Source organism: Mycena indigotica (assembly GCF_014461135.1).
Source record: "Mycena indigotica strain 171206Taipei chromosome Unknown Mind.scaff0003, whole genome shotgun sequence".
Taxonomy (NCBI): Eukaryota; Fungi; Basidiomycota; class Agaricomycetes; order Agaricales; family Mycenaceae; genus Mycena; species Mycena indigotica.
In genome coordinates this window covers 3,924,243-3,988,000 of record NW_023503002.1, presented here as the reverse complement: position 1 = coordinate 3,988,000, position 63,758 = coordinate 3,924,243, and the positions used below count along the sequence as shown (strand labels likewise).

The following is a 63,758-nucleotide window of genomic DNA, read 5'->3' as shown; positions in this document are numbered from 1 at the left end:
GTGCTTGTGTTAGGGTTCAATCAGACCATATATGTAGTCAGTGTTTAGATATTTATCAGGGGAAATATCTCCATCTCTGGTCCAACTCTGCTTCTCCCTCTACCAACTTCATCAGGCACATTGCTGCTGCCACCCAGATTTTTCTATGTAAAATCAAGTAAAATATGAAAGTATCTCGGGGTATTCAAAAATAGCCTTGGGGATGGATTAAATTACCTAAAAACATTGGAACCAAAACCTAGATGTAATTTATTATGATGAAACATATTATATATTCTGGAACACCAAGCTTATATGATAGATCATTGTGCATTTGTCATAATAATATTTACGATAATTGGCTACCACTACACACACCGGGGATTTGCTTAAAAACAGGGGCGCAAAGCAGGACTTTTTTTTTGTGGAAAAAGTGGTATTTAACGTAGTCACAGTGACTCCAGAAGGAAATTTTTGTTGATACACTGTTGGAGTTGGTTTGAGTTCATTGCTTATGGGTTGTATCAAGTGATAGGCATGACAAATTTCCAAAGCAGAGAAATTTTGTGACCTTTCATGAGTAGAGAAAGATGACCGGTTTTTGAGACTGAAAGAAACTATTTTTGGTTTCTGTTTCCATCCAAATGAAATATATGATTTCTGTAAATATACTACAAAACATGGGTTTATTTATATAGGTCATTTTTCATCCCTGTGTGGTGTGAAGACTCAGACAGGAAAGTTTTGTATTTATGGAGTGCTACTCATCCCGCTGCCACGAGGTTTTGCATCTATTTTAACAGAAGAACTGAAGTGAAATCTAGGCAAGAAGCAGTTTGTTGCCGCACTGGCATGCACGCGGAAGGATGCGGCATAACCACATCGCAACTGGACCGAGGTATACTTTCGTTACTAGTATACGGCTTGGTTCTGCGGCCAGTAAATTTGGCCCAGTGCTCCACTGATTCCGATAACGAAGCTTGAGGAGTGACAAGAGTAGTGGGACTGGGACTCGTCAAATGGGACTGAGTCCCACGTTGATGGCCCCAGTCCCACTTTGATGGCGCGAGTCCCACTGCCACGGCGCCAAGGACGCATAGCCGAGCGCTAGAAAAGCAATCAGCATCATATATCAATCAAAAAAAACATGAAAGAAGCGCCGCGCAGCGGGCCTCCGTGGCGAGCGGCAGCCCGCGGCAGCGTGGGGTCCGGGGTCCGGGGTGGAAAACCCCGGCCGCCGCGGCCGGCGCCGCCACCCTATCAAACTTCAGCGGAAAGAGCAAGAAAAAAAGGATGAGACACCCCGGAAAGATCCCCCACGCTCCGCGCAGCGGGCCCCGCGGCGAGCGGATGCTCCCGGCAGGGTGGGTCCAGGGCGACGCCCTGGTCGGGGTCCGGGGTGGAAAACCCCGGCCGTCGCGGCCGGCGCCGCAACCCAGTTGATGCGAGACGCGTCGATCGATCAACGTGGGTGATGTGTCGTAACTGAGTCCCACTCCGGGACTTCGGGAATGGGACTGGGAGGGGGAAAAGTGGGACTCGAGTCCCATTGTCCCAGTCCCAGTCCCATTAGGTCCCATTGTCCCAGTCCCAGTCCCATTACTCTTGTATATACTCACGAAGCTTCTCCGAGTCGGCGGCTGATTTCCTCCGGAGGCCCATAAAGCACCTGTGAGCAAGTGGGCTCAGGCTGGTCAACACTCCCATGACCGCGCTCACGTTCTCCAGCAAGCACCTCATCGACGGCACGCTTGTCGACGCAGGCGGGGCGGTGTGCTATACGCTGAGCACGACGGAGGGTATGCTCCGCGGACGGAAGCACACTACGGTCCAAGCGCGCGGCGGACTAGTGGGCGCGATCGACTGGCGGAAGAAGACACTTGCGATCGACGGCACCGAGAAAGGGTGGGCGGACGTGCGGTCGAGCGGGGCAGGTGAACGCCGCCTCGGCTGTCGTCGGTGCTGACGTCACTGTTCGAATGCAGCACAAGTGGCACTGGGCGGGGAAGACCTACACCATCGAGGTCCACCGCAAGCAGGAGATCCAAGCGGTTTGCGAGGACGCGGCGGCGCCGACCGGGACCGTGCGCTTCCTGGCATATGAGGGGCATCTGTTGGAAGAAAGCGACAAGGCGACGGTCGAGTTCCCTGCGCGGATGAAGGACGAGGGCGAGCGGATGTTCTTGCTGATAGCGGTTCTGCTTACGGAGATGGAGCGGCAGGAGGTGAGTGTAACATAAGCTACATCGAAGAAGTGGACTGACCTTGGAGCTCGACACTTTAGTCAGAGAAGGGGCAGCAGGCGATCCAGCTTTCGATGTATGTTGCCAACGCGGGGACTGCAGCATCATGAGCAGCAGAACTTTCGGAGGAGGCTGGACCTAGTGGGCTATGTTATTAAAGGACGGCTTCATACATGTCAAGTTGTGCTTACGAACGTGCGTTCTCGGTTTCCATTCTTGGTACACCCGTCTCGGCCCTCGATATTATCATACGCTCAGCAACATCCGGATGATCGTCGGTAGGCATTCGGATCCTTATATTCCTTGGCGTGGCCCTCCTCCGACATTAATTGACCTGCGGCCAGCCTCGATGTTCTTGCCGTTCAGCGACGAAGGCCTCGTCGACGGCTTCCTCGCGACGCCGGACGGAACCGTACAGTACACCCTCAGCACGACGAAATCGGGCTTCTTGAAACAGCCCAAGGTTACGCGCATCACGGCGGCGAGTGGAGTCGACGGGAGGATCGACTGGGGGGAGAAAACGATGGCGATCAACGGTGCCGAAAGCGAGGTGAGGACGCTGCGGGCGGCGCGGAAGCTGTCGCAAATGTTCTCGTCGAGGGTGCGCATGCGCAACTTTTTGAAAAATCGTGACATGGCCTGACGAAAAGTGTAAAGGACAAATAGACCTGGAAAGAGAAGACCTACGCGGTGAGGCAGGGCAATAGAGAGATCGACGTCGAGGTACAGCTCCAGTTTCCTCTGGCTGGAGATCCGCACTAATCCCATAGCTCGACGGTGGGGCCGTTTCCGACCCAACCCATCCCGGTTGGCCGCCAAAGGAGTACACGTCCCGCGCGCGCTTCACGATGTGGGTGGCGGGATTCTTTAGCAAGATACGACCGGCAACGATGGAGTTCCCGCCCGAGATGGCCGACGAGGCGGAGCGGATGTTCGTGCTGATGGTGGTGCTGCACACCGAGATGGACCGGCGGAATGTGCGTCGGCGTCGCGACTGCGGGGAGCGGGGGAGCTGACTTGTTCTAGCGTGAGTAGCAACTGGAATGGCGCAGGCAGCCAGAGGTACAGCCGGAGGACTCGGAGAGGGAGTCGAAAGTCGAAGTATGTGATTTGCGGTAAAGACATCCGAGCGTGACAGCAGCAGCGAAAATTTTCTTCTCTTCCCGTCATGTCGTAACTCGGCTGCCGCCCCTCGTCGCTCAACACGGTCTCCCCTCCCGGAGCCCGCGCAAGCCACTATTATAGTGTCCCCGTAGCTGCTCCGAGTCAGGCGTGGAAGTGAGGAAGTTGTTGGTGGAGATGAGCCGGGGTCGAGGGCCAGAATGAGACGATTGCTATCCACGCCTACAACGGTGCGTGTCGCTGGAGCGGCAGTGTTCCGTCTGTTCTTCTGAAGTCTTACTTACAGGTTGGCTCGACGCATGCGCGCAGTATGCCCATTACACATTGTTTCGACGTATACTCTTGTGGCTCCGCACCCGACTTCACTACCGACTGCGGGGAGGCTGGCCTCCCAGGGACTTCCAGGGTGAGTCCTGACATCTCTTTCTCTATAAACTATCCACTTTCGCAATGCCATCCCCTCCATCACGTTCTCTTGCCTGGACACTCCCTGCTTCCTCCTTTTTCGTCTCGCATTCTCGTTCTCCCTTCATTGCAGAGCTAACTCATAACAGCACCCGAAGAACACACCGTGCCCTAATGGGTCGTCGCGCCAGTGTGGATCTGCGCTGACTCCTCATCGGCGGGCGATTCGCGGAGCGAGCGAACCTGACAGACAACCCCGAGGACGGCACGCATCTCCACACGCACCAAGATCCAATACACTACCGGGGAAATGACTCGGATGCAGTTGGAACCTGGAAGTTTCAAGTGGGTATGCAATTCGTGTATGAATGGGAGTGAATGATTACTGAATGTGCTGGTGGTACAAATGCAAGATGAGGTGGACGAAACTGAATGTCAAAAAAGGATGAAGGCGTGTCCAACTCGAGGTCACGAACCCGCCGAACGGGGCCGTGGTTTTTTCCGCGCCTTCTCGCACGCGGCCTCCCACTCGTGCAATGCCTGGACAAATCCTGCGTTCGGGCGGATACAGCTCCGCTTCCGCTTCACAAACGCGTACGCCTCGTCGTAGTCCATACTACGCTCGCGGATGAGGAAGGCGATGACGACAGCCGCGCTGCGGGAGACACCCTGCCTTTACTCAGCCGAGACGCCCGACGCCCCACAGTGCTGGCAACGCACCTGATGGCAGTGCACAAGCACATTCTCGCCCCTCCCTAGCGCGTCCTTGATGTAGTCGCAGGCCGGCGCGAGGTAGCCGCCGAGGCGCAGCCCCGCGGCGGTGCTGTCTTCGATGTCGATGCGGTGGTAGGCAAGTTTGAGCTGATCATGGCCCTCGCCGGACTCGGGCTGAGGCGCCCAGGGCGTCTCAAGCACCTGGACCAGGTGCGTTATGTCATGCTCCCGCAAGAGCTCCAGCTCAAACACGGCCGCCATAGAGCCAAGGTAGAGCGCACCTGTCCCCGCGGCGGCCGCCGACCGAGAGTCCTCAGGGGCCAAATGGCTGTCTGAGCGGGTGGAGTCGCCATGGAGTGCGTTTTGTCGGGAAGTGTGTCGGGAAGAGCCCGAGGCCGGGAGGATACAGTGCATCGGCGTGCACATCGCCTCCATCTCGTCCTTCGGGAGGTTTTCGAACGAGAGCAGCATCGTGGTGGAGGGAGGGAAGAGGCAGGGAACACCGACTCTGACTCCTCGAAGCTGTCCGAAACGCTGCGTCATCGTTGTGTCGTTGGCCCCACACTTAATATTGATTGATGTCGGATCGGACATGATCGGACTTCACAAGTCACTGAAGGAGGTTTTCAGGAATAGAACACAATATGAGACCGTTACTTGGTGCAACTGCTTGGCTGAAAGCAGGTTTCTTTGTTTCTTTGTTTCTTTGTTTGTTTGTAGGGTAACCTAGGTCAATATTGTGTCAAAACTCAAATAAGTACAACATCAAGTGTTGTACTCAAAAGTTTCAACCCATGGCATGCTCACTACTGTGGCTAAGTGCTCACTGCCAGGAATCGAGTGACGAGCAGACAGAGCAGCTTCCCCAGGACTGTTCTTGCTATCAGGTTTCAAGGGGCCTGCGGATCAGCAAGCCAAGACATCGAGTCACGCATGTGACATAGGGTAGGGGGGGTCCCTAAGTAAAAATTTCACTTTTTGGACTTGTGTCTAGGGAAGATCCAGGGAGGGGCCAGGGATGTCCAGGAGGACTATAACTGCATTTTATCTGTTTGTAGCACTTGGAACCAATGAATACAACACATTTGATGGCCAATTTCCCAATTGGGAGTGTATGATGATGAGTGTGATGCCAAAGAATGATATGTAAGCATGTCATCACCTCTTCTTTATCATCTCTGCTGTCTGGGTCTTTTGGATGTGCTGAGCACAAATTGGTTCTCCCTTGGGGCATAGTTGCAAGAAAATTTGTAGAAATGTGTCCCAATTTAACTGCATTTTGTCATGACAAATAATTTCCTTTCTGGGAAGTCATGTGTCTTAGTCATGCTTAGTCAATAGGGTAGGGAGGGTCTGCTGGTACTTTTTTCACTTTTTTGACCCAATGTCTAGGATTTTTCTTGTGCAGGCCCCTTGTCAGGTTTTCATCTCCATAATTTAAGTCCTTTACAAAAAACTTCACTATGTCAAAGCTACTTATCCACCGCTGCTGATATGATCAAATAACCATCAAAATTTGCCACTAATGTGAATAATTTTTGGATGGTATATTTTGTAGGCTAATGTACGACACCATGGATGTTCAAGTAGAGGTTTCAGCCACAACCTCTCCTAAAATGGCAAGATTCGTTTGTCTTGATGATCTCGGCTGAGGTATTGATATTGATAACATCAAAAAAACTTCTAAAAATGAGGAACGACCATATTTTGGGAGGGTTTGGATGATTACAGCCTCTATATTATATACTCTACCATTTTAATTCATTAAGTTCCTGTAGTTATGAGTGTTGGCCTATTGTGATATTATTATGCCAGATGTGTAATGATAATATTATGATGTCATAATAAATATGGTCCTCAGGAGCATAATGTATCCATAATATGATAGAATAATAATAATGTGAACATTATCTGATAATTTTCCTATTATAATATATGATTCTGCTTCAAACAGCTTTTTCACATTTTAAACTGTAGTATGTGATTTAGTACCAATATTATGTAATACTCTAGAATGATAGCTCATGCATGATCATCTAAATCCTGCTGTTACATTATTGGAATTTGTAACCACATCACAATGTTAAGGGGAACCTCCACCTTTGCCTCCTTCAGACCATCCAAACACGTCCAAAGCACATCCACCGACCTATCAAGACCCTCCTGATGGTCGCTTTGGGAGCAACACCACCCAGGCCTTCTGTGCCTGACAGTGGCAGTTACAAATAACCAGTGTATAGTTGGCACCCTAGCAGATGGACTCTTGAAGTCTTCTCTTTGGATCCTCCCCTGCTAGGACTCTTGTCGGAGCCTCCAGGATTGCACCATTACAAATGGTGTAGTGAGATTTGTTTAAGCTGAAGATGCTCAGAGTAGTTGGTAGTTAGATGTGTAAGTCATCAGCTGATAGTATTGTCACCAATGGGCAACTTAGCCTAATCTAGATGAGTAAAAAAAAAGACGATTCACAGTCTTGATTATATTGACTGAAAAAGACTTATCATTAAAAACTACCTTAAGTCATTCTGTACATATCTATCAAATTTGTCAGTCATAGTCATATCAGGTTTTGTGGCTGAGATATTTCAGCAGGTCACAAATTACAGCCAATTTTTTTAGTCCCAAATGATCCCAATTTGAAAGATTTTCCAAAATTTCTCCTCCTGCATCATGCCAAATTTCCTACTTGGGTAATAGGCCATACACTGTTCAGCCAAATGGTTATGGGTCCGTTGAATTGGATGAAAGAGGCCAGTATCATATTTTTACTATGTGTCAATAATATAGATTTGCTATTCCAAGCCTGAACCTCTGATAAATACTATCCTAATGGTTAACCCTTAGGATAAAAATGAATGGGCATTGACAGTAAGTTAATAATGAAAAATGCAAGTGGAAGGGAGTGAGAAGACAGTATATATATTGGTAGGTAAAGATCCTAAGTACAAATGAAATACAAGAATAGCTAAATTTAGCAACAGAAAGGCAATATATAATCAAGTACAAATGGTAAGTAAGAGACAAATGGAATTGCTAACGACATGTCCACCTGATATGCAAGATGTGTTGTTATGTGCTTGAGGTTTGTCCTTCCAACAGTTAAGGTCCTTGACTATCTCACTGTAAGGGCAACCCTGGAGACTCCGACGAAAGCCTAGCAGGGGAGGATCCAAAGCGTGAATAAAAGCTACGGGAAATACACGGAGGGACCGACCTAGCAGGGGAGGATCCAAAGAGAAGAAACTCTAAGGGTCCGCCTGCTAGGGCGCCAACTATATACTGGTCGTCCGTAACTGCCGACATAGAGCGCAGAAGGCCTGAGCGGCGTCGCAGGCTCTGTCCCAAGGTGATCGTTGGGAGGGTCTTGACGGATCGGTGATTGTGCGGGCGAAGGAGGCCGTGGACGATGGTCGGGGTGGGTCGGAGCGTCCGAGGGGGCGCCGGTCGGATGCGCCTCGGATGCGTTCGGAGGGTCCGAAGGAGGCCGAAGCGGGGGTTCCCCTGACACTCACTCATTATTATATGAAAGATAATGAAGCTATATATTACTCATTTTCATGAGCTGACACTATGAGTCAAATCTGGATATCTACTATTATTTTTTCAGTATCTCATCTAGCATGCCAAATGTTCAGCGATGTACAGCCACCATAGCGGATTGTATTATTAAAAGGTCTCGGCGTCCAGCGCAAAGTTGCGGAGGCGTGGAATCAGCGGCACAGGAGGCGACAGCACAAAGGGCAGGGATGACGGCAGTCGTTTGGTGGATATTGGGGTCTGGAGGAGCTGGAACCCAATAAGGCGTCAAGATGAGGGAGGCAGGAGGAGATTCTTTCGCATGTAGCGGCGGCGGGTGACTCGAAGCATGACACTGTCAGGTAGAAGTGAGGTCGGGTGAGTTCAATGGCGCTCCGATTCCTATCCCTTCTTAGGGACCGAGTTTGTCACGGTCGCGGCAAACCGCTGAAGAGGCGCTGGCAAGGTACTGCTCTAAAGGCTAGTACGATGAATATCAAGAGCGACTACGATGCGCTGGCTTGTGTCAGCTGTCGAATACGAGTAAGTGCAACCGTGCTCACCTTTCCAGCCATCCTCCGCCGCTCTGTTTGCCCACTTCAAAAGGAGACTGAATGGATGTGCAGGGAATTGTGTTGGCATGTTGGGCTAGTTGCAAAACAAAAGTTCAGAAACAGAGAGAGTGGGGGTAATGCCACGCACCTGTAAGTACCAGTCCCCTTCATCTGCATCCGACTGCCCCATTTTTCCTTCATCAACCACCAACACACTCACTCCAAACCAACTAGCAGAGTCCCATGCCGAGTTCCTGGGCCACCTCGATGAGGCGGACACTGTATCGAGCGGCATGGCGTTGCGGGCGACATGAGCAGAGAAGAGAAGAAAAATTTCTGCTGTTACACAGTCACTACACATCTTGTCTTCAGCCCTTCCCTAACAACTACCAATGAGCCAGCTCCACCGACGCAGCACCTGGTATATTCACCCAAATCCTCTACAAGTCCCGTACAGGCTCTACAGTTGGAGGCCTCGAGTCAGAGCGACTCAAATGCTGAAGCCTATTTAAATTTCACTCAGTGAGCAAATTCCCTAAAAATATTTGGTACACACTCAAATGTCAATTATCATAGTAAATAACCTCATAGATGACTTGTTCATTCTTCCAAGAATTATGGAAGGAAAAATAGTAGACATTACCCACAATTAGCGAAATTACTACTAAGGGAGGTTTTCCTGGTGAATATTTTTATGGTTTTCTGCATGCTATATAAGTAGTGCTACACACTGGGCTGTTTTAGACATTCCCCCCTTGGGAAAGTTATAGGATAAAGGCAAAAGTAAATCCCATATTTATCTATCTATTTTTTGTGTAAAAAAACTACTATATAAATGGTAGCTTTTTGACACAAAGAAAATCTATGGACAAAGCTGTCCTTTTTCCAGCAGAAAAACTGAAAGTAAAACTGTCTGATAAATGCCACATTTATTCACGAATTTGAGCTGTGATTTTTACAAAGGAAAAAAACAGATATAAATCTTAGATATATCTGAGCATTAATCTGCAGGAAAAACCTGAGATTTTTCTGACAGATAAAGCAACAGATAAACTTGTCTTTGTCATACAAAAAAACTACAGATAAATTAGAAATTTATCCTTCCATTTATCCTCTAACTTTCCCAGCGGGTAAATTCCGTAATCAGCCCAGTGACAGTATGTGTCAGGCTGTATACAAAGTGCTACATTTGTGCGACGAATTTGACTGAGATACTACATTGATGTTTGAATCCCCCCCTTAGCTACAGTGCCACAGTGGGTTTTGCTTTTTTCCCTGATACTGCATCATGATAGCAAAGTGGTGATTAATGCTGGCGCCAGAGATAAACCAAATGCGGCCCGTGACCCAAATTGGACACAACACGCGACAATAATAAGTAGGAGCATACGCATAACATATATATTCATGCGGCGAATAACAATAGGGCTACACAGTCGATAGGTAAGATGTACTAAAAATACACATATTGAGTGAGTTAGTAAGGTAGGAGAAGCGGCAGACGGGGGACTTTGGATACACGAGAGAGGCAAATACTAGAAATACACGAGGATGCAAATGATGCGATTTTTTTTGTGCTGGGTGTTTTTTTTCGATGGTTGAAGCCGAAAGTGGGATGATATAAAATAATGCGATCCGCGCAGAACTTGAACTAGAGCAGCGACCAGGGCAGCGGCAAGTCGAGCCCGCTGCCGAAGTGGGTGTCCAGAGGCATCGACATGTCCAGGTCAAGGAGGGACAGCGCGGGCGATTGGGGCAGGCCGACGGCCGGATACCGGAAGCGATACGTCGCGGTGAACAGCACGGACGCGGCGCTGTCGTCCTTGACGATCTCCTGGAAGATCGTGAAGCGCGTCGGGTCGGGGCTCTGCACGATCACGTTCCAGTAGCGCGGCACGATCCGCGCGCCGTAGCGGTACACTGGCGCGAACAGCACGTCCGAAGTTGTGTCGGAGATGAGCTCGAGCGGGACGGTCTCAGCGTGGAGCGCGAGGCCGGCGGACTCGGAGAGGACCGTGAAGCGGGAGTGCGCGGAGAGCGGCGCGGCGGAGGTGAAGGCGCTGAGGGAGTCTATGCTGGCGATGGGGCGGGGATGGAGCGAGGCTTGGAAGGAGTTTTCGGTGGGCTCGGGGAGTGCGTAGGAGGGAGAATGCGATAGGATGTCGTAATGGGGAGCGGGAAGGACGTCGATAAATATCGTCGTATGGGGCACAGAACTGGACGGCGGCTCGAAGAAGGACAGCGCGCTGGGGGTAGGTGAGCCCGACAGGCTGGGAGTCGAGGAAGATGGGGCGTCTTGGGCAGTCTTGAACGGGGAAAGAAGATGAAGCACTATCCACAACAATGAGCTCCGTGGATAAGCGATAGTATCGAGGCACTCACATTTCTCCCCGCCTCCGGCCCGGGACTCCCGGAGCTGCTGCAGCCGGCTGCCGACTTGCTTGGGCGTCCGGTGCTTGCCCGTCTTGGCCAGGATGTACTGCGATATGAACCGATTGCGGCGCGGAAAGCGCCCGAGTAGCCGCGTCTCGCGGGTGTCCTCGGGTACATATCGCTCCAGACCTCGCATTAGCGTCAGCCCTAGTTCAAGGTTTAGTTTAATCAACCAACCTTCGAGTAAGGCAGCTTCGAGCTCGACCGGCCAGACCGTCTCGCCGCCGTCCGCCGTTTTCCATGTGCGACGAACAGTAAGGACGGAGCGGAGAACGTCGCCCGTCTCGGCCTTCTGCAGGGCTGACCACGCCTCCTGCTCGTTGTCGACCTTGAGCTGGGGCGATGTTTGAGGCGATGGCGACCGCGAAGGGCATGACGACAACGCCGACGACGACGCGCTCGAGCTCGAGCCTGGCGGCGACAGGGAGGCGCACACGGAGGCGGGCGAGCCGGAGGCGGATGCGGCGTCAGATCGCGGCGATGAAGGGGCTCGGGAGCGGCGCGCCATCTTCGTGCCCGTTTTTCGAGAGGGATAAGGTGAAAAGGGGGGAGTCGAGAGAGGCGATAGCCTGCCGCAGCCTTATATGCCGGCTGCCGATTCGCATCTGCGTGTCAAAAAAACCTTCGGGAAGTTCTATTTTGGCGTCAGCCAGGGCCAACCACGGTCGGCGCCAGAACGGAGGCGACATCGCATGCAGCACAACAATTAACCTCTGCATTCGCCATCAGCATTAACGCCCAAGGACGTCAGGATTGCCATTACCTACTCATTTCCCGCCCTTCCTGCCGCTGTCGTGCGACGTTAAGGGACCCGCTTTCGCCCTTGGCCCCGGTCGTTTCGTCTTTCCTTTGTGCACCCGGACCCAGCGTGGGCACGCAGCTGTCGATGGCCCCCCAAAGGAGGCCTAGAAGCGGGGGAACTGTGGCGTTTGGCTTGCGTTCGTGCGACAGGCGACAGGCGTCACCGCAGGACGAGCAACGCCGGATTCCCTTTGGAGAAACATCGCTGACGTGGCGAAGTGCTGGGATCACGCGTGTTCCGGCGGTGACAGCGCTTCGCAGCGATCCGGGCTGCCGGCTGCCGGCATTTCATTAACGGGAATGCGCGATTCCCAGGCGCGGCGAAGCAGTCACCGTCTTGAAGTCCAGTCCCTCTCTTTGCGGCGGCGCAGGTGCGTTGTAAACCGAGAGGGCGCAGGGTAGCGCTATCGGCGAGCGAGAGGCTGCCCAGTGCATCGATATCTGCGAAGGCCTCAGTCCTGCCTGCCAGACGCAGACTTTTCAGACTCCGTCGTGACTGTGGGAAGCGCCTAGGCGAGCTGTCAGTGGAGCCCTTGGGAAAGTAATTTCGCTGCCGACCTTGGGATCACCAGTGGTCCGCCGGCGCAGCGCACCGCCGAGCGCTTCCATGCGCCTTTATCAAAATGACTTCGCAGCAAAGCGATCGCAAGACGAGTCAAAGTGCGAAAATTGCGTCGGAGACAATACAAAACGGACGACTCATGAGTTTTTGACTTCTCTGCGCCTTTATCAATACGTGAGCAATACTGTACGCCGAGCAACAATTTACAATTTACATTGCACCGGGCCGCCGAGAAAAACGCCATTTATGAGGGTCTTTATCATTAAGCTGGGTCTCGACTCAGACTGTAAAACTAGGGTGGAACCCTGTACGTGCCGTAGCTATGCCCATAGTCTACAAGGATGGTTAGTACATGAGTTTCGCCAGGGGCAGCAGGCAACGGACTGGACTCGATAGAATCAGATAAGTATAACGGTTGGCGGGACAAAACGCAAACAAAACGCGGGTCGTACCTCCGACTATCCCTTCAAAATGACATTGACGACTGCTGCTTGAACGCTCAGCGTTGGCCCGGTGCCGCGCTATGACACAGTTCTGAGGAGCGTCGTATGCTGTCCTAAGTGAGCCAACCGGGCCAAGAAAGAGAGAAAGACCAGTTGACGCACCAGACCGCCCCAAAAGTACTCTCCGTCCAGCTCCCCAGCCTCCCACCGGGACGTTGGCCGCGGCTGCGGGCCATCTATGTGCCTTCAAGAGATGTACGGAGTGGCACTCAACGCCTGTGAACTGTAGACGCGTCAGGACCTCAGGAAGAGATCTGGTGTGCATACGCCAAACACCTCCAGCCCAGCAGCTGAGCAGTGGCGCACCAGTGTAATCCACCAGGCGGCGGCGTCCAGGCTGCCCTGCTGTGGCGTTTTAAGACCCAGAATCCTAAACTGCCATGCACGAGCAACGAGTCGGCGGCGGCGGCGGAGGTCGTCAGGGCGGAAGAAAAGAAGATCTACGGGACTGCCAAGATGTGACTCGATGTGACTGATCGAGATGTGACTGATCGGTACCGGGCCATTTTTCTTTTCTTTTCTTGGCTTTTTTTTTGGAGCGTTTGGAGTAATGAACTTCAGTCTTGGCAATTTTTATTCCCTCCTCCTCCTCCGATGTACACATATAGTCTACCTTCCTGATTACGGCAGATCAATATTGTGACCGGCTGCCGTCTAAGCATGTCCAGACCGCAAAGAGCAACAAAGAAGAGCTCCCCATTCTTAATTTCTTATTTTCCTGCTAGTGTAAGGGCAACCCCGGAGGCCTGAGATCAAGGTCCTAGCAGGGGAGGATCCAAAGAGTGAATAGAAGTAAGCAAATACAAGTGAGGCTGACCTAGCAGGGGAGGATCCAAAGAGAAGAAACTCTAAGGGTCCGCCTGCTAGGTAGCGGAACTATATACTGCGCTCTTGACGCGCCAAGGTTGATCGTTGCTCCGTGCAGTATGCCTGCGCCATGTCGCAGGCCAGGTCCCAGGGGGATCGCCAGGCGGGGCGGCGATGCGCCTGACAGAGGCGGTGATGCGATCACCGGAGTCGGAGCCGGAGTCTGACCGGAATCGGAATCGTCTCCGAGGGGCCGAAAGGGAGGTTCCTCTGACATCACCCCCCCCTTTGAATGCGGCGTCCCGACGCATAGACCGGAATGGAATCGAGTCGAAGGTTGCAGAGGCGATGTGCCGTGGTTTGCCAGGGTACTTACGATAGAACTCCGCGATTTTCTCCGGGCGAAGACGCGGTCGAAGCGGACCCACTGGTCATGCGACGCGTCGTAGCCTTTCCATCTGACGGTAATTCAGCCGTTTATACCTCACCCTTGCGTCCAGGATTTCCTCTACTTCCCACTCCGGGACTCCGTCCTCGAGGTCCGGAGGGGGCTGGTCGTAGCCGGGGGTCCGTCGAAGGGGTCGTCTTGGGCGAGCTCGAGCTTGACGACGGGGAAGACCGGGTGGAGCTTCGAGTAGCGCGGAGGGAGGTCGAGCTTGTAGGCACCTTTGCTGATCTCCTGACTATCTTGAATGGTCCGAGGCGGCGGTGGGAGAACTTCTCCGAGGGGCGAGTCGTCCTGATGTCAGAGGCATCCAGCCAAACACGGTCGCCAACCTTAAACTCCGGAGACGGAGTGCGTCTCCGGTCGTAGTAGCGCTTGTACTCCTCTTTGGCCTTAGTGAGCGCGTCCTTGGCTTCGGCAACACCAGTGGCAATCCGGTCGCGGAACTCGTTCACGGACTCCATAGCGGAACGGACTCCGGGTTCAAGCCCATGCGCGGGAGTCGTCCCGTGTCCGTCATGAAGGGGACTTGTTGCGTGGAGGAGTGAACGTGGTTGTTGTAGGCGAACTCCGCGGCCGGAATCAGCTCATCCCAGTCGTCCTGCTGATAGTTGGTAAAGATCCGCAGGTACTGCTCCAGCTCCTGGTTGACGCGCTCTGTTTGACCGTCTGTCTGTGGGTGGTACGCGGTGGACGTGGCAGGCTTGATGCCGATTAGACGCCAGAGTTCTCGGGTGAAGTCCGCGATGAACTGCGAGCCGCGGTCGGAGACGTACTTCTCCGGAGTCCCGTGATGGCGCCAGACATTCCGGTAGTAGAGGCGAGCCGCCCCTACTGCGTCGACCGTGGTGTGACACTCCGAGAAGTGGGCACGCTTCCCAAGGGTGTCGACGACGACCATGATCGCGTCGTACCCATGGGCCTCCGGAAGCTCGACGATGAAGTCGACGGAGACGGTATGCCAACGCTCTGGGGGCGTTTCCGTCGGGTGCAGCTCTCCGTGGGGCAGTCTCCGGAGTGCTTTGGTGCGACAGCACAAGTCACAGGTCGCGACGTACCGGCCAATATGGCGAGACATTTGAGGCCACCAGTAGTTCCGGGAGACCAACTCCAAGGTCTTGAAGCGACCCGCGTGTCCGGCAACTCGAGTGTCGTGGCAGAGCTCGATGATGCGTCTCCGGAGGTCCTTATCCTTAGGTACGACAATCTTCCCACGAAAGTGAAGAAGACCACCGGAGACAGCCCACTCGTCGGAGCGCGAGGAGCGGGGCCTCGAGCTTGACCTTGGACCTTTAGGAGTTGCCGGGCCGCTAGTGCGACGGGCTCCTCCAGGTCAGGCTCACCGGAGAGGGCATCGCGGATGTCGCGAAGGAGTTCAGAACCAGGGCCGGAAACGGAAACGCCTTCGAGAGCGGGACATGGAAGAGTTCGGGCCGCAGAAGGACGACGTCGGAGTTGTCGGAATCGATTCCGTGGTCTGGTCTCCGAGAGAGGGCGTCAGGTCGGCCCATGTCGCGGCCGGGCTTGTGGTGCAGCGTGAAGTCGAACCGGGAGAGGTAGAGGGACCAGCGGGCCTGTCTCCGGTTGAGGTGCTGCGTCTTCCTGAAGTACTCCAGATTCTTATGGTCAGTCCAAATCTCGACGGGATGCGGGCGCCCCCGAGGAAGTGTCTATACTCCTCGAGTGCGCGGATGATCGCCAGCATCTCCTTGTCGTGGATTTCGTAGTTGCGCTGGACATCATTTAAGCTTTTGGAATAGAATGCTACAGGGTGCCACTTCCCGTCCGGGGCGGATTGTGAAAGAACCGCCCCGTCGCATAATCAGAGCTGTCCGCCTCAAGTCGGAAAGGCCGTGCGTCGTCCGGAATCGCCAGGACCGGTTCCCGAGGTGACTGCGTCCTTGATCGCTTGGAACGCGGAGGCCTCCGCGTCGCCCCAAGTCCACTGCTGGTCCTTCTTGGTGAGCACGAAGAGAGGGCGCGCGAGGGTCGAGAAGTCCCGAATGAACCTGCGGTAGAAATTAGCGAACCCAAGGAACTGCTGAATGTCCTTCTTGTTTTCCGGAGTCGGCCAAGCGGAGACGCCTGCGACTTTGACGGGGTCCATTTCGACGTGGTTGTGGGAGATGATGACTCCGAGGTACTCGATTGACGATTTTTCAAAGTCGCACTTCTCCGCTCGGAGGTACAACTTGTGCTCTCGGAGTCGCCGCAAGACCTCCTGAACGATCTGCCGGTGTTTCCGGAGGTCGGAATGGGCGATCAGGATGTCGTCAAGGTAGATCATGACGTCTCCGGAGAGGATGAGGTCCTGGAAAATGTCATTCATCATCGTTTGGAACGTCGCGGGAGAGTTTGTCAGGCCGAAATACATCACCAAGGGCTCGAACAGGCCTCGGTTAGTCCGGAAAGCCGCTTTCCACTCGTCACCTTCCTTGATCCGGACGTTGTTGAAGCCCCAACGGACGTCGAGTTTGGTGAAGTAACGAGCGCCTTTGAGCCGGTTGATGAGGTCGTTGATCAGCGGAAGGGGGTACCGGTTTTTGACAGTCATCGCATTGAGAGCACGGTAGTCCTGGACGAAGCGGAGTCCGCCGTCCTTCTTCTTGACGAAGAAGACCGGAGACGCCATCGGAGACTTGGAGGGGCGAATCCGGCCCGTCGAAAGCCCTTCCTCGATGAACGCGTCGAGCTCGCGTTGCTCGAGGGGCGAGATGGGGTACACCTTGCAGTTGGTGGGCTTAGCGTCGGGGACGAGTTCAATGGCGTGGTCCCAGGCTCTCCGCTCCGGTAGCGTGTCGAAGGACTCCTTGTTGAAGACGTCCTGAAACTCCTTAGCCCAGTCCGGGATCTCGGAGGGCGCAGGGGCGGAGTTCCTGGCGAAGGCTTCGGCCAGGCGCTGTGAGACAGTACTGCCAGCGGTATCTCCTCCGAGGGGCGGAACGAGGTGTAGAAGATGCGGTCACCATCTTCAAGCTGACCATCGTCTTCATCATCGTCGGAGTCCGGCATCAGATCAGGCAGGGCGGAGTCGTCACCGGAGACGGAATCGTCTCCGTCGTCAGGCCCAGAGAGGTCCATGGTGCAGACCGAGGGGAACGGGCCGGAGCGGAGTCGCTTCTGGAGCAGCCGGAGTCGCCGTAGCTCAGTCCGTTCAACGCGTTCTTCCTCGCGGCAAGTGGAGCAACCGCGGGGGCACCGTGTCATCTTGACCTCCTTGGTTTCCCAATTGATTTCCGGGTTATGCTTCCGCAGCCAGGAGTACCCCAGAATAAGGTCTTGTTTACCAAGATGAGTGACGGCGAAGTTGAACACGCTCGGAATGGCCTTTGTAGCGTAAGACCAAGTCCGCGATCTGGTTGATGGAGCCGGGCGTCGTTCGGAGTGCCACCAACGTTAAAGACCGGAATCGGTTGCGCCAGGGTGCGGACCGGAATGCCATTCCGAGCGACATAGTTCGTGTCGATAAAGTCGGAGGTGGCACCACAGTCAACCAGGCCAGAGAGCGAGAGCTTAAGCGCCTGGTAGTGGACTCTAGCTCCAACGGGAGGTGGAGGGAGTTCACTCCAGGGGAAGCAGCGACAGTGTACTGCTTGGGCAGTTTCTTTTCCCAGGCAGTGAGGCGGCGAAGGACGATGACCGGAGTCGCGGGCGAAGTCGGAGACGGAGTCGAAACGGGGGCGGGGGAGGGTATGTCTTTCGTTTCAGGCTCGTTGTAGGGCAAAGGAATTGATTCGTCATACAAACAAGCGAAACGATTTACGGACGTGAACGAGGGCACACCAGTCACTCGTCGCGGGGGACAAAATCCTCTCCGGCCATCGACTCCGCGGCTGTTTCCGGCGGCGCAGCTGTGTCCGAGTAGCAGGCGATCAACTCCGCTAACATCTCGTCACCGAGTTGTTGGATCACCTCGTCGAGGATGTCCATTGAGCGGACATCCGCGGGGAGGGGGCAATCTGGGGCGAGATGGTTTGGGTCGCCGCACCTGAAGCAGGCGCGACGAGGGGCACCATGAGCCCTAGTGCGATCCAACTCCATGGGGACGGGAGCTGGAGGCGCCGGAGCGGGGGCGCGGGCCGCGGGTGGCACGACCGGAGCCACCGGGCGGAAGGGGGCCGGAGCCGGGACGCGGTTGACCGGAAACGGAGTCCGAATCAAACCGCCAGGCGTCTTGGGGGCGGCTGACTTGATCAGCTTGGCCCGGACCAGGGCCTCGTATTGACGGAAGGCCCGGATGTGCCAGCTAAGATAGTCCCGGAGGTCCGGGGGTCATTCGAGGACGTGATTCCGTTGTTGATCAGGGGATCAAGTCCGTGGCGGAACTTGGTCACCTTGACCAACGTGTCTTCGAATCCGGCGAGGTCCATCAGGTCCTCGAAGTCGTCGGTGTACTGGTAGACATCCTTGGTGCCCATGTGATAGGCGGAAGTCTCCAGTTTGGAGAGAGCGTGATCTTGCTCATTCTCCTCGACGAACCGGAGTCGAAACTCGGAAACGAACGAGCCCCAGGACGGAAACGGAAACGGGGCTTTGCTTCCGTGGCGCTCCGCCCATTGCTGAGCGGGTCCTTCTGCCATGAACGACATGGCATAGCGGACGGCCTTTTCCTCGCTCGCCTCTCCGTTGACCACGAAGGCCTCAGGGGCAAGGCGGGCGTAGGTGCGGACCGCGTAGAGGAACGCGCGGCCGCCGTTTCCGATCGCCGTTAAAGGTGAATGGGGGATTTGGTCGTAAAACCAATTTTGAGGCGAGGTTGATGTCGCCAAAGAGGGCCTCGGAATCGCCCTGAACCGGAGTCGGAGTCGGAATCGACGTCTCCGGTGGTGGTGTTTGGGGTCCGCCAGCAGTGTTAGCGGCGGCAGCGGCAGCGGAAGCCTGGGTGGTGAGGAGAGTAAGGGCCTCAGTTAGGCGGTCGATTTTCGCCTCGAGTGCATCCAGCCGAGTGTCAGCGTCAGGAGTAGCTCCGGAAGGCATGACAGGTGCGGGGACGACAGGAGTGGCAGAGGAGGAGGGGACAAGTGGCAGGGGCGGTGGCGAGGGCGGAGTGGACTCGGACTCCGAGCCTGAGTCAGCGCCCGAACCTGGCAATCTTGTCCGGTTGATCCCGTAGAGAGTTTCTTCTGCTGTAAGGGCAACCCCGGAGGCCTGAGATCAAGGTCCTAGCAGGGGAGGATCCAAAGAGTGAATAGAAGTAAGCAAATACAAGTGAGGCTGACCTAGCAGGGGAGGATCCAAAGAGAAGAAACTCTAAGGGTCCGCCTGCTAGGTAGCGGAACTATATACTGCGCTCTTGACGCGCCAAGGTTGATCGTTGCTCTGTGCAGTATGCCTGCGCCATGTCGCAGGCCAGGTCCCAGGGGGATCGCCAGGCGGGGGCGGCGATGCACCTGACGGAGGCGGTGATGCGATCACCGGAGTCGGAGCCGGAGTCGGACCGGAATCGGAATCGTCTCCGAGGGGCCGAAAGGGAGGTTCCCCTGACAGCTAGAATCATTGTGTCGCAGACATGTACAGCAAATAGAGGAAGCATCACGTAATATGCCAGCTTTATTACTTATAATATTCCAATAGTAAACTACAGCCTTTCATTCCACAGTGTAAAGAGCTTTTGGAAGTAGTGCTGGCTGATACAGAGAATATATTTTCGATATATTGGCCAAAATATGAATATGATATGCACTCCTCCCAGGGATAGCCCTTCCATTGGATTAAATACTTCCGGCAATGCCCGGAGATATTTCCCGTGCACGGGAGTATGCAAGTCCCTTTGCCCAGCTGATCGACGATCACAAGAATGGTGTTGTACCTTGAGGATTCGGGTAGTTGAACGATCAGATTGATTAATATCTGTTGCCATACCCGATTTGGCATGCTGTTTGGGACCATCACAGCTCATTCACCTATAGTTCCCACCTCCCCCCCTTATATAAAAGAGGACGATGTATTGGGTCGTCGTCGTTAATATATGCGGACTCCGTTAATTCTCGAGCACGGAATAAATATGCTGATCGATACCGTTTTGGGACGTGATCTTGTGATATATCACGACGTGACGTGGGAGGTCCCGCATCAACACCCGGTCGTCCCGCAATCAAGTCAATCAAATCAGCCGAAGGCCGCGTGGGGGAATTTTATTCACAGGCAGGTGGGGGAATTTTATTTCGTGGGGCGGTAGGTGATGTACGGAGTCAGATTACACTACTTATTGTACACTAATCATCAATGGCATCTAGTATTCCATCAAAGGAGTCTAACAAAGTGTCCTCATCTTCACTTTCTCCATCTGCATCATCCCAAACGTCCTTTTCCACATGTTCTTCTCCTGCTGCTAGTCCATCATCTACGTCCATACTCATTGTTGTACCTTCTGGAAGATATTGATCCTTGTTAATGCTCGTTCCAGGAAGGATACACCCAGTGAAGCCTCGCATCTTGTTGAGCTTGGTGAACCGAATATGGTGGAGGGTGTTGTATCGACCCCGTTCGTTCCGATAGAGCGCAACCTGGTATGCGGGATCCTCCTGCCCCTCATCTATCAGCCGTTGCTCTTCGTGGAGAAGAAACCGCTCCTCATCTCTCATGTGGGTGATGAACCGCCGAATCTCGATGTTGAGACGGTCCTTCTCCTCGTCGGCCCTCAGCAGTTTGAAGTACATGTCTAGCGCCACTCGACCTGCAGGTTGTGCCCACAATTTTTGGGAAATATCCTCCCTCCCTCCCGAAGTAGGTCGAAGTCGGAGATGAATGCGTAGGTAACCACCTCCTTCCAGTTGAGTTGTCGTTTGGAGGGGGTCATGGAGGCAGCAGCCAGGTTATACCGATCCAAGGCTGACTGAACTGCCTTTGATCGGGTTTGAAGGGCCTTCGCGATGTGTTGTCTGAGTTTATAGGCTTGAAATGGTCAGAAGAGAATTCTATTCCAATGAATATGATAACTTACCAGTGCTGGCCATGTGGCATTTGTTCAATTCGAACATCCGGGCGAGAACAAGCCCCTCCAAATCATCCACTGCTCTCTGGTACCGCCGCCTCTTAACCAACCGCCCAGTCTCCTCCCATTCCCTTCCACCTACTTCCCATCGAGCTTCAATGCCCATCCGAGCCTCGAGGGTTTGGACCTTTTGAAGAGACTTTTCATACCGTTCTTCAAGGTGTCGGCGATGTGTTTCCCGTCGTCGAGTCTCCGATGCATCTTGGTTATAATCTTGAGAATTCATCACCATTGTCAGCCTTTGAGACTCCGTCTTCAATTGCTCCCTTGGGTTTGGATTAGTTATGTATTTTGGGAATCTTATTGAATTCTACTCACTCAAGATCAATCAAGACTAGAAGGGCCTGATAATATTCCATGTGGAGAGTCTCCTCCTCAGGTTCCTTCTTCAAACTTGACAAGAATTCGTCTTCTTCTTTCAACCACTGGTCCAGCTCATCTCGGCTCGAGACGCCCATTTTCCGCAAGGAGGTGTCAAGCGCTGACTCTGTTGCTTGGATTCTGAGCACCTCTTCATATTTGGTGACGAGCAGGTTCGCTGAAGAATGTAATTAGTCACATGTCTGAAACAAAAGGGACTGGACGGACCCAAACCCCCGTATGCATCCGCAGTGTCTGCATGCTTGATGTAATTCACGATGGCTTGATGTCGGTGGAACCGGGAGGCATATCGAGTGGAAGAGGACAGGGCGTTGGACTTGGAGAACCATGATTCACAGTTCTCTAAAGACGACAGGCCAACCCCCTTCTGATATCGGACAAGATGTCGAACTTGACATCTTCGGGAGTGGCCTGGACCATGGAAGGCGCCGACCATGGACTGGAAGCCCTCTTTCCTTGCCAGGGGTCCCAACACCGGGTGCTTCCGAACTGCAGCTCCAAATGTGCACCCGATGTCGTAGCCAAGCCCGTAGCGCCCGAAGGACCCGGATGAGATGATTCACGATGGCGAAACCATATTTGTGCCTAAGTCGCATGGTCAGCGAAGAAATAACTTGTGGGGGAAAAGAAATATGTGTGGGGGAAAAGAAATATGTGTGGGGGAAAAGAAATATGTGTGGGGGAAAAGAAATATGTGTGGGGGAAAAGAAATATGTGTGGGGGAAATAAATATGTGTGGGGGAAATAAATCATAGGAGGCAGAATCACTTACATCTCTCCGCTCTTGACCATGTCAGCGACAACGCCACAGAATCCATGTCGGCAGAGGGCAGGGATGATCCCCGTCTCGTCGTATATGTTCAACGCTTTGGAAGTCACTTCTTCTCGCATGTTCTTCCACTTCTCGTCGTTGCAGAGCTCTTCTTCCTCCCAAGAATCCTCCTCCCCCTCCTCTGCTGGGTACCGTTCCATCAAGGCTTCTATGCCATCGTCTGCCCAGAGATCGACTTCCTCTCGGGAAAGGTAGTAGTCGCCTGGGGGTCCGCGGTCGTCTCGACGATCGGTAGAAGCCCCGTTGCTGACTGACCCATCTTCATGGTAGACTTTTTCTGTTCGATTGAATCTCTTCAATGAGTTGTTGCCGTCGATGGTGACTAGGAAAGGGATGTCCAGCTCAGCCTCCCCTTCCAACTTGTAGAAGCAAGCCGGACAGCAGTTTTTCAACCGCCAGTTGGGGGAGTCCCGTCGCAGAGCCCGTTTCACCCGCTTCTCCACGTTGTCTCGGATAGAGAGATACACGTCGAAGGCGATTCTGAATTGGCTCGCCATATGATCTCGCGGGGGTATGCCGTGGATGTCGAAGAGTGACCGCGTAAAATGCCTGGATGCTGAACCGTGGGCAGCGGAGGGACGTTCGTCGAAAGACCTCCAAAGTTCTGGTGGTGAAGACCAGATTGATCGTTTGAGTTGAGCATGGCATGTACCCTTGTCGGACGCACGTAGATGCGAAGGCTCCATACCCTTTGACAAGGGGGATGTCAGTTACTTTCGATGCTTGAATTTGTTAATAGATATATTTGAGGAAAGCGACCTTTGAAACGTACAGAAAATGTCCACTATCTGGACTCTTTGGATAGCCCCATCCACAGGGGCATCCTCTGGCAACTCGAACATGTCTGACAGTCCGGTGTCCCTTGTATCACCAGCCCAAGCCATGTAGTTGTCGGTCATACATTCGAGCTCTTCCGCGAAACACGCAAGCAGTGTTGCAATGCGGTCTGAGCGGTTGCGTCTATCCCTTCGACGTTTGTTGTAATGAACGCTTCAGCTTTGTAAGAAACTAGCAAGCCCAAAAGACAAGGCTTACCGATCTTGCTCTCGAAGACCCTCCAACAACGCATCGTGAATTTCGACCACGTCTTCTTCCAATGCTTCATCACCACTCCCTGCTCCCTCCCCGCCGTGGCTCAAGTCGAGCTGTGTCCGCCCGTGGAGCACGTCGTCGTCCAAGTCAGCCCCTCCCATGGTAATATCCTGCCATTCGCGCTCTTCTTCCAATATGGCCTGTGCCGTGAGAGCTGATGGCTCACCATTAGTTATGTCTTCCAAGAGGAAATAAAGCAGACTCACCAGCCCGCCGCTCTTCTGCCATCTCCACCGCCCGTCGTCGTTCACGGGCTCTGCCAGCCGCATCAAGAGACCGTCGACCTCGATCGACTAGCGAGCGCGTCATGGAGCCGGAGGCAGCCCCCACAGATACCACCTTGGCAAAGGCACTTCTGTGCTTGCCTTGCCTGCCCGGCCTCCGAACCGACATCCGAGAGAAGAGGAGGTGGAGTGACAAGCGTGTTTGGTCACATCGCGTGATCAAACGCGCTTACCCACCAAACACCATCACCCTAGGTAAGCAAGCCATTGCGGGCGGCTCAGGCATGGGGGACCAGCCTTGAAGACTCAACCCTGGGACTCTGGCATGCGTCCCCTTGCCTGAGCGCGCCCGAATAACGGTGTGGCACTTCAAATTAATGCTGACAACTTTGCGTAGGGGAAATAAATGTTGTGGTTGCCATTTTCGCGACAGGTATGTGCCAAGACACCCCTGTAGAGATGTCTAAATTACCCTCAGACTCGGTCTGGCACCGTGTTTGCCTCGTATCTGCAGGCGAGCGAATATTCAGTGCTGCCTCATCTTACCACTGCCGTTCTCAAAGAGGCGGATGCCCAAATGGATGTCGAGTCTGACGACGACCAGCCAGAAGCGCACGATCACCTCAACGAGTTGGACGACCTCCCCCTGGCTCCGAAGAAGCCAAAATTCGACATCAACGCAGGGCCACCCCTTAGTGGCTCCCATCGTCCGCCGTCGATCGAGAAGAAACAACACCATCGCCACGAACGGCCACACACCACAAGCCAAAACCAAAGCGAAATATCTTTCGCCATCAAATGCCCTCGAAACTTCTCTGGACGCTAGCGTGTTACCCGCCGCCCGGGGTGCCTATGTCGGAACAAGGGAGGGCAAAAAGGAGAAACGAGGCAAGCGCGGGGTTCACAGTGTGAACGGACTTGTAAATATGGGGTTCCAGCTTGTGAAATGGAATGGAAAGTGCGTAACTCTCACTGAATCTACAAACTACTCTAATCTTTCTCTAGGGATCCCAGACCGTTGGTGGATGGCTCTGGCCGAATTTTCGCAGTCTTGGCTGGCCGGCCTGACGACGATACATATGTGGCGTCAACCCAAGATGCATACGAGGCTATGGTTCGAGAAGAAGCAGTCGCAGGCTTCCCCGCATCGATTCGAGAACACCGACGAGGCCTTTTTGCTGTTATAACGGTGGGGATTTCATACGGTCAAGGCCAAACGGCTCCTGGCTGGTTACATGGGGACTACGGAGAAAATGCCGAACGGCTTCTTTCCAACAAGTCCTTCGCTCGGATGGCTGCCTTCGCTAGCGGTGCGTTGAATGTCTATCTTACACAATCCATTGCTTACTTTTCCAAAGCTTCTTTTGCACTCTGGGCTCCGCGACTCCACGCCTACTACGTCCACTATAACCAGCGATTAACCGCAAGGCTTCATGTCAGAAGACCTTTCGACAAATCGGTCTTTTTGGGTGCAGCTTTCAACTTTGGCCGGAACGTCTGGACGTTCAAGCACCGGGACGTGCTTAATCTAGCATTCGGTTGGTGCGCGATTCATGCACTTGGCAGATTCGATGCTACGAAGGGCGGCCACCTCATCCTTTGGGATTTGAGGCTGCTTATCGAGTTCCCTTCTGGGGCGGTAGTTCTCATCCCATCGGCCACCATTTCGCACTCCAATATCCCTGTTCAGCAGGGGGATGTTCGTGCCTCGTTCACCCAGTTCACCGCTGGCGGAATCTTCCGCTATGTCGACAACGGCTTTCGAACGGAGGGCGAGCTTGAAAGGGATGATGTTGAAGCATATGAGCAGATGCTGGCAGCGAAATCTGGGAGATGGGAGATGGGCTTGGGTCTTTGGAGTACCATAGATGAATTATTTAGCCCTCCATAATACTATTCTTTTCCCCCACTTTCCATGAGAATTTAAGTGATCCTGTCAAAGTCCGTTTTATGTAACTGCTTTTTTGAAGCCGTGTTGCTAGTGCCTCACACACTACATAATCGGCTCTGAAATTTGGTAGTAGTGTTATAGACAGGACCAGGTGTCTCCTAGCAGTGACCGATCTATAAATTTACAAGTTATAAACACTGATTTGCGCCGATTGATATAATATTCAATTTTTCATCTTCTCTATAATTTCTGCTCTGATAACCTTTGTATTTCACAGATGTACTTAGGGAGCTATTATAAACAATTTCACAGGAGCTTGATCTAATAAAAGGACCACAGCCCAAGATGCTTAATCTCAGAGACATTTGATTAGACTGGGTAGACTTCATTATTGCTCTGATTGGACTCAAATCTTGTCATTAGGTCTAATTCTGCATATAGAACAACCTACAGGAGGTATTACATTTTGGTTTTAGTAGTTTTTGTGGAGGACATCGGTGCACACAGAGTATCCTAATTTTTTTGTTCTCTTCACCAAGTGAAAGGACAAGTGACAATGTATATACTCAAATATTTTCATAATTTTAGGATGACTATAGAACGTACAATGGATCAAGAGATTCGACGGGTTTTGGCTGGTGCGTCACAATTTTGTGTTACTCACTTCACTCTAACTCATACCATCATGACCACCGGCGGTATGGCCGCCAGTGGTTCCACCACTCAAAACCCACAACAAGAACAAACCGAGTCGGACTCCGAGAAGCCCCCGCCGCCCAAACGGCCTCGAGGTCGACCCGCGAAAGACCCAGCTGAGGTCAAGGCCAACGCAAAGGCGTCGAAGCGAGAGTGGCAGCGCAAGTAGGTCTTTTGCTTTTTCTTTCCACACCTTTCATTTGACACCTCTCCTAGAAACAAAGCGACTCACAACAGGATCAACCGCGAGTATAATCGCAAGTACGTCGAACGAGCCAAAACCGTTGACAAACGACTAAGTACTGTTCCTACAGAAAACGAGCCGCGGAAAAACTGGCGGCATTGGGCACGGAGGCCGCCGAGAAGAATAGGGAGGAGCAGCGGAAACAGACAGGGTCGCGGGGGAAGCAAAAGGACGACACACTGGCAGAGGACTCAGACGATGCGACGAACGTCGTCCGCAAACGCCGGCAGACGACACCATCCTTGCTGTCGATCCATCTCGCCAACATCGACGAGAGCGAGGAGGATGAAGATGGCTCTGGGGGTGGTTCAAACGACGAGGAAGCTGATTACGAGGCCCGCGACGGAATCCCGCCAACGGTCGCCACTCCAGCGACCCGTCGATCAACGCGACTTCAAAAGTCAGTGGTCGCGGTGGCTCCCGCTCCTTCCGTCTCCCCTCCCCAGCTCCCTTCCCCGTCTACCGTTCCCGTTCCCAAGTCCCCTCCCCGTCTGCCCTCCCCAGCTGCAGCGCCCAACTCGCCAGCTCTCGTTCCGGCTCCCGTTCCCGTCTCCCCTCCCCAGGTCCCCTCCCCAGCTGCTGCGCCCAACTCGCCAGCGCCCAAATCACCAGCTCCCAACTCGCCAGCTCCCGTTCCGGCTCCCGTTCCCGTCTCCCCTCCCCAGGTCCCCTCCCCAGCTGCTGCGCCCAACTCGCCAGCTCCCAACTCGCCAGCTCCCATTCCGGCCCCCGTTCCCGTCTCCCCTCCCCGTCTCGCCTCCCCAGCTCCAGTTTCCCCTCCCCGTCTCGCCTCCCCACCCGCTGCCAACTCGACTTCTCGCCTCCCCTCCCCGGCTCGACTCACCGCAAGTGCCGGCGAGGCTTTCCGCTTGCTCACCCTCCAGCAGCAGTTGAACCCCCGGCTCTCAGAGCAGCTGATGGAGGAGGCGAACGACTTCGAAGCGTGCACCGAGGAATGGCCGGAGGAGAAAGTCCAGTCTTTCTTTGAAGACCTATTGCCGACTCCGTGCCTGGACTGCGGCGAGATAATCGGAGTTGGCACGGGTTGCCGTTTCTGCCACCTGGACTGGGTGGAGGAGGACATGAACCGCCAGGTCTGGAACCACGTCCACAGGTTCCAGGACCATCGCGTAAGAGAGGCGGAGTTGAAACAGGAGGACATAGAAAGAAGGCTGGGGGAAGCGTCAGCGGAGGAGATGCCTGCGAACAAGTCAGAGGAGATACCGCCTGCCAACGACGACGTCCCTGCGAACGACGACGTCCCTGATGTCAAAATGGAGGACATCCCGGAAACTTCGAGCTGACAGCCTCGGGCGAGGAAAACGACCCATCAGCGGTCAAGGGGGTTCAGAAAACTAGACCCACGGTTAGAGGAAGGGGCCGGGCACGACGAGGGCGGGGTAAAAGGAAGAGGTTGGGCCAGCAACAGCCAGAGGCCCGCGATCGCGATCGACTTGTCGTCGGGAAGCGAGCGACAACGATGTTCAAGTTGTAGGGGTCGATATCTCGGACGGCGAAGATCAGCTGAAGGACGATAGCGATGACATGAGGGTGATTGAAGAATAGATACAGTACAGAAGATCGTAGAAACAATTTGCTTTGACTGGTCTATTAGAATTCCCCCACTTGCGAATAAAATTCCCCCACACATGAATAAGTTTCCCCCACACACGAATAAAATTCCCCCACATGCAGTGTGACGGTGTGTGATCGTATGATCATCGTGACGGCGTGACCACACGATGTCCTTCCCCAACATCCAGGACCTGCTCGCTGCGCTGCCTGAGACGGAGCCAGTGCCTCCTGTAGATCCACAAGCGCTCAACGCTTACAACGATCTCCGCCGTTGGGCTCGGGGAACTTACCAAGGCCCGCGAAAAAACAAGTATTACGGTGTGTGGGCTGGAAGCAGCATCGGTGTGTTTGGAGATTGGTGCGTGCAGAAGTTGAGGAGGGCTGGTTAAATCTGACCATTTTCGCAGGTCGATAGTATCTGAGTTCGTCAAGGGCTACCCAAGCAATGGGTTCCAAGGTTTCGACACCTTCGAGGAGGCAGTGGAAGCTGTGGCCAAGAATATTTGGGTAGCGGAGATGAAGAAGCTCTCCAAGGTGCAGTCTCGAATCCTGGACTCCCCCTCCTCCCCCTACAACCTCCCGCCATTCCACACGCTCCTCTCCCAATACGCCTTCTCGGTCTCCACCATCAACGGGGCCGAAGACACCGGTCGCTTCCAGGATATCTTCGGTTCCTCCATCCACTCCTCTGGCTTCTCCAGCAGGAAGATCGGGGTCCTCATCACAGGCCCAGGGCAGGAAACCAGTATACTATGTTGTCCATGGACGACATAGTGTTGCCATCTACAAGACCGCGTAAGTTTCTTTTGTCTTTCTGCTATTCATTGCCCTTACTCCATCTTATTAGGAACGTAGCAAGCGCAGCCATTCATTCGCTGGAGGAATCAGGCGAACTGGAGGCTCAATTTGCCTCAGAGAAGTGAGAGGGTGAAGAAATTCCTGAATGACGCGGTGGAGAGCTTTGCAGAGTGAACAGAATGTACAAGTAGTAGCTGTTTTATTCATTATTCTATGTCTCTTCTGTTAAGCTTGAGAACCTGAATGATGGTTTGGTTTGTAGGGGAAATAAATGACTTGTGCTTTTTTTGTAACAAAAAAATAGACACCCTTGAGATTTGAACCAAAGACATTCTGGCCTAGCGGCCCAAAGGTTATGCAAGAGAAGGGTAGTGTAATAAATTGGCATGCGCTATGGGCCACTAGGCCAGAAGGTCTTATTTTTAGACCTTTATTAGCTTGTTACATCACCCTCCCACGACGCGTCTGGCTTCCGTGACGCGTCCATCCGCGTGATCGCGTCTCTTCCTCGTGACTTTGCTTGGTCACTCCTTCGTCACACCACCTTCTCTTCTTCTCAGAGTTGACAATGGCTTCTGACCACGCTGTGCGGAATCCCACGCGTGCCATCCAACCACGACGAACCCTTCACAAACGCTCCCAGGCCAACTCACTTGTGTCACGCATCCATCTCAAGCAACGACAAGAACGGAAAGCGAAGTTCCTGGAGGCAATAGATGAAGCAAGGGGGAAGTTGGCGGACATCGTGGAAGAGCTCGCCCAGGAACACAGCAAGAAGGTTGCGGCGGTTCGGGCTCTGGTAGTGGCTGCCTCAGCTTTCAAAACCAAGCGCCGGCCCTCTCTCTACCGCGCAATCCTGCACGACCGGTCAGCGAAGGCGAAGAACGAAGGTAACGTCCATTCGTTCTTAACTCATTGCCCTGAACTGATATTCTTAGGCCATCCGCGACATCTAACTGAGCTGCAAGCGGAGCTGAAGGACGATATGGAGGACGGCACTGTGGACCTCAAGAACATGGATGAGGAGGAGAAGGAGAGGCTCATCGAGCAGCTGGAGGATAAGCGGGAATTGGAACGAACGGGGGCTTGGGAGTCGAACAAAAGCACGCAGAACGACACAACCCACACAGGCAACTTTTGTATGGGGGAGGTACGCGTGCTGGATTTCAATTGTTACAGCGATACTGATTTCTGAGCAGGTTCATGATCTCGAGCAACGTTGTGGTGCCCGAGGAGCACTGTTTATTGTGCGGGGCCATGGGGACGATGACTGCATCCAACCATTTGGGGACGCATCTGGCGGGCTCGAGGAATTCTTCACAAGACTCCCCGAGCTCATTTGACAGTGGGAAGGTCCTATGCATATCGGGGATTTTACCCGAATGCTCGAGGTCTTTTCAACCCAGCTGGGACGTCAAAAAACCATCAAGACAAGCATTGGAGATGTTAGGAAGGAGGTATCGAAGCTGTTCACCAGCAAAATTCGTAAGTCATTTGTTTATTGCTCTACCTATTGCTTCTAACTGCGACTTCAGGCGAAGTCACCAAGAGCTCGACACTCACTATGGCATGGACCGACTTCGAGCTCAAGCTCGGAGAGCCCTACGGTATCGAGCTCATCGGTGTCCCCCAAGACATCGACCTTTCGACCAGGCCAGGGGAGTGGAACGTCGAAAAGTGTCGACGGGTTCGAGACCTGCTCAACACGGGCGAAATTCGGGTTAGAAAGATGGCGAAGGAGGCTCATACGAAGCTGGTGGCGCGGCTCAATAGACAGCGAGCCAAATCCGCCAACGGCTCCATCTCCCAGCGGAAGATTCGGAGCGACGCCGGCGTCCAACGAGGGCCCAATCGTCGGTCAAACCCAGCAGTAGCTGACGAATCCCCCTCTCCTTTGGAATGGCAACACTACACCCCAGCAGCTGAGCTAAACTCAGCAACGACAACTCAAACGCCGTCTTCATCCCATTCGACCCCCCCGACAATGGTTTTTTCAACGGTGGCTCGTGAGACCACCCCCTTCATTACCCCATCGGCCCCAGTCCCCTCTGGAATCGCAGCTTCGGTGGAAGGCTCACTGAGCCAGCTAGCTCCCCCTCTCGGTGCCGGTGTGGAGCTGCGCTATGAGGGTGACCTGGGCCTCGACAGCATGTTCGACTACAACAGCAGTGGTTTCCACACGCTGCCAGAGGAGGATTGGGCTAGAATCATACCCCCGATGTTAAGCCCCCCCGCCTCCGCTACCCGTTCCCTCTGGTCCAGTGACCGCCGCTCCGATTGCAATTCAAGCTCCACCGCTCGAATCCCTCAGCAACATCCAGTCATCAAGCAGCCAGCGAAAGCGAGCAGCAGAAGGAGAAGTGGATGGTGATGGTAGTAGGCCCACAAAGAAGCGAAAGGATTGGGCAGACGCTGGGATGACAAGGGAAGAGTACAGGGCTGTGAAGGAGGCAAAAAAGCAAGAGAAGCTGGCAGAAAAGCAAAGGAAGGCTGCAGAAAAGAAAGGGAAAAAGAATATGTAGAAGATATAGATACTCCCTACCCCAAAGCAATAAAATTCCCCCACCTGCCTGTGAATAAAATTCCCCCACGCGGCCTTCGGCTGATTTGATTGACTTGATTGCGGGACGACCGGGTGTTGATGCGGGACCTCCCACGTCACGTCGTGATATATCACAAGATCACGTCCCAAAACGGTATCGATCAGCATATTTATTCCGTGCTCGAGAATTAACGGAGTCCGCTGATGAGTGCGGAGTGGGGACAAAGCAAATGAGCCTCTAACTAACCAAACTAACAAAAACAACCAAAACTCCACTTGAGATAGAGAGAAAGTTGTATAATGTCGAGTAGGGAAAGTCACAAAACCCAAAATATCGTCGACTCCTTGTGCGAGAACAGACCCCTGTGAACAGAGCCTTGGCACAAATGTGTAAGGTTGTAGGGTTGATACGAGTTTCTTGCGAAAAACGTTGATTTGTTGTGCCCCAAAGCGTACTATCGACGAAACTCAGCAATAGAGAAGCACCAATACGATGCCCGGAGAGTTTATACTCGTTGGATCAGGACTAACTGCCTTAAACCCTCTGAGTTGTCTCGAGTCAGGAACTAACTGCCTTAAACTCTCGACCAGCAACCGAAACCCAATAAACAGCAACCGGAACTCTCTTTTAAACGGCAACCGAAACCCTCAACCAATAATCCTTCGACGCGATGATACTATTTCGAAAGAGCTAGCAAGATAAATTGACGAGCTAGATCCCCAGATGCACCTAGTAGAGCGGGGCAATCCGTGAACCTGCCAAATACAAAACAGAGGTATAAATACTAAACAGAAATTGATAGAATCAGGGAAAATCTCGAGTAAGAAAAGTCGTCCATGTGCATAATTGTATAGGTATCGTTTCGCCATACGACCCGGAGTCGAAAATCCAGGTCCAGATGACTGGTATCGCGTGTGTTGGAGTCAATGACCTGTGTAAATCTTCCGTGTTCGCGACCATCTAGTTTTGCTTGTGAAGAATCCCTCGATCTTGAGTAGGATAAGTGGATAGCTCTGCTTCCCAGCTTTCGATTGACACCCATAACTCGTATCTTGTGCGTATGGCCTCAGCGGTAGTTGTCCCAACTCTCCTGGCGCATTTCCAATGTTCAGATGATCAGTTCCTCGACAGTGTTTTAGAGTCGCCGTTGATCACAGGTCCAGGCCCCAATCAATTGAGTAGGTTTTTCACCGTTTAACCGTCCCTTGGCACTCCCGATCCTCCAGCATGATCCGAAACCACGTTCCAATGATGTCAGTCGTCGATACCAACAGAGATAGGGGTGGCCCTAGTCTAGGAGTTGTCGATTTCGAGTCTCCACTGAGCGCCAAACCGAATATGCCTTTTAGAATACACTCCCTTTGGGTATTTTGCATAGAATTGGATGGATTCTAGCGAGAAGCGGGCTCTGCGAACTTTTCCTAGTCAAGACTTTGGAATCACTATGAGCGATTTGATAGGATTTGACTGGATTTTGATATGTTCTTGTGCAGGTAACTCCCTAGTTGACCATTCGGGACTCATGTCAACTCTGAGACGTGCGCTGAGCAACAAAATCGACAAAAATAGTCGTTTCCTGGTCTGTCCCAGACTGCGGCTTATCACCGCATATATTAACGACGACGACCCAATACATCGTCCTCTTTTATATAAGGGGGGAGGTGGGAACTATAGGTGAGCTCATTCACTCAGGAATACTAATAAAACTGTGGCTACTGGTGAAGGGCTGTACTCATAAAACCTGGGGAAGGGCTCAAGGGTCACAAATGTCACACTTTTTAAAAAACCATTTTATTCATTTTTGGGTGTTAGATCATGGTATTGATGATGGGATTGATAGCCTCAAGATAAAGTGATCAATGTGGAACGATTTTTTATGGACATCAGTACCATTGATGGCTATGTCAGGATACATCAATTTTAGCCTAATTAGGATGTATACCTTTGCCCTAGATCACAGGCCTACCTAGATGTTTATCCGGGTCTTCGGCCTGAAAGAATAGTGATTTGCCTTTCCATATCTGGTAATAGCTTAGTCATAGCTGTCAAACTCATTGAGATATTCACAATTGATTGAATGTCACATTTTTTGTCACAGAACTCCGGCCATGGCTGGCATGAGCTCCCCCAGGTTTTATGAGTACGGCCCTTCACCAGTAGCCACAGTTTTATTAGTAAAACTGAGTGCACATCCTGACCATCATTCCTACGGGCCATCTCGGGAATATCTTCGTTTGCTGGCATAGTGGGCAGGCCCACACGTAGGCCCAGCAGTCGGCCTGGATTGAGGGCCACCAGTAGTCGTGTGTCGTGAGTTCGAGTGTTCGGTGCCAAACTGGGTGTCCCACAATTAGGATGTCGTGATGCTGTCGTAGCACTCTGTGCATCAACCCCATGGCTGGGGGCATATACACGAGTCCGTTCCGGGTCTGTAAGGGCAACCCCGGAGGCCTGAGATCAAGGTCCTAGCAGGGGAGGATCCAAAGAGTGAATAGAAGTAAGCAAATACAAGTGAGGCTGACCTAGCAGGGGAGGATCCAAAGAGAAGAAACTCTAAGGGTCCGCCTGCTAGGTAGCGGAACTATATACTGCGCTCTTGACGCGCCAAGGTTGATCGTTGCTCTGTGCAGTATGCCTGCGCCATGTCGCAGGCCAGGTCCCAGGGGATCGCCAGGCGGGGCGGCGATCGCCTGACGGAGGCGGTGATGCGATCACCGGAGTCGGAGCCGGAGTCGGACCGGATCGGAATCGTCTCCGAGGGGCCGAAAGGGAGGTTCCCCTGACATCACCCCCCCTTTGAATGCGGCGTCCCGACGCATAGACCGGAATGGAATCGAGTCGAAGGTTGCAGAGGCGATGTGCCGTGGTTTGCCAGGGTACTTACGATAGAACTCCGCGATTTTCTCCGGGGCGAAGACACGGTCGAAGCGGACCCACTGGTCATGCGACGCGTCGTAGCCTTTCCATCTGACGAGTAATTCAGCCGTTTATACCTCACCCTTGCGTCCAGGATTTCCTCTACTTCCCACTCCGGGACTCCGTCCTCGAGGTCCGGAGGGGGCTGGTCGTAGCCGGGCGTCCGTCGAAGGGGGTCGTCTTGGGCGAGCTCGAGCTTGACGACGGGGAAGACCGGGTGGAGCTTCGAGTAGCGCGGAGGGAGGTCGAGCTTGTAGGCACCTTTGCTGATCTCCTGACTATCTTGAATGGTCCGAGGCGGCGGTGGGGGAGACTTCTCCGAGGGGCGAGTCGTCCTGATGTCAGAGGCATCCAGCCAAACACGGTCGCCAACCTTAAACTCCGGAGACGGAGTGCGTCTCCGGTCGTAGTAGCGCTTGTACTCCTCTTTGGCCTTAGTGAGCGCGTCCTTGGCTTCGGCAACACCAGTGGCAATCCGGTCGCGGAACTCGTTCACGGACTCCATAGCGGAACGGACTCCGGGTTCGAAGCCCATGCGCGGGAGTCGTCCCGTGTCCGTCATGAAGGGGACTTGTTGCGTGGAGGAGTGAACGTGGTTGTTGTAGGCGAACTCCGCGGCCGGAATCAGCTCATCCCAGTCGTCCTGCTGATAGTTGGTAAAGATCCGCAGGTACTGCTCCAGCTCCTGGTTGACGCGCTCTGTTTGACCGTCTGTCTGCGGGTGGTACGCGGTGGACGTGGCAGGCTTGATGCCGATTAGACGCCAGAGTTCTCGGGTGAAGTCCGCGATGAACTGCGAGCCGCGGTCGGAGACGTACTTCTCCGGAGTCCCGTGATGGCGCCAGACATTCCGGTAGTAGAGGCGAGCCGCCCCTACTGCGTCGACCGTGGTGTGACACTCCGAGAAGTGGGCACGCTTCCCAAGGGTGTCGACGACGACCATGATCGCGTCGTACCCATGGGCCTCCGGAAGCTCGACGATGAAGTCGACGGAGACGGTATGCCAACGCTCTGGGGGCGTTTCCGTCGGGTGCAGCTCTCCGTGGGGCAGTCTCCGGAGTGCTTTGGTGCGACAGCACAAGTCACAGGTCGCGACGTACCGGCCAATATGGCGAGACATTTGAGGCCACCAGTAGTTCCGGGAGACCAACTCCAAGGTCTTGAAGCGACCCGCGTGTCCGGCAACTCGAGTGTCGTGGCAGAGCTCGATGATGCGTCTCCGGAGGTCCTTATCCTTAGGTACGACAATCTTCCCACGAAAGTGAAGAAGACCACCGGAGACAGCCCACTCGTCGGAGCGCGAGGAGCGGGGGCCTCGAGCTTGACCTTGGACCTTTAGGAGTTGCCGGGCCGCTAGTGCGACGGGCTCCTCCAGGTCAGGCTCACCGGAGAGGGCATCGCGGATGTCGCGAAGGAGTTCAGAACCAGGGCCGGAAACGGAAACGCCTTCGAGAGCGCGGACATGGAAGAGTTCGGGCCGCAGAAGGACGACGTCGGAGTTGTCGGAATCGATTCCGTGGTCTGGTCTCCGAGAGAGGGCGTCAGGTCGGCCCATGTCGCGGCCGGGCTTGTGGTGCAGCGTGAAGTCGAACCGGGAGAGGTAGAGGGACCAGCGGGCCTGTCTCCGGTTGAGGTGCTGCGTCTTCCTGAAGTACTCCAGATTCTTATGGTCAGTCCAAATCTCGACGGGATGCGCGGCGCCCTCGAGGAAGTGTCTATACTCCTCGAGTGCGCGGATGATCGCCAGCATCTCCTTGTCGTGGATTTCGTAGTTGCGCTGGACATCATTTAAGCTTTTGGAATAGAATGCTACAGGGTGCCACTTCCCGTCCGGGGCGGATTGTGAAAGAACCGCCCCGTCGCATAATCAGAGCTGTCCGCCTCAAGTCGGAAAGGCCGTGCGTCGTCCGGAATCGCCAGGACCGGTTCCCGAGGTGACTGCGTCCTTGATCGCTTGGAACGCGGAGGCCTCCGCGTCGCCCCAAGTCCACTGCTGGTCCTTCTTGGTGAGCACGAAGAGAGGGCGCGCGGGGTCGAGAAGTCCCGAATGAACCTGCGGTAGAAATTAGCGAACCCAAGGAACTGCTGAATGTCCTTCTTGTTTTCCGGAGTCGGCCAAGCGGAGACGCCTGCGACTTTGACGGGGTCCATTTCGACGTGGTTGTGGGAGATGATGACTCCGAGGTACTCGATTGACGATTTTTCAAAGTCGCACTTCTCCGCTCGGAGGTACAACTTGTGCTCTCGGAGTCGCCGCAAGACCTCCTGAACGATCTGCCGGTGTTTCCGGAGGTCGGAATGGGCGATCAGGATGTCGTCAAGGTAGATCATGACGTCTCCGGAGAGGATGAGGTCCTGGAAAATGTCATTCATCATCGTTTGGAACCTCGCGGAGAGTTTGTCAGGCCGAAATACATCACCAAGGGCTCGAACAGGCCTCGGTTAGTCCGGAAAGCCGCTTTCCACTCGTCACCTTCCTTGATCCGGACGTTGTTGAAGCCCCAACGGACGTCGAGTTTGGTGAAGTAACGAGCGCCTTTGAGCCGGTTGATGAGGTCGTTGATCAGCGGAAGGGGGTACCGGTTTTTGACAGTCATCGCATTGAGAGCACGGTAGTCCTGGACGGCGGAGTCCGCCGTCCTTCTTCTTGACGAAGAAGACCGGAGACACCATCGGAGACTTGGAGGGCGAATCCGGCCCGTCGAAAGCCCTTCCTCGATGAACGCGTCGAGCTCGCGTTGCTCGAGGGGCGAGATGGGGTACACCTTGCAGTTGGTGGGCTTAGCGTCGGGGACGAGTTCAATGGCGTGGTCCCAGGCTCTCCGCTCCGGTAGCGTGTCGAAGGACTCCTTGTTGAAGACGTCCTGAAACTCCTTAGCCCAGTCCGGGATCTCGGAGGGCGCAGGGGCGGAGTTCCTGGCGAAGGCTTCGGCCAGGCGCTGTGAGACAGTACTGCCAGCGCGTATCTCCTCCGAGGGGCGGAACGAGGTGTAGAAGATGCGGTCACCATCTTCAAGCTGACCATCGTCTTCATCATCGTCGGAGTCCGGCATCAGATCAGGCAGGGCGGAGTCGTCACCGGAGACGGAATCGTCTCCGTCGTCAGGCCCAGAGAGGTCCATGGTGCAGACCGAGGGGAACGGGCCGGAGCGGAGTCGCTTCTGGAGCAGCCGGAGTCGCCGTAGCTCAGTCCGTTCAACGCGTTCTTCCTCGCGGCAAGTGGAGCAACCGCGGGGGCACCGTGTCATCTTGACCTCCTTGGTTTCCCAATTGATTTCCCGGGTTATGCTTCCGCAGCCAGGAGTACCCCAGAATAAGGTCTTGTTTACCAAGATGAGTGACGGCGAAGTTGAACACGCTCGGAATGGCCTTTGTAGCGTAAGACCAAGTCCGCGATCTGGTTGATGGAGCCGGCGTCGTTCGGAGTGCCACCAACGTTAAAGACCGGAATCGGTTGCGCCAGGGTGCGGACCGGAATGCCATTCCGGGACATAGTTCGTGTCGATAAAGTCGGAGGTGGCACCACAGTCAACCAGGCCAGAGAGCGAGAGCTTAAGCGCTGGTAGTGGACTCTAGCTCCAACGGGAGGTGGAGGGAGTTCACTCCAGGGGAAGCAGCGACAGTGTACTGCTTGGGCAGTTTCTTTTCCCAGGCAGTGAGGCGGCGAAGGATGATGACCGGAGTCGCGGGCGAAGTCGGAGACGGAGTCGAAACGGGGCGGGGAGGGTATGTCTTTTGTTTCAGGCTCGTTGTAGGGCAAAGGAATTGATTCGTCATACAAACAAGCGAAACGATTTACGGACGCGAACGAGGGCACACCAGTCACTCGTCGCGGGGACAAAATCCTCTCCGGCCATCGACTCCGCAACTGTTTCCGGCAGCGCAGCTGTGTCCGAGTAGCGGGCGATCAACTCCGCTAACATCTCGTCACCGAGTTGTTGGATCACCTCGTCGAGGATGTCCATTGAGCGGACGTCCGCGGGGAGGGGCAATCCCGGGCGAGATGGTTTGGGTCGCCGCACCTGAAGCAGGCGCGACGAGGGGCACCCCGAGCCCTAGTGCGATCCAACTCCATGGGGACGGGAGCTGGAGGCGCCGGAGCGGGGGCGCGGGCCACGGGTGGCACGACCGGAGCCACCGGGCGGAAAGGGGCCGGAGCCGGGATGCGGTTGACCGGAAACGGAGTCCGAATCAAACCGCCAGGCGTCTTGGGGGCGGCTGACTTGATCAGCTTGGCCCGGACCAGGGCCTCGTATTGACGGAAGGCCCGGGTGCGCCAGCTAAGGTAGTCCCGGAGGTCCGGGGGGTCGTTCGAGGACGTGATTCCGTTGTTGATCAGGGGGTCAAGTCCGTGGCGGAACTTGGTCACCTTGACCAACGCGTCTTCGAATCCGGCGAGGTCCATCAGGTCCTCCAAGTCGTCGGTGTACTGGTAGACATCCTTTGTGCCCATGTGATAGGCGGAAGTCTCCAGTTTGGAGAGAGCATGATCTTGCTCATTCTCCTCGACGAACCGGAGTCGGAACTCGGAAACGAACGAGCCCCAGGACGGAAACGGAAACGGGGCTTTGCTTCCGTGGCGCTCCGCCCATTGCTGAGCGGGTCCTTCTGCCATGAACGACATGGCATAGCGGACGGCCTTTTCCTCGCTCGCCTCTCCGTTGACCACGAAGGCCTCAGGGGCAAGGCGGGCGTAGGTGCGACCCGCATAGAGAAACGCGCGGCCGCTTTCCGATCGCCGTTGAAGGTGAACGGAGGGTTTGGTCGCAAGACCAATTTTGAGGCGAGGTTGATGTCGCCAAAGAGGGCCTCGGAATCGCCCTGAACCGGAGTCGGAGTCAGAATCGACGTCTCCGGGGGTGGTGTTGTTTGGGGTCCGCCAGCAGTATTAGCGGCGGCAGCGGCAGCGGAAGCCTGGGTGGTGAGAAGAGTAAGGGCCTCAGTTAGGCGGTCGATTTTCGCCTCGAGTGCATCCAGCCGAGTGTCAGCGTCAGGAGTAGCTCCGGAAGGCATGACAGGTGCGGGGATGACAGGAGTGACAGAGGAGGAGGGGACAAGTGGTAGGGGGGGTGACGAGGGCGGAACGGACTCGTATTCCGAGCCTGAGTCAGCGCCGAACCTAGCAATCTTGTCCGGTTGATCCCGTAGAGAGTTTCTTCTGCTGTAAGGGCAACCCCGGAGGCCTGAGATCAAGGTCCTAGCAGGGGAGGATCCAAAGAGTGAATAGAAGTAAGCAAATACAAGTGAGGCTGACCTAGCAGGGGAGGATCCAAAGAGAAGAAACTCTAAGGGTCCGCCTGCTAGGTAGCGGAACTATATACTGCGCTCTTGACGCGCCAAGGTTGATCGTTGCTCCGTGCAGTATGCCTGCGCCATGTCGCAGGCCAGGTCCCAGGGGGATCGCCAGGCGGGGGCGGCGATGCGCCTGACGGAGGCGGTGATGCGATCACCGGAGTCGGAGCCGGAGTCGGACCGGAATCGGAATCGTCTCCGAGGGGCCGAAAGGGAGGTTCCCCTGACAGGGTCTTGAAACCGTCGTGTTGCTCCCAGCCTTCAGGTTCGCCCTCTTCCCAGAGTTTGAGGACCTTTTCTTCTGTGGCCGTCGGATCGAGTCCATCAGACCATCTCTTTCAGTATGTTCCAGCGTAAGCATGGAACAGTCCCGCCGGCAATAGCACGATATCCTGATTGTCCCCTTTCCCAGTGTCATACCCGTTTCTTCTGGATAAAGTGTCGGCATGACCATTCATTTTCCCCGGGTTTGTGTAGGAGTGAGATGTGATATTCACTCAGTTTGAGCAACCACCATGCTTGCCGTCGATTCAACTTCTTGGCAGTCATGAATTACTCCAGATTCTTGTAGTCAGTCCAGATCTCGAAAGGTTTCTCTTCCCTGTTCTGGAGGTAATGGCATCGGTCAGGGCGCGCATGATCGCGAGCATTCATGAATGTCGTAGTTGCACCTGGTGTCGTTCATGGCCCGGGAGAGGAACACAATAGTCATCCACTTCCCCTCTTGTTCCTGCAAAAGGACGGCCCCAGTAGCGAAGTCAGAGGAGTCTGCTTCGACCCACCACACCCCGTGATCTGTAGGGAAGTGTAGAACCGGTTCGTCCATAACCCGAACTATCAGCATTTGAAAGGCTTCTTCCTCTTCCTGTCCCCATTTCCATGGGCTGTCTTTCCGGGTCAGTCGGGTGAGTGATTTGGCGTATGCGCCGCAAAGAGCTTTGGACCTCCTGCAAATTGTGGGGTCAGGGCCATTCATGCACGCCCGTGACTTTCACCGGGTCCATCTGGAGTTGCCCGTTCCTGACGATCACCCCGAGATATTCAACCTCGTTCCCGCTCCTTCGCGCCAGTCGATAACAGGATTGTGCTTCGAGAACAGGAACATCGGGAACGTTATGGGTGTACCCAGTTCATACGAACTCTTCTAGTTCAGGCCCATTCTCGAAGGGGTGCGGCCACAGCTGGTCCAGTGGCGCTGATCGCCATGTTGTGGACCATCCGTTGAATGGGTTGTGGTTGCTGAACCCGCTCTTTGTGGGGGCGGGCGCCATCGGGGGCGTCTTGGCCCGAGGGTGGCTGATCTTATAACTTTTGTCAAAGATGCAGTAGCGGCCGTCCTGTTTGATGGCTTCTGCCTTCCAGGCCTCATAGGTGTCAGGGAGGGTGTCCTTTCAATAGACCGTGTTCATAATGGCCCGAAGTATGCCATTCTTAGCAACACAGATGAGGTTGACGTCATCGTAGTGCGCCACCTTGTTGAGGGAGTCGAGGATGGTAAAATAACTGGTCTCTCATGGCCGAAATGGCAAAGTGGACAGAGCGCTGACCTGCCTATTCAGAATTCTCGTGTCTGAAGCCGCCTACCTCATCTGGCAAATGCGCCATGAGTACAGAATCAAGCGGGACAGCATGGGCCCAGTAAGCGAGAAGGAGGCGCACAACAGATGGTACCGCCAGCTTGACCTGCGTCTTGAGTTAGACCGCCAACTGACCAACAAGCTTAAATGGAAGAAGAAAGCTCTCAACACGACACTGGTGACCAACACCTGGCGTTGAGTCCTCATGAACAAAGACACACTCCCAGCGGACTGGGCAAGTCCCGCTGTCGAGCTCCAGGTTTTAGTGGGTCGGGAGGTGGTGATGATGGGGTAGTCTACTACCCTGGAGCGCCTCCCAGCCCCACACGACGCAACCAGAGAGCCGTGACAGCAGACCGGCATAAGTGCAGTTGTGCATTTCCTGGTGGTGGTAGTGTCGGACGGGGTTTCTTGCTTTGCCTCGTAAATTAACTTTGGCCTTTGGAGGACGACTGGGTCGGCTCCGATGATCCCAAGTGGGTGAGGGGAACCACTATATGTATTTTATGTATGGGGGTACTTCTAAATGCTATCTAAGTTCCACAGAAATAACTGGTCTCGTCCATGTCTTTGGTCTGTACGTGTCAATAAAGCTCCTCAGGAGTGGCTGGACCTGCGGATGGTTTCACAGGTACGTGACATCCGCATCCGCAGGTTTTCATATCTGCGGATGGAGGTACCTGTTCTCCCACGAATGGTAGGGGATGGAGGTCTTGGTGCGAAAGGTTATGGGTACCTGTACTTTATGCACTTATACTCACTTATACTGCTTTTGGTCCTGTCTAATCAATTGATAGTGCAGAAAATAATATTTATTAAAGCTTATGAACACTTTACAACCGACCATCACTGTCTTCATATATAATCCAATAAATATTACCCCTTACCATCCGCAGGTACCTATGAGAGGTACCTGTATCCGCGGATGGAGGTACCTTGTGTCCTACTACCAGCTAGGGATGGAGGTATTGTTTTTTAAGCAAAAAAACCTGCAGGTGAGTGGAGGTACCTCACCTGTGCCAGTCGTGAGGAGCTTTAGTACGTGACTTGACATTTTCTGCTGGGCAATCTCAGCATGGGCCTCCCCCTCGGAAGGCTGCAATGATTCCATGTGACTGTGCTTCCTCCTTTGATGTAGGAGAGAGCGTACAAGATCTTTTGTACCTCGTTGTTATAAATGTTCACGTAGGCTTCAAAGGCCAACCAACAGTCTGCCAGGAAGGCATCTACTTTGCTGGCTTTGCCCGTGAACTCCTTAGGAGGAGAGATGGTTACTCGTGTGTTTCACGTTCGTCCGCCTGGTTCGCGGGGATGCCCATCGTACTGTCGTGCTCGGTAGACATTTGTCGCACTTCTTGTGTTCGTGGGGGAGGCTAATATTCTGTCAGCGTCGGGCTCGGGCCGTATTGGGGCGTCGGGTGGTCCGACTTCGAGTGGGTCTAAGGAGCACGAAAGATGGGGTTCAGCCCGGAGAATAGACAATATTAGCCTAACAACTACATTCTGTAAGTATGGTTTTTATACACTAGAATATTAGGGATGGATCGGATGGGTGCCAGGTCCCAGGGCGGATCGGATGGGTGCTGTGTAGGGCCTGTAGGGGTGAAGGGAAGGGGTTGGAAGAATTAAAAGATTTTAGCAACTGTATTTGATAAGTAATACAGAGATGCTATGAATATACCAGGGTTTCAGCTAAAAAATGGTCCCGAAAGCAGAATTACTCTTATATTAAGCAGATGTTGTGTGAATGTATGCACATGTTTGGCATTGACTTTCACAATTAATTTGCTTCACACTTCCATTTTTGGGTCACTGCTGTTAAAGTCCTAAATGTGTAAAATAAAAGCTGTAAAATATGACCAATCATAATTGGGACGTAAAGCTGTAAGTGATGTCTTGCACCCAGTACTGTGAGCAAGTTGTATCTAAGGTTATTTACAAGTAAATATTCTCAGATTGCCCATAAATTGAGAAAGTTAGTGACTTGGATTGCACTCAATATATACTAGCAACAGATATTTAGGAAGGCCATCACACCAGGGATTCAGGCAAAAATGGGATCTTATGGCATATTTGGTGTATTTATTTGCTACAAATTGTAGCCATATATATATGGCAATTTGGCACTTATTTCTGAATTCAAAACTTTTCTTGGTGAATTGAAATTTAAATAGATAAATTTCAATTCACCTCTCTGTTGGGAAAGAAAAGTTTTGAATTTGTGGTATTTTTGTTATACTAGCCAAGTCCTTGATGGCCTGGCCGGAAAGCTTTGTATTCAGACCAGCTACTCTTGAATAACATCTCGGAAGTCAAAGTGGAATGCCACTGCCTCCGGAGTGCGGACCAGGGTACTAACCACACCACTTGTTTCTGCGTATTTGATCAAATCTATTGTAGTCAAACTTGAATTAAGTACTCCATAAGTACTCCACTGATGTAATTATGACGATCTCAAACTAACTATACTTCCATGCCCAATAGTCCGTATAAGAAGGAAGCGCTCCGGGCACTCTGAGAGAAGTGAATATTCACATGCACCCATGACCATCCTTACTTTCTCGAACAAGCATCTAGTAGACTGCACCCTTGCTGACGCTGACGGCGCGGTCTACTACACAATCAGCTCCACAGACGGCATGTTGGGGAAAAAGCGCACGGAGATACAAGCACGCGGTGGAACAGTGGGAGCAATCGACTGGCGGGGGAAGACGATCACGCTTGACGGCGTCGAGCATGTGCTAGGAGACGTCCGCACGCATCGGGTAAGCCAGCTGCTGTCATTGGCTGTGGCTTGGTGAGGCTGACGCGATAAATGCCAGGGTACATTGCTCTTGCCAAGGGACACAGTGTGGTGCTGGGCTGGGAAGACATACAACGTGGACGTGCACCGCAAACCCGAGCAAGGCATCCAGGCAGTATGCGAGCAAGCGCCATTCGGCACCGTCCACTTTCTGGCGCACAAAGGCCATCTTCTGCGGGGGAGCGATAAGGCCACCATTGAGTTCCCCGCGCAGATGCAGGACGAAAGTGAGCAAATGTTTGTGCTAATGGCGATTCTATACACGGAGATGAGGAGACAGAAGGTGCGTGCAATTTACATTGCAACTCGTGAATGCTCCACTGGCAGTTAGCTGAATCCAGTTATAGTCAGAGAAGGCCAAGCCAGCGATTGAGCTGTTGGTAGACATTGGGACTGGGGGGTAATGAGTTGGTGATTCTGAATCAGTCTGGTGGAATTTGAGGCTGAAATTATGGCTTGACTCCTACACATTGAGTTGAGACCTTGAATTATTGTAGTTTGTCTATCAGTCATCCATCAAGTTCACAAGAAGCCAAATTAATACATGACACATACCACAGTATTATCGTGGTTATTGCTTTGAGTCAAAGATACACTTCAAGTTGGTAATTGAGCAATCAGTTGTGTAGTATGTTTAATATTACCATGTTTAATATTACCTGGTGTCAAGTAACATACATGCATATTATCGAGAAGGCGCAACATGTCCAAACGTAGACAATCCAAGACTCGTCGTACCAGAAGTATCTGTAGAAACACTGTCACAGTCCAAGGTCCACTGAAAATCCTGAAATGACGGCATAACATTCATGTCGGGTTGAACCGGCTGGACATTGGCTGGCGGGAATGCTGGTAGGAAACTGTTCATGTCCGAGTCGAGTGCCACAGATGACGAGCCAACAGGCGCCGCAGGTGTAGTGGTGTGCACCGGAAGCGGGAGCGACATTCCCAGGGCCACATTAATCGCATGGTCATCTAGCGGTGGTGGGAGCAAGCCGTCTGTGGCCTGCTGCCCGGGCCATCCGTGCTGGGGCGCAACAATGGGAGGAGGCTCAGGTACGTCTTGGAACAAGACATCGAGCGGGCCAAATGGCACAGGACTGCCACAGGTGAAGGCAGACTCGGAAACGCTGCGACTCGAGTGCCGCGAGGAACATGACTTCTTCCGTGTAAGGGAGTTATATCTAAGGTATATGTCAATAGGTGCCAATGACCACACAAGGCAACCTCTGCATACCGATTCTTTGCCGCAAGCCCGGTCCTTCCGTGAAAGTACTTCTTCACAATCTTCGACCATTTTGTCCCCTGCTCCTGCACCGCAGCAATGAGGAGGTTATCCTGTGATTCCGACCATGCACCATGATCAATCGCGGGATCAAGAGTATCGCTCCAGCCCTTGGCACACTCTTCGCTAGGCAGTCAGCATCGTGCGAGAGAGGGTAGTACGGTACTCACGGTCACTGTTCCGCGTCTGCACAATTTCTGCGACGTGGCACCATCTACAGAATCGGTTTTGGAGGACACGGACGAAAACAAAACGTACCTTGGTCCGCACTGCTTAACAGCACTTATAAGCCGCGCGTCCTCGTCGTACGCCCATTCGCCTCGTGTTATGTCAGCAGTAAGCTTCGAGTACCATCGCTTGCGACAGTCCTTGTTACTGCGGCCAGGCACGTGTTGCGCAATGGCCATCCATCGCGAAGGCGCGGACCCCCTGCCCTCCTCTGCAGATCGCTCGTAAGCAAGTGACAGTGCGATGACGTTGACAACACTCACCAATAGCCACTCCGCCCCGGAGCAGACGATCTTCCTCGGCCGTCCATGGTTTCCGAGCGCGGTTCTTGTTGGGGGAGTCGTGAGTCATAATTGTAGTATCGTGGAAAGCCATTTCCCTCTTCTTTTATACACAGCGGTCGACGATTGCGGGCGCCACGGGTGTTGCATCATCGTTTGCTGCCGTGTGCACAGGGCCCCACGAGACAGAAATATACCGACAGGCGGACATAGAAATGACACACGACCTGGGGTAAGATGGCGTCCGGTGGGAACCTTTAACCAATGGGCTTGAAGGCACTGTCGGCGTCGCCAGCAAAAAGAGGGCTCACGGCAATCCCATGTTCTACGCCGCTCGAACGCCGCGGCCCACTGCTCCAACGGCCGCCCCAGCTCACAAGAGACCCACTTCAGGCTTCGCCAGATAATGACATGCCGACGGACGTCACGCTGGGAAGGGACCTTCCGGAATCTGCATGGGGCCCGGGACTTTTCAAGTCATTACCAGTACATAGTCAAACAAAGCACACACCTGTGGGCTAGATATACTGGGCAAAAATTGCACTGGAATGCACAGTTGGCGCGCGGCAAAGGTTTGACATCGTGGTTGAGAGCAAAAGAGATGTGCTTACGCGAGAGCTTCTCGTCAGCAGATAACGTGACTTGTATCAACACCCGTTGTCGGCGGTTTCGGACCAAACATGACGGCGTGGGAGGATGACGACAATTTTTTCCGCAAACCTCCATCGGCGATCCTCCCGCCGCACCCCATGAGGCGGTCTTGCGGCGGCCTATGGGGCTCCTCTCTCCAAACTCATGTCTCTCTCCATTAGTCGCAAACTGGATTTGGAGTGCATCGGGGCTCCATATGCATGTCCACTTCCTGCTGTGATACTACTGATTCACGTGTTATGATACGGACATAAGTATACAGATGTCTTCCGCAAACATCCAAGTATTGTGTTCTCGACAAGTCCCCGACGACCGTCACTCGGACTCACTCCTGATGAATCCAGGAATTGCCACAAGTAACTGGTTCAAATACAAATTGCAATTTTAATAAAACTGTCACATCCAAGCCATTCTAATTCTACTCAAGTTCATCTCTCTATGCAGCGACATACGTCGGGATGCCAAAGCGCTCCTGCAGCACGACATAGCTCAGCACCGCCATGAGCATGCCGCCGCGGGGGTCGAACGCGCCCTTGGGGAGGAATGCGGGGCGGTCGAGGTACGCGTCGAGCTGCTCCTTGATGTAGTCCCAGCGGATGAACCCGAGGCGCTCGACGGTCTCCTTCGTGATGCGCTGCTTGAGGTGCTTCTGCAGCGGGAGCAGCTCGCCCTGCCCGTCCGCCTGGATCGCCGCGGGCGCCGGCGGGGGGTTGTAGATCACCTTCTTCCGCTCGTACACCTCGTTCGAGATGAACGGCTTCGCGGCCTGGCGCAGGATCCACTTCTCGGTGAGCTGGTAGGGCGGCTTCTGGTCGGGGGCGTTGGCGATGGGGCGCATCTTAAGTGATCTGACAAGACAGGTAAGTGAGCGAGTCCCAAGCTATGACAGGGTAAGTAAAGACATACGCAGGGAGGCTGTTGACATAGTCGACGAGGTGGTGGTCGAGGAAGGCAGCACGGCTCTCAATCGAGTTCATCATGTCGGCACGGTCGCCGACGGCACTCAGAATGGCGCGGGTAAGCAGCGTCTTGGTGGTGATGTACTGCGACACGTGCATTGGGTGCCAGCGGCCCGAGATCGACATCTCCCGCACCCGCGCATCAACGCCCTCCTCCGTCCGCCTGCCAACATCGACGGCGCCATATGCAGCGACGACCTCGGGCTTCAGCATCTCGGTGTTGACACCGTAGAAGACGCGGGCGGGGACAAGGTGGGACGCGGTGGTGGTAAGAGGTCGGGGAGCATTCGCCCGCTCGGGAGCCATCTCGCTCGCCTGGCGAGCGGGCAAGCCACTGGCGGCTTGGTAGCCGGCACGGAGGCCAGCACGCTGCTTCTCGTTGGGGAGATCAAGGCCAAGAGCTTCGCCAGATGGGTCCGCAGCCTGGAGAAGGTCAAGGCCGAACCAGGGGTATCCACCGAAAATTTCGTCGGAGCCCTCGCCAGTCAAGACGACCTTGAAGCCACCCTTCTTGACAGCGCGGGATAGAAGGGTCTTGCCGCAAGCGTGGAAAGTGGCGGAGGGCTGCTCGCCGTGGTAGATGGTATCCTCGAGGACCTCAACGAGCAAGGCTTCGGTGGTGGGGACCTTGACGAGGTTGGCGCCAATGAATTCGGCAGTGTGCTCGGCAAGGGGTGACTCGTCAGTGGAAGGGTCCTCTGTTGAACGTTAATCCAAAGGAATCAAAGAAAGCATAATAACGCACCAATATAATGGAGGGTGAAGACGGTGATGGTAGCATCGGGGTTCTTCTCCTTTAGCAGCTTCTGAGAGATGCCCGCAACCGTAGAGCTGTCAATTCCACCGCTAAGATAGAAGGCGAGGGGCACATCCGAGCGCAAACGCAGCTGGACGGCCTTGACGAGGTGCTCCCGAGTAGTCTCGATCATCTCGTCAACGGTCTGGGTGTACTTGACCTTTGTCTCGTCGGAGTAGCTAAGGTCCCAGTATGCCTCCGTCTTGAGGGTGCCACCAGCGCGGGCGACAGCGAAGAAGCCAGCGGCAAGCTAGAACATTATACCGTCAATGAACCGGAACAGGAGGAAGGAAAGGTCAAACGCACCTTAGAGACACCCTTGAAGGTGGTACGCTCGTCCGCAAACTCTCCATTGTCGACGATGCTCTCAATGTCCCACTCCGGCTTCCAGCCCAACGGAATGAAGGCCTTGATTTCGCTCGCGAAAAGGATGGCGCCGTTGTGGTAGGTGTAGTGGAGGGGGCGGATACCCAGTCTGTCGCGGGCAGCGAAGACCAGGCGGCGTCGGGCGTCATAGAGCACAAACGCCCATTCACCGCGCAGATCGCGGAGGCAGTTGAAGCCGTCGCGCTTGTATCTTCCGCGTCATTAAGCAACGAGCAAGAAAAAGACGATGTAGACAACTCACAGTTGGACGACGAGCTCCGAGTCGGACTTCGTCTTGAAGACGTAGCCCTGCTCGACCATCTCCGCGCGGATGCGGTCGTGGTCGTAGATCTCGCCGTTGACGATGCAGTGGATGTACTCCTCCTCGTCAGAGAGCGGCTGCTGGCCGGTCTTCAAGTCGATGATGGAGAGACGGGTGTGTCCGAAACCTTGCAAGTCATCAGGACCCAGGGCAGCTTAAGCAGAAGACACAATAACGCACCGAGACGGCCATCGGGAGAGACATACGTGCCCTCGGAGTCGGGGCCACGGTGAACGAGCATCTTGCACGACGCCTCCAGCTTCTGCCGGGTCTCCTCCGCGGGCGGGGGCGTGACGCCGTCGGGGTAGAATACGGAGGTGAGGCCACACATGTTGCTTGGGGAGGGAGAGGCAGTGGATGTGGGTGGGCAGACGCGGACGGAGAGTTTTCCCGCCCAGCCGCCTCCATCGCCATATTTATCACGCTTCCGTCAGCGCGATCGCAATAGGCAGTTCCGTGTTGTGAGGGGGAGCTTAGCATGCGACAGTTACGCCCCTTCGCACAGCTGTTGCGCTCCCAGATGCATGTGCAGGCGTGACTTGTCCTCCGTGAATAATGCGTACCAGCGCGGGCGAGCCAGGGCATGTCGGGGACGCCTCGGCGACGGGTAAGCGCCCGTTTCCATTGGCCCTGCGGATGCGGAGGGGGCTCGCCTGGGCGAGGAGAGAAGATGGATGTTCGTGACAAGCAGCGCCAGCACATCAATCACCATCACGCGATCGAGCTGCCAGGAAGTGGAGATCCCTTATCAGCTTCCGACGATCGTCGCGGTCAAGGCGAGGCACCGGGGCTCGTTGGGCCCCGCACGCCTCGGCGACGCCAGAAATAGGCCCCGCGCTGCGTTGTGTCCGGAGGCGCACGAAGAAAACCCCGCGCGCAATATCCAATCGACCGATCAGCGCATGTTAGTTTAGGGCGTGGAAGCCGCAGCAAAATCCAATGCCCAGCATAGTGATCGATGAGCTTGGAAGATGCGTATCGTCCATTGTCATACCCCGGTCTTCGCGCCGCAGCTTGTACGAATGACTCGGATCTTCCTGAGTTAACGCCTCGACGCTGGCGCGACGCTGCCACTTCAAGTGCTTCGCTGTCCCCCAATCGAGGCGGCGCCGGCCTACCTCACGATCGCGCCAGATTTTGCCCTCCTGACCTTACTCACATTCACTGCTCGAGAGCTAAACCACCAGCACGCGCCATGCCGTACGCTGATTCCACCTCCGCTTTCCGCCTATCCGCCCAGATCTCTTATCTTCCGGTATACTCTATACTCTATTAACCATATAGCACTTCTTCCGCGCCCTGATAGACGTCGCGCTTCGAATGCACGATCGCCAGCGGTATGCATCGTTGGAGCCCCATGCGGAATACCCGCTCTTGCTGACGCCCCGCGGCGCGGTCAGCATATCCGGAGTGCGAAGTTGGAGAAGAGGAACCATTGAAAGAGATCCCGCGAAGCTGTCAGTCCACGACAACGACAACGACAACGACAACGACAATGAACATGACAGTGATCAGAGAATAATCAGATTACTGCTGTATGCCCCGATTGTATTTATCTAGTGCTGTCCACAATTATATTATGGTAGAATATATTTTGAGTATATTCGAATAAATATGATTATATTATGCCCTCAGCATATTCAGACCCACTGAATATGAGTGATTATGAATATGCATAAATTATAAATATGCATAAATTATAAATATAATATATATTATGCCCTGGTCATAATTGATTTTCAAGTACACCAGAAAGCTCTGTAGCTTGTTGTAGCAGGCAGCAAGCCACTCCTGGTCCCTCCATCCAAAGTTGACATTTGGTTGCACATTCAACTAGTGCTGGCCATTATTATATAACAATTATTATATTACAATCTACTATTAGGTCATATTCATTATCATGGTTATTACAATTATATTATTTATATTATTAGTATGGCTCTGCCATAATATATTGTAAAATATTATTTTAGAAACTTACTCATGAACTTTCTACAAAAACCAGCTTGTACAGTACCATTTGAATTATTTATTTGTATTTAAGTTTGCCCAAGGCCATTTAAGTGTTATCACCACTGTTTGTAAATATTTGGAGATGGAAAAAAAGTCAAAGGGGCCTAATTGTCCCGTGAATTGCAGCCTATCTGAAGTTGAACATTGCACAAATGGTAACACAGACTCAGATCAACTCAACTCACTGCTGGCAAGCCTGAACTTAGCTGCAAACAAAATACTTTATGTTTCTACTCTACACTGTGCACACAAGGTAATACTTAAGGTTAAATAGGACAATAGGGTTTAAAGTAGCACATACTGTTCCATTTTATTCAATTTATCATGGCCTGAAGGCTGTGACATGCCTGAAAAACTTGGCAATTTGGCCAGGCTGTCCCCATTAGTTAATTTTGGCGCCGAAGGCACCAGAATGGAGTGAAAATACTATATTTGGACGTCTTTGGGTGCAAAATTTGGGTAAATGAACATGACTGATGAAGAAAAATCGTCAGATTCAGGTGTATGTGACATGTGACTGACCAGGTGATTAAAGGGCGGCAGTATTACATGCCCACATTTGACCCAAATTACTAGTACTGAGGGGGGTCTTTCCTCATCCAATCCACTGGCCAACCTGTGTACAAAACTAGTAATTAGGGCACAAAAACTTCTTACTTAAATTTGGTTAAGTGCAGCCTATCTGGCATCAAATATTAAATATATAGCATTGTAGACTGAGGTCAATCTACTGCAGATCTTGCCCTGAGCCACAAAGCAAGCCAATGATATAAATAATCAGATTACAGGCACTTACTGCTTGAGTATTCAACAGACAAGCTAACATTTGGCGCAGCTGGCAGGGGTATCCACACAGGTCTGTTTTGTTTCAGTATCTGGAAGAAAAGATAAAGAAAAAGCTCTGCTGTTTTTACTACATTGCAGCCCATCCAGAGTTGAACATGGTACAGATAGTATCACATACCCAGCCCAACTCACTGCCAGCAAGCTAGACCTTGGCTTTGGGAGGTTCAAGATTCTTATCAGGCAGATGGGGTAGGGGTCCCTGGGAAGTAAAAAAGTTTTTGTAGATAAAAGATTTAAGCATTATATGGGTATAAAGACACTGAAAACATAGTTTTTACACTCCAATTTCTATAGCTCACAACCCCCTATACTTATATCTATATACTTTCAAGCCCATAAGCTGGGATAGCCTATCTTACCATAGACCCATCATCAAGTAATTGATGGAAGGTGAACATATTAAAGAGTTAATATGGCCTGCCATGTGTGTTTGAAGGTGTCAGGCAAATAGATACCTACCTACACACATGCATACACACATACATATATATATATTATGCCCTTTTTTGATCGCATCAGTGGTCACAACATCACATGATGCTAATTGTGAGGATATATTACTATATATGGCAGGAGGGGGGAGGGGGGGTTCCCAGAGGGTCGGAAAAAAAAACTTTCCGACCCTATATATCCATGTTTTGAATCTTGAACCCCCCTTGATATGCTCGCCGGAAAGAGGTGCACTGCTGGCGTGACTCGAGTGTTGGTTAGTGCATTTGAGCTTGTAGCCTGCCAGGGAGAAGAGAGTAGATACACACAGTGCAGCAAGGGCTTGTGGTACAATGGTGCCAAGGAGCATGAGGCCTAGTGTTGACTAGGGCCGGGCCCAAGCCGTGAAGCCCGGCCCGGCCAAGCCCTTGGAAGCCCGGCCCTGGGGCGGGGCTTGCCAGGGCCTGGGGCTTGGGCTTGGGGCCGCCAAAGCCCTCCTGCATTAAGAGGTAGGGCCGGAGGGCTTCAGGCCCCAAGTTCTCCAAGCCCCCTTAGCCGAGGGCTGGGGCTCGGCTTCCTCCCAAGCCCAAGATAAGACAGTAGAGAAGTGCGGTCCATTGGGTGTTGTACTCGGCAAAGTATCAACACTGTTGCCAGGTTATTGTGGGTCCCAAATTAGCCCAGAAGTTCCTGACAGCAAACCAAAGTGGCAGTCTAAGTCTAGCGTCTGTACCGATTTAATCGTGGGAACCTATTACCCTATATGGCAGGAGGGTCCCTGGAGGGTCGGAAAAAATTTTCTGACTGATCTTGAACCCTTGGAGTGCGGCCCAAAATTCTGTTCTGGTACCTGGAAGAAAAGAAAAACAAGAAAAAATTCACTCCATTCCCATTACATTACAGTCCATCCGGAGTTGAACATTGAACGAAGGATATCGCATAGTTAGTCCAACTTGCTGCCAGTGAGGACCTCAGTAACTGCAAGTCTGCCACAACCAAAAGAGAAACGAGAATAAGACTTCATATTCTACTCTACACTCTTCTACACTGCGCATTTGGATACATCACAGGCCTTACATGGATGATGGTAGGTAATGGCTCGCAGACAAGCCGATACTCATCTTGTTGGCTGTTGCATGCACACTCCGGAGCTGCTAGTAACAAATCTCAAATAGATCTATCATGGGAAGGAAACCAAGAAAGGAGGGAAAATGTACCAGTTTGGTACAATCATGGCAGGGAATACGGCCCATCCGGAGTTAAACATTTACCAGCGTGGAATCATATGAACTCACTGCCGGCTAGCTAGACCTTGGCAGCTTGGCTGCAAACATATGAGGGGCACCAAGCTAGAGATGAGGAACTAGTGCTGGCCAGAATTATATTATGGTTGATTAAATATTGAATATATTCAGAATATTATGAATATATTATGCCCTTGGTGGATCACTTGAATATGATAATGTTTGAATATATTATATTATATTATAGTCACAGAATATTCAACTATAGTAAAATGGATGATCACAGCAATTTTCTCAGTCTATGTACTCAGTCATAGTACTAATCTTAGTCTGGGTTAGCCCTACTTCTGATAAATGTCACATATTAAGTATCTATTATTCATGGTGATTCATACATTACTCCTAGTAGGAATAAGTGTCAGGAGTGATCACTTTGTGGGTTGACCCTGTTAAACATAGTGTAGAACCTCTGATCAAGTGTCTACTAGCCAACCTAACACTAGTGGCAATGCCCCTGATCGTATTTTGAGAGTCCTATATAACCCAGGCCAGAAGTAGAGAGGCCTGAAAGGAAGTTTCCCTGACAATCCAGCATGTATTGTATGTTTTTGATTTTTTTTTCTAGCAGCAAATATGTCAAATATATCAAGAGATAGGCATACTAGATTATAGTTGAATATATTCATAACATATTCATATTTTGCGGCTGAATATGATTATACTATACTACAAATATATTATTGGGTTGGAGCTCTGAATATGATATGATTATAATATATTATGCCCACTCACACCGAAAGAGATCTCGGGCAGACGACAGCGACAACATGGCGCTGGCAGAGAATAATCACATTACTTGCCAGACAATGCCAGTGTACCTAGTGCTGGCCATAAATAAATATCTTTGAATAAATCTTGAATATATTCTGAATATTGTTGATATAATATGATGTCAGTACCTTGAATATTAATATACCTGAATATAATATAATATATTATGAATATATCATATTGCTGCCTAAGAATATTCAATTATACTTAAGTATTTAACTATTCCTGATTTTAGTATATCTTTGGAACATCTAGTATACTATTTTGATTAATCCTACATTAACATTTTTGACTGAAATTCTTGTGCCAGTCACAGGTCACAACAACAAGTTTCTAAGGTCCTAAACTGGCCCAAAATGGTAAATTTCTAAATTTTCTGCACTCATAGTGTACAGACATACCATATAAGGCAGGAGGCGACATCAAAGTTGGCTATTAACTGAGTTGCACATTCCTGTTACAGGTGTCACAGATCACTGGCCCATAAAATTGAATAAAATACTACAGTATCCTTTTGCCTCAAGTATACAATATCTGATATCTGCCCAACAAAGACAGTGTCAATTGGTATCATTACCAAGGAATGGCCAAAGGTGAGTTTGGCAGACATTTGAAACCAATACATTATATTTGAATATATTCATATCATATTGAATATCTGAGAGGAAATATGAATATAATATTCTCCCAAGTATGCAAATATGATATGAATATAATATAATATATCAATTCCATATTATATTTGTATTTGGCTAGCACTAAGTGTACCGGAGAAAAAGTCAATATTCACAATACTTGCTCCTGCGTTCATCCCAAGGCGGCCCCTCCGGCGTCGAACATCGAACGGATGGTGTCGCAGACTGAGGTCAACCCAGTGCGGATCTTGCCCTAGGAAACAAACGTTAACGATATGAATAATCAGATTACTAGTACGGTTACCGCTTGCATATGCATCAGACAGTGCCTGTGGTCGCGACCGGCACGCACATCGAATACGCACGGGCCTGTTCTCTTCAAAATGTTTTCGGAAGGAAACGCACGTTATGCAAGAAGGTGAAAAAATCGAGAGGATGTATTGCGGCCCATCCGGAGTTGAACTTCCGACGGATGGTACCGCAGAATCAGATCAACTCGCTGCCGGCGAGACAAACCTTAGCTGCCACAACAAAGCCTGCACCAAACAACGAACAGACAAGAAAAAAGACTTCATATTCTGCTCTACACCGCGCATTTTTGTGTCTACGATCCTATAAATACATTTATCTTTTCTCCTTCCCCCTCTACTTCACGCAAGGCTGTACCGCTCGCCGTCCTTGAGAATGCCCTCCTCGATCGCCTTGATCTGGAGCGCGACGTGCTTGGAGTGGAAGCGGCTCATGCTGAGGTTGCCGGTCATGTACCACAGGCCCTTCACGCCGAGGTCGCGCCACGCGCCGTTCATCTCGCCCTCCTTGTCGAGCCCCCACACCGGCCGGATCGTGTCCGCGATCTTGTCCCCGCACAGCTTGCGGATGAACGCTGACACGTCCCCGAAGCCCGTCGCGTAGATCACGACGTCGGCATCCAGCGCGCTGCCGTCCTCGAAGGAGAGACCAGTCGGGGTATAGGACGCGAGCAGCGAATCGGCCTTGAGCTTGATCTTGCCGTCGATGATGAGCTGCGACGCGCCGACGTCCATGTAGTACCCGCCGACCCGCGTGACCGCGCTCATCAGCAGCCCCGCGTCCATCACGCCGTTGTTCAGCTTGAAGCCCCGTGCGCGGAGGCCATCGAGCAGCGCCTTGTCCGCGCCCGCCAGCGCGCTCGTGCGGCGCCTATTCAGCTCAATGCTCGCCAGGTGGGGGAAGCTCGCGGCGAGCTTGTCCGCGACGTCGGTGGGCGGGCCGCCCTCCCAGTAGATAGGCCGCATCATGTGCTGCGCGAGCGTCTTCTGCGAGATGACGTACGTCGGCGAGCGCTGGTACATCGTGACGTCGACGCCCTGCTCGACGAGCTCGCTCGCGATGTCGTGCGCGGACGTGCACGCGCCGACGACAACCACTTTCTTCCCCGCAAAGTCCGCGGCCCGCTTGTGCTGCGTCGAGTGGATGATCGTCCCCTTGAACTCGCCCGCGCCGGGGTACTCGGGCACGCGGCCCTCGCCCGCGCCGATCCCCGTCGCGAACACCACGTGCGGCACGCCCGTGAAGGTCCGGTCCGGCTTCCCGGCGCGCGACACCGTCACGGACCAGCGGCCATTGGCATCAGGCGCGGCGGAGAGCACCGTCGCCGCCGTCCACACGTCCAGCTCGAGCACATCCGCGTAGTTCTCGAGCCAGTTGCCGAGCTTCTTCGCGGGCGTGTACACCGGCCACGTCGTCGGGAAGCTGCCCCAAAAACGTCAGTGTCAGAAGAAAGGAAGACTTCATTTGACACGCACGGGAAGTACGGCTGGTGGTTGTACCACACGGGGTCGTGCAGACACAGCGCCTCGTACCGCTCGCGCCAGTTATCTCCAATTCTCGCGTTCTTCTCCACGATCAGCGTCCTTACGCCGAGCACCTTCAGTCTTGCTGCGAGGTTCAGCCCGCTCTGGCCGCCGCCGATCACGAGCACCGTCGGGCTCTCCGTCTCGTACGCCGCGAGCGCCTTCTCGCGCCCGCTCACCCACTTCCCGTGGTTCGGCGCGCCGTCCCTGAGCGCCCCGATCTGCTCGGGGTGCGCCTTCAGGTTCTCCAGGTTCGTGAACACCACGTGCGCCTTCCACTCTGTCGCGCTCGCCGGCACGAGCCGCACGATGCCGAAGGCAATCCCCTGCGCGGTCGTGAAGCTGAACATCGCGTTGATCCACACGAGGTCCGGCATCGGCTTCATCAGCATCGCGCCGGGCACGGGCTTGATGCTGCCCGCGTCGACCAGCTTCAGGCGGTCGGCCGCGAAGGCCTGGACGGCGTCGCGCCCGTTGAACGTGCGGAAGTCCCACGTGAGCGCGAGGATGTCGCGCCAGTGCGAGTCGGGGATGAACAGCCCCGAGATGTCGGGCGAGGGCGAGGAGGCAGCGGCACCGAGCGCGGTGAGCCACGCGCCGACGATCGCGGGGACGTCGGGCGCCTCGGGGAGCGCGGACGCCGCGACGCCGAGGCGGTCGAGCGTGGGCAGGGGGTACACGGTGAGGTGGTCGGTGGCCATGGTAGGTCGTATGTGGGGAAGTCGGATAGGCGGACCCAGTCCCTTGCTTTTCTATAGCAGGCCGCGCGTCCTTGCCCCGATCGATCAGTGGGTAGCCATCCGCCAGATCGGGGGCTGCTTCGCGACTCCCTCGCAGATGGAGAAGATGGATTCGAGATGGGCGCGGAAGACAAGGGGCGACGTGGCATCTGATTGATGTGCCGTGACGCCAATTGTCGAGTAGCGATCGATGTCAGCGGAGATGATGCAGCGAACGATGCGTATCCGATTCGCCATCCGATGTCCGATATCCGCAACGCGACGACCCGCATACCCGCCGAGCCGCGCGCGCTGACTTGATATGTGATGTGTGGGCGCTTAATAAGCGGATGCACGCCGGCGGCGACGCGAAGGGGTGAGCTAGGAGTGCTCAATCCAACCACGGCCACGGCCGCTCCCGGTCGGTCATGATGAAGCCCTGACGGCCCAGACGGCGCAGGCGTGGACATCACTATGGAGGGCGGCCGGCTCAGTTGGAGCCTGTCAACCGGCGGAGCCTGGGCGAGGGACACCACCAGCCGGGCCCGCGACGGCCGCGGAGCTCTATATGTGTGTGCTTCCCATTTGCTAGGGGTCCACACTTCTTTGGACACTGCCCGGGCTTCCCACCACAAGCCTCATGGAGCTCGCCAACGCTGTTGGCTCTTGCACAAGCTACTCCCCCGACCCGCGCACACAACGCAAAGATCAAAGTCCAGTGTGAACCGCGGTCGACGCTGGTCTTTGTTAGGTGTTGCTGGGGCTTCCTAGGCCCCTTATTGGAGGCCTTCAAGGCGGCACTGAGACCCACAAACTCTACACTGTCAATCAACATCAGCATTGACATCTAATGATCCAATCACCATCTTATCATCCATCTTATCTCCCTTGTCTTATCTTATCAACCAGGCCAGAATAGAAGGTTGAAAAGTTGAAGAAAAAGGTTTCTTGAACCCAGGGTTTGACACAGACAATTGATTAAAGCACTACAGTACACTATCTATAAATCCTATGTATGTTATCATAGGCTACACTAGGGAGACATGGAGGGCTGAGGATGACACAAATGTAAGTACTATTGAAGTAGTCATCAAGAGGAAGGTAGCTGATAGTAGGAAGCCCAATCCTCTCCATGAACAAAGTGCTGATAGTTAAAGACTACCTCGGGAAAACCAATGATCCTGGTGTTCAGTGGCATACGGAAGCCACGGCGGTGATGGGGAGGTAGCCAGAATAATAGATTCCGAGTGAGGGAGAGAACCCAGCCATCATCATTCATATTCCAAGATAGGGAATGATTATTCTGTTGTGTGCTATCCCATAAGCGGATTGTGTGATCACTTGACCCTGAAACAATTGTTTTCCCATCTGGGGAGAAGGCAACAGATTTAACAGAATCTCTGTGCCCTCGGAGAGGAGCTCCTACTGGCTTACCACTTGCTGTATCCCAAATGCGAACTGTTTTATCATCTGACCCAGAGACAATTCTCTTGCCATCTGGGGAGAAGGCAACAGATCGAACATAATCACTGTGTCCTATAAGAGGAGCTCCTGTGGGCTCACCACTTGCTGCATCCCATATGCAGAGTGTTTTGTCTATTGAGCCAGAGACAATCCTTTTGCCATCTGGGGAGAAGGAAACAGATTGAACAAAATGACTGTGCCCTGTAAGGGGAGTTCCTACAGGCTCACCACTTGTTGCATCCCAAATGCGGACTGTTTCATCATATGACCCAGAGACAATCTTTGTGCCATCAGGGGAGAAGGCAACCGATTGAACTGACCCTTTGTGTCCTGTGAGAGGAGCTCCCACTGGCTCACCACTTACTGCATCCCAAATGCGGAGTGTTTTGTCATCTGACCCAGAGACAATCCTTTTGCCATCTGGGGAGAAGGCAACAGATCGAATCCAAGATTCATGCCCCGTGATACGAGCACCCACTGGCTCACCACTTGCTGCATCCCAAATGTAGACTGTTCTTTCCTTTGACCCAGAGACAATTTTCTTGCCATCTGGGGAGAAGGCAACAGATTGAACCCAATTTATGTGCCCTCTGAGAGGAGCTCCCACTGGTCCACCACTTACTGTATCCCAAATACGGATAGTTTCATCATTTGATCCAGAGACAATTCTCTTGCCATCAGGGGAGAAGGCAACGGATTCAACCCAATTTGTGTGCCCTACAATACGAGTACCTATTGGCTCACTACTTGTTGCATCCCAAACACGGACTGTTCTGTCCCTTGACCCAGAGACAATTCTCTTGCCATCTGGGGAGAAAGCAACAGATTGAACCGTATCTCTGTGCCCTCTGAGAGGGAGCTCCCACTGGCTTGCCACTTGCTGCATCCCAAATACAAACTGTTTTATCATCTGACCCAGAGACAATTTTCTTGCCATCTAGGGAGAAGGCAACAGATTGAACCCAATCTCTGTGCCCTCTGAGAGGAGCTCCCACTGGTTTACCCCTTGCTGCATCCCAAATGTGGATTGTTCTGTCACCTGACCCAGAGACAACTCTCCTGCCATTTGGGGAGAAAGCAACAGATTTGACCCACCCTTTGTGTCCTGTGAGAGGCACTCCAAGTAGCTCACCACTTGCTGCATCCCAAATGCGGACTGTCATGTCATCTGACCCAGAGACAATTCTCTTGCCAGCTGGGGAGAATGCAACAGATTGTACAGCATCTAAGTGCCCTGTGAGAGGGGCTCCCACTAGCTCACCACTTGCTGCATTCCAAATGCGAATAGTTTTATCTCTTGATGCAGAGACAATCCTTTTGCCATCTGGGGAGAATGCAACTGATTGAATACACTGTCTGTGCCCTATAAGAGGAGCTCCCACTGGCTGACCACTTGCCGCATCCCAAATGCGGACTGTTTTGTCCTCTGACCCAGAGACAATCCATCCTTTTGCCATCTGGAGAGTAGGCAATACATTCAATATACTCTCTGTGACCTATAAGAGGAGCTCCCACTGGCTCACCACTTGCTGCATCCCATATGCAGACTCTCTTGTCATGCAAAGCAGTAGCAATTCTTCTGTTATCTGGGGAGAATACTACTGCACTGACTACACTCTCTGCTTGAATGTCAAACAGGAATGTGGGCCAGTTTGTCCAATAGCCTTGGCTGATAATCAAGCCTTTTATTCTGTATTCATCCAGCAACTCATGACATTTTGCTTGCCTTGGAATTTGCCATAGAGCTGAGACATACAAATGAGGTGTGCTCTGACTGATACATTTCCCAAACACCTCCAGAAATCTTCCTATATCCTCTAGCTGATTCCAAAGCTCCTGGCCCTGACCCTACTCATCCAAAAATGTCAACCATAAGTGCATTGTGACTTGACAGTGGCCTACCTCCTTATTTAACCTACTAACAATACTCTGAATCTGATAGATTGTCTCCCCAATGTATCCTATCAAGCTAAGAACCTCCACCCAGAAACACCACTTCATCTTTAGAAACTCTATTAGAGCATTTGTATCTTGACCATCCATAGTGATATGCCTTATCCAATGCTTGCTGCAATATTGTAAGACCTTTGAAATGTTTGCCACAATATCAATATTCTGCTCAGAATTCAACTTATGGGATGTAGGAATGTTGCAGATATTGAATTTCAACTGTGCTCTCAATGTTTGAAGCACTTGTCCAAAGACATATGTCTGGGCTCCTTCTGAACTACAGTGTAAATCTCCATTCTGGTGTTCTTCAGGTGCCTGAAGCATAAATTCCTTGAAGGATAGATGATATATATGGACAAGTCCTATATGATCCCCCAGATCTGGTACATGAATTACTGCACCGAGCTCCATCAAGGTGATATGAACATTCTCCTTAGTCTCCCCCAGCAATGTGGAGAGACTTTCAAGATCTAGTGGCTCCACCAAATTGAGTACAGCATATAGGATATGAAGTTGTCTTGAATATGTGACTACCTCCCGTTGATCTGCTCTGGGGGGTAGCTTAACCACAGCTGACACAATCCCATGGTAGAGTGCATTGATCTGTTTGTGCCCCCCTTTAAGCCCTTGAAGATACTCTGCTTCATTATCCCACTTCTGGGACCTCTTATGATCAATATACAGGACAGATGTTGCTGCATAGATGAATAATGTAGCTGACTGCTGTTTAATATATGATAGAGCTGAAGCAGCCTTTGCTTTGTCATGCCACTTTGGTGAAGCTATTGGCAGCTTGAAGTCAAGATACTTCTGGATGTCTGCCTCCACAGTTGCTGGATCTTGTCAGGGGAACCCCCGCTTCCGGCCTCCTTCGGACCCTCCGAACGCATCCGAGGCGCATCCGACCGGCGCCCCCTCGGACGCTCCGACCCACCCCGACCACCGTCCACGGCCTCCTTCGCCCGCACAATCACCGATCCGTCAAGACCCTCCCAACGATCACCTTGGGACAGAGCCTGCGACGCCGCTCAGGCCTTCTGCGCTCTACGTCGGCAGTTACGGACGACCAGTATATAGTTGGCGCCCTAGCAGGCGGACCCTTAGAGTTTCTTCTCTTTGGATCCTCCCCTGCTAGGTCGGTCCCTCCGTGTATTTCCCGTAGCTTTTATTCACGCTTTGGATCCTCCCCTGCTAGGCTTTCGTCGGAGTCTCCAGGGTTGCCCTTACAGCAGAAGAAACTCTCTACGGGATTAACCGGTCAAGATTGCCAGGTTTGGTGCTGACTCAGGCTCGGAGTACGAGTCCGTACCCCCCTCGTCACCGCCCCTGCCACTTGACCCCTCCTCCTCTGCTCTTGTCGTCTTTACGCCCGCTATGTCTACCGGAGCTGCTCCGGACGCTGACGCGCATGGACGCACTTGAGGCGAAACTAGACAACCTCACCAATCTCCTCACCCACCTTGCTTCCCAGGCTTCCGCTGCCGCACCACCTCCGGCAGCTCCCGAACCGCCCTGGCATCTCCGAATGCCCCCGACGGGATGCTATTATTTGGTGACATTACTGTCGCCTCAAAACTGGTCTTACGACCAAACCCCCGTTTGCGTTTAACGGAGATCGCAAACGCGGCCGCGCCTTCCTATACGCGGTCAAAACCTACGCTCGGCTTGCCCCGGAGGCCTTCGTAGTTAACGGAGAGCTGAGCGAAGAAAAGGCCGTCCGCTACGCCATGTCCTATATGGCGGAGGGACCTGCTCAGCAATGGGCAGAGCGTCATGGGAGCAAAAACCCCTTCCCCTTCCCTCGGTGGAGCCAGTTCCTCTCCGAGTTTCGCCTTCGGTTCGTCGAGGAGAACGAACAGGACCTCGCGCTCGCTAAGTTGGAAAGCGGGTTATCACATGGGAACGCGGGATGTCTACGGATATACCGACGACTTGAGGACTTGATGGACCTCGCTGGCTTCAAGACGCGCTTGGTTAAGGTAACCAAGTACCGCCACGGACTTGACCCCTTGATCAACAACGGCATCACCTCTTCGAACGACCCCCCAGACCTCCGTGACTATCTAGGCTGGCGCACTCGGGCTTTCCGACAATATGAAGCCCTGGTGCGAGCGAAGCTCATTAAGGGAACGGCTACCCCGCGGACCGCCGGGAGCTCCGCGCGGCGCCTTCCCCATCACTCGTTCGGCAACTCCGTTCCCCATCCGCCCGGTGGCCGCACCTGCGCCACCCGCGGCCCGCGCCCCCTCCCGGTACCTCCGGCTCCCGTCCCCTATGGAGTTGGATCGTACTAGGGCTCGGGGCGCCCCTCGTCGAGCCTGCTTCAGATGCGGCGACCCCAATCACTTGGCTCGGGACTGTCCGCTCCCCGCCGATGTTCGCCATATGGACATCCTCGACGAGGTGATCCAGCAACTTGGCGATGAGATGCTGGGAGAACTACTTGCGCGGTTGTCCGACACCGCGGCCTTAGCAGAAGCGCATTCGGAGGCTCCGGCGGAGGATTTTGTCCCCCGCGACGAGTGACTGGTGTGCCCTCGTTCGCGTCCATAAATCGTTTCACTTGTTTGTATGATGAATCAACTCCCTTGCCTTACAACGAGCCTGAAACGAAAGACGCACCCCCTGCCCCCTCCGAAGCCCCCCGTTCGGATACGCCGACTTGCCTGGGAGAAAAAGCTACCTGGCAGTTATACCATCTCTGCCGCTCCTGGCGTTAACTCGCTGCACCTCCCCCTTGAACTTGAGTCCACTGCGAACGCGCTCAAGCTCTCCCTCTCGGGTCTGGTCGACTGCGGAGCTACTCGGACTTTATCGACACAGAATACGTCAACCGAAACAACGTGCCAGTCCGAAATCTCTCAGTACCCATACCGGTCTACAATGTCGACGGCACCCCCAATGATGCTGGGTCTATTCGCCAAATCGCGGACCTGGTCCTACGATACAACGGACACTCCGAACG

The 63,758-nt window shown here is 53.2% G+C and overlaps 5 protein-coding genes across 5 annotated transcripts; all 5 read right to left on the bottom strand.

Annotated features, from left to right (window-relative positions):
* Window positions 1-3,920: 3,920 nt before the first annotated feature.
* MIND_00386800 (Phosphatases II) lies at window positions 3,921-4,943 on the bottom strand (the record flags this gene model as incomplete). Its single annotated transcript, XM_037360699.1, has 3 exons — window positions 4,470-4,943; window positions 4,226-4,418; window positions 3,921-4,177 (listed from the first exon to the last, which is right to left on the bottom strand). The coding sequence occupies exons 1-3, from the start codon at window positions 4,932-4,934 to the stop codon at window positions 3,921-3,923; spliced, it is 915 nt and encodes a 304-aa protein (XP_037223584.1). The 5' UTR covers window positions 4,935-4,943.
* A 5,241-nt stretch (window positions 4,944-10,184) lies between these two features.
* On the bottom strand, window positions 10,185-11,474 carry MIND_00386700 (TEA domain-containing protein; the record flags this gene model as incomplete). The annotated part of the gene is made up of 3 exons (XM_037360698.1): window positions 10,185-10,864; window positions 10,916-11,095; window positions 11,144-11,474. The coding sequence occupies 3 exons, from the start codon at window positions 11,472-11,474 to the stop codon at window positions 10,185-10,187; spliced, it is 1,191 nt and encodes a 396-aa protein (XP_037223583.1).
* A 33,153-nt stretch (window positions 11,475-44,627) lies between these two features.
* On the bottom strand, window positions 44,628-45,806 carry MIND_00386600 (uncharacterized protein; the record flags this gene model as incomplete). Its single annotated transcript, XM_037360697.1, has 5 exons — window positions 44,628-45,126; window positions 45,180-45,348; window positions 45,398-45,441; window positions 45,486-45,666; window positions 45,719-45,806. 5 exons carry the CDS (start codon window positions 45,804-45,806, stop codon window positions 44,628-44,630), a joined length of 981 nt encoding a protein of 326 aa, XP_037223582.1.
* Window positions 45,807-46,823: 1,017 nt separating this feature from the next.
* Window positions 46,824-49,161, bottom strand: MIND_00386500 (Asparagine synthase; the record flags this gene model as incomplete). The annotated part of the gene is made up of 6 exons (XM_037360696.1): window positions 46,824-47,235; window positions 47,294-48,044; window positions 48,092-48,392; window positions 48,449-48,719; window positions 48,771-48,957; window positions 49,011-49,161. The coding sequence occupies 6 exons, from the start codon at window positions 49,159-49,161 to the stop codon at window positions 46,824-46,826; spliced, it is 2,073 nt and encodes a 690-aa protein (XP_037223581.1).
* A 6,317-nt stretch (window positions 49,162-55,478) lies between these two features.
* MIND_00386400 (uncharacterized protein) lies at window positions 55,479-57,361 on the bottom strand (the record flags this gene model as incomplete). Its single annotated transcript, XM_037360695.1, has 2 exons — window positions 55,479-56,559; window positions 56,613-57,361. The coding sequence occupies 2 exons, from the start codon at window positions 57,359-57,361 to the stop codon at window positions 55,479-55,481; spliced, it is 1,830 nt and encodes a 609-aa protein (XP_037223580.1).
* Between the last annotated feature and the right edge of the window lie 6,397 nt (window positions 57,362-63,758).